Source organism: Lissotriton vulgaris, chromosome 4_1 (genome assembly GCF_964263255.1).
Source record: "Lissotriton vulgaris chromosome 4_1, aLisVul1.2, whole genome shotgun sequence".
NCBI classification, from domain to species: domain Eukaryota; kingdom Metazoa; phylum Chordata; class Amphibia; order Caudata; family Salamandridae; genus Lissotriton; species Lissotriton vulgaris.
The window spans coordinates 1631404674-1631476762 of NC_141691.1; the positions used below are offsets into that span (position 1 = coordinate 1631404674).

The 72089-nt window shown below is 46.5% G+C and overlaps 1 protein-coding gene across 1 annotated transcript; it reads right to left on the reverse strand.

Moving 5' to 3' along the window:
- Positions 1 to 6585: 6585 nt before the first annotated feature.
- On the reverse strand, positions 6586 to 35791 carry LOC147724340 (uncharacterized). Its single transcript, XM_086918024.1, has 2 exons — positions 34805 to 35791; positions 6586 to 6597 (listed from the first exon to the last, which is right to left on the reverse strand). Exons 1-2 carry the CDS (start codon positions 35789 to 35791, stop codon positions 6586 to 6588), a joined length of 999 nt encoding a protein of 332 aa, XP_086774150.1.
- Positions 35792 to 72089: the final 36298 nt, after the last annotated feature.

A 72089-nucleotide genomic window follows, 5' to 3' on the forward strand; every position in this document is an offset into this window, starting at 1 on the left:
CCCCGGACGGCCACAGACGGCCCGCCCTCTGCCCGGGCTCCGCCCGGCGTCGCCCGCACGCGTCCCGCGTCGCGGGAGGAGTGTCTGTTCTTTATGCGCCTCAAAGCGCGGTGAAATGACGCTGTAGGCGGCGTCCCAGAGCCCAGCAGGGGACGCTGGGATATGTAGTCTTCTGTGGCCGCTCCCCCCTCTCAATGCCCGCGGTGGCAAGTGCGGCGACGGGGGAGAGCAGGAGAGAACAGGCGCGATGTACAGCAGCGCTGTATGTCAGGTAGGAGCTTTCCTCTGTGTCCTCCTAGTGTTGTGGACCCCCGCTCCCCAGCAGCAGTGTCTGTTCTTTATGCGCCTCAAAGTGCGGTGAAATGACGCTGTAGGCGGCGTCCCAGAGCCCAGCAGGCGACGCTGGGATATGTAGTCTTCTGTGGCCGCTCCCCCCTCTCAATGCCCGCGGTGGCAAGTGCGGCGACGGGGGAGAGCAGGAGAGAACAGGCGCGATGTACAGCAGCGCTGTATGTCAGGTAGGAGCTTTCCTCTGTGTCCTCCTAGTGTTGTGGACCCCCGCTCCCCAGCAGCAGTGTCTGTTCTTTATGCGCCTCAAAGCGCGGTGAAATGACGCTGTAGGTGGCGTCCCAGAGCCCAGCAGGGGGACGCTGGGATATGTAGTCTTCTGTGGCCGCTCCCCCCTCTCAATGCCCGCGGTGGCAAGTGCGGCGACGGGGGAGAGCAGGAGAGAACAGGCGCAATGTACAGCAGCGCTGTATGTCAGGTAGGAGCTTTCCTCTGTGTCCTCCTAGTGTTGTGGACCCCCGCTCCCCAGCAGCAGTGTCTGTTCTTTATGCGCCTCAAAGCGTGGTGAAATGACGCTGTAGGCGGCGTCCCAGAGCCCAGCAGGGGACGCTGGGATATGTAGTCTTCTGTGGCCGCTCCCCCCTCTCAATGCCCGCGGTGGCAAGTGCGGCGACGGGGGAGAGCAGGAGAGAACAGGCGCGATGTACCGCAGCGCTGTATGTCAGGTAGGAGCTTTCCTCTGTGTCCTCCTAGTGTTGTGGACCCCCGCTCCCCAGCAGCAGTGTCTGTTCTTTATGCGCCTCAAGCGCGGTGAAATGACGCTGTAGGCGGCATCCCAGAGCCCAGCAGGGGACGCTGGGATATGTAGTCTTCTGTGGCCGCTCCCCCCTCTCAATGCCCGCGGTGGCAAGTGCGGCGACGGGGGAGAGCAGGAGAGAACAGGCGCGATGTACAGCAGCGCTGTATGTCAGGTAGGAGCTTTCCTCTGTGTCCTCCTAGTGTTGTGGACCCCTGCTCCCCAGCAGCAGTGTCTGTTCTTTATGCGCCTCAAAGCGCGGTGAAATGACGCTGTAGGCGGCGTCCCAGAGCCCAGCAGGGGACGCTGGGATATGTAGTCTTCTGTGGCCGCTCCCCCCTCTCAATGCCCGCGGTGGCAAGTGCGGCAACGGGGGAGAGCAGGAGAGAACAGGTGCGATGTACAGCAGCGCTGTATGTCAGGTAGGAGCTTTCCTCTGTGTCCTCCTAGTGTTGTGGACCCCCGCTCCCCAGCAGCAGTGTCTGTTCTTTATGCGCCTCAAAGCGCGGTGAAATGACACTGTAGGCGGCGTCCCAGAGCCCAGCAGGGGATGCTGGGATATGTAGTCTTCTGTGGCCGCTCCCCCCTCTCAATGCCCGCGGTGGCAAGTGCGGCGACGGGGGAGAGCATGAGAGAACAGGCGCGATGTACAGCAGCGCTGTATGTCAGGTAGGAGCTTTCCTCTGTGTCCTCCTAGTGTTGTCACAGGAATGGTGGCCTGCTGGGGTTAGCAGAACACCAAGTCCATGATTGCTTTTTTTTTTTTAAGTTCAAGTTTATTGAGACCAAGTAAAATAGGACAATACAACAGTCCATCCAAAGGGTAAAAAACAATATATGCAGAAACAACTGGGCATAAAGCAAATATATAATAAATGGAATCAATAAACACTTATTCTAAGTCAAAGAGAAAAGACAAGTTCAAAAAACAGAAGCAAGGTATACATTGTATGCGTAAAAGCTATATCAAGTGAAAATAAAGTAAAAGCAATAAAATACATCTGGCAAAGGTACAAAAGAAAGGATCTTGAAAAAGACAACAAGTGGAAAAATCAAGGAGGTTTGCAGACTTCATCAGAGCCAGCGATGGGATTTGTAATGGCGGTGGGGGTGGAAGGGGAACAAGTGGATAAGTATGTGGTAAGAGGAATCCACAATAAATCTCTCTTAACAGCCAGGGAAATGGGGGTAACATAGTTGGTATCAAGCCTATGATTAAAGCAAATCGCATTCCACCAAGCGGAATAAGTGACGTTTGAGGAATCCTTCCAAATGGAGGTAATCAGGTGTAGGGCAACTGCTAAAAATAAATCTAGTAGTTTAAAGTGAGAAGGGTGTTGAGGAAGATTTGGGAACAAGGAACCTAATAGGATATTAGAAGGGGAAAAGGGGAGTTGTATAATAAAAATAGTATTAATGCGGGACCAAACTGAGTGCCAAAAAGTGGTGATATTGGGACAGTGAAATAACATATGAGCCAAATCAGCATGAATACAAGGGCAGGACCAGCAGGTAGGGGAAAGGTCAGAAGAGAAGGAAGCCAGTTTAACCAGAGAAAGCAGCAGTCGTTGATATACATAATATAACGTTTGGGTGGTGTTGGCAGCTCTGGAAGTTTTGTGAATTTTTAACCACAATTTATCCCTTAGAGAGATAGGCCAAGATACCGATAAGTCTTGTTCCCAAAGCCAATTCAGTCTTTGTTTTAAGACGCGTAGGAGATTTTAGCAAAGAATTATAGATGCAAGATGCCGAAAGAGAGGAGTACAATAGCGAGGAGAGAATATCACAAAGGGGAGGCAGATCATGGGAGGGAGGAAGAGATTGAAGGTAAAGTAGAAGAGCAGGACGTAAAAGATCATATTGTTTTCGTGCAGAATTAGGAAGGTGAAATTGAGACTGGAGATCAGCAAAGGGTAGGGGAGCATCATTATGAAGGAGCTGGGAGATCCACATCAGTCCTCTGGATTTCCAAGAATTCCAGAAAAAGGAACAATTCTTGATTCGAGGTAATTTATTGTGCCAAATAGATTGTTGATGAAGAGAAGCAAGGGAGGGATACGAGGAGGATAATAATGGAGCCAAAAGATGATGAGAATGAGCAATGATGGGAGAACGTAAGAGGGATGTTGTAGCAGAAAAAGTCAGAAACTCGGGAAAATCTAAAGGTGAGTTCAGAGATTTTTCCAAAGATAACCAGACTGGAGGATAAGTAGGAAGATCAGTAGACAACCAATGGGATGCTTGTTTAAGAATAAAGGAATAGTGATAAGATTTGAAATCAGGGAACTTAAGACCACCATTAGATTTATCTTTTTTAAGCGAGGATAAGGCAATGCGGGAGGGCTTGTTCTTCCAAAGGAATTTGGATAGAACGGAGTCCAAACTTTTAAAATAATATGAAGGTATCCGAACAGGGATCATAGATAGAGAGTATAAAATAATAGGGGCCAACATCATTTTAATGGTGTCTAATCTCCCCCACCAGGAAAGGAAAATAGGATGCCACCTGGAGATAGAGTCTGATAACTTTTTCTTAATGTAGTCAAAGTTGGCTTTCAGAGTGCTGGAGATAGTAGTGGAAAACCATAAGCCTAAATACTTTACTTTGGTTGGTTGCCAGGAGAAGCCAGTTTGGTCAAAATAATGTTTGAGACATAAAATATTAAGGGGTAGAACTTCACATTTATCCCGATTCAGGCGATAACCCGAAACTAAAGAGAAAGCATTAACCTGGTGGAGAAAAGAAGGGATAGTAGAGTCAGGGTTAGAGCAATACAAAAGAATGTCATCTGCATATACAGATAATTTAATCTGATTGGGGCCAGGGTTGTAACCAGTAATTTGGGAGTCTTGACGTATCTTAGTAAGAAAAGGTTCAAGGGCTACAATAAACAAAAGGGGAGATAAAGGACAGCCCTGACGAACTCCTCTAGAAAGAGAAAAATAATCAGAAATTTTCCCATTAGCAAAAATGGATGCTTTAGGACCAGAGTACAAGAGAGAAATAAGGGAAATAGGCTTGGGGGTAAACCAATCCAGGTAAGAGCATGAAACCTAAAATCCCAACTAATCCTGTCAAACGCCTTCTCTGCATCCAGGGCTATAGCCGCGAGAGGAGAGTTAAAGGAAGAAGCCTTGCTGAGAATATTAAATAAAACCCGAGAGTTATCAGAGGAAAGACGCCCTTTGACAAAGCCTGATTGGCAGGGCCAATGAGTTCAGGAAGAATAGGGTCAATACGCAAAGCTAGCAATTTGGCAAATATTTTATAATCAGTATTTACACAGGAAATGGGGCAGTAATTCTTGCAGAAAGCAGGGTCTTTATATTCTTTAGGGATAAGACATATAATTGCTTCTTGAAATGTACCTTGAGAGAGACCGTTGGCAATAAAGGAATTGAAGAGGAGGAGCATACGGGGAGGAGAAGTTTTTAAAAATGTTGATTGAACTCAATGGTGAAACCATCCGGGCCAGGGGCCTTACCATGTTTCAGGACCGAGACTGCGTGAGAAATTTCTGCTAAAGAAACATCTGCTTCAAGCGAGTGAAAGTCAACATGAGAAGAAGGGGGAGGAGCGAGTGAGAGAAAATAAGAAGAGAGATCCGAAGGAAGTGGAATATATTCAGGAGTATAGAGTTGTTTATAGAAAGTAACAAACTCCTGTAAGATATCAGCATTTTTTAAAAGAGACGTACCAGAAGAGTCAGTAATGGAAGAAATCCGGGTTCTAACTTGTCTAATCTTCAAATAGTTAGCTAAAAGTTTCCCCATTTTGTTTTGACCTCCGTAATACCGGGCACTACTTTTAAGAGATAGGAAGACGCGGCGTCAGTAGACATTTTGTTAAAAGTAATCTTGGCAGAGAGAAGGTCTTTTAGAGATGAATCCGTGGGGGCATGATAATAAGAGTATTCTAACTTTTTAATCTTGGCAAGGAGAAGAGAGGACTGCTTCTCAAAGCATTTTTTCTTTTGAGAAACTTAGGGGCATATTACCAACAACTAGCGATAATTTTTGTCTCTAACTTGTTTAGAGACAAAAATTATCGCCGCACATCGGCGATTTTTATCGCAGATAAACCTTGCTATTAACAAGGTTTATCGCAAATGCGATAAAAAACGGCCGAAATGCATGAATATCGCTGAAAAGTCAGCGATATTCATGCATTATCGAGCAAATGCTCTTAGCCATGTTATCCACCTCCCATTGGATAACATGGCTAAGAACTGCTCAGGGCAGGTGTTAGCTTTTGGAGATATTCCCGCTTAGCGCGAATATCTCCAAAAGTTGGTAATAGGAGATAGCGATGTTAGCGACTGTTTTCAGTCTCTAACATCTTGGCACGCCCACTTTGCATCTCATTAGTGATAAATATCACTGACATGCAAAGTGGGGCCCAAGATGGTCGCTATCTCCTACTAGCTGTCGCTAACTGGTGTTAGCGACAGCTTGGTAATAGGGAGATAATTTTATCTCCGCTTTCTTGGCTTTTAAAGCCAAAAAAGCGGAGATAAACCCCCTTGATAATATGCCCCATAGTTAATAATGAATCCTCTAGCAGCAGCCTTGAATGAGTCCCAGATCATGGTTGGAGAAGATTCAGGAACGGAATTAATGAGAAAGAAATCATCTGCAAAAGAGCTGAATTGGCCAGAGAATTTGGGATCAGTGAGAAGGGAATTATTAAATTGCCATCTTCCAGAAGGAGGGGAGAAAGGAATAAGGTAAAAATCAACTATAACAGGGGCATGGTCAGATATTAGGATGGAACCTATATCAGAGGAAAGAACATGTTGGGTCAGGGACTGACTGAGAAACAGATAATCAATACGGGATTGAGTTTTGTGAGGAGGGGAGAAATAGCTATATTCTTGGAGATCGGGATGGCAAAGTTTCCAAATGTCAGTTAGGGAACTTCGTTTAATGGTGGAAGTAAATTGGTTATGCATTTTCGAAGCAACAAATTGAACAGGGGAACGTCTGTCAAGAATGGGGTTGTGGACTTGATTGCAATCGCCACCAAAAATAATATAATTATTAGTAAAAGAGAGGAGTTTGTCTGAACTAAAAGGCCAAAAGGCATTGTTAACAGAGACAGGAGCATATACATTAAATACAACAATATGAACATTGTCAACAGTAAAAGTGGTGATCACCCAACGACCATCAGAGTCTATTTCTTGGTGAGTGACAGAGACCTTACACTTTTTGTGAACTAGGATAGCAACTCCATTCTTTTTCCCCAAAGCAGGTGAGGAAAAAACATGACCTACCCAAAGTCGTTGCAATTTAGAAGCTTCAACATCGGAAAGGTGGGTCTCTTGTAACAGAACAATGTCAGATTTCAGTCTAGCCAAGTGCGAAAGCACTCGTTGTCTTTTAATGGGATTATTCAATCCTTTAACATTCCATGAAATAACTCGGAATGTAACTCATGAAAAATAACCATGGTAGAGAAAAAAGCATACAATGCAATAAACGATCATGAAACCAAATTATGCAATAACCTGAAAAAGAAATGAATCTGAGAGAAAAAACAAGGAAGAAGAAAATGGAAACGGAGATGAGAAGAAATGAGAGCATAAGGGAGAAAAGGGAGAGGGAGAGGAGGCATCAAAAGAGGAAAAGAGAAGAAAAGAAAGAATAGAGCAAAATCAGGGAGAGGAGAAGGAGAAATAGTGTGAGAAGAGGACAAAAATGATAGAAAAATAGTACAAGCAAAAGATAGGGAAAGATGTAAAGAGTACATCTGACATAGAAACAACCAAAGGAATACAAGAGAGAAGAACATACCTACAAAGAAAGTATCCAAGGATACGAGGGGAGGGGAAGAGCCAGACGGGACGGCTGGCACAGCCGGGAACGGACAAGACGGAGGACCGGGAGGCACCACATCAAGGAAGGGAAAAAGCTGTGGGAGAAAATATTAACACAATATGAAAACTCGAAGTCAAACAAGAACGATACAGGGAAAGTCAGAACATATAATATTCAACCAAAGTCAAACAAGAACGATACAGGGAGAGTTAGAATATATAATATTCAACCATCAAGACGTGGAATACTGTGACAACAAAGATGGGAACATATAAAAGGGAATCAGCCAACACTGGAGGAGGAAGCGTCCATGGATTCGGTATTATGAGCATTTATGAAACTCTGGAGATGGAGCGGGTCTTCGTAAGTAGTGGTCCTGTTGTTAAAAGTAACCGTAAAAAGGCAGGGGTGGAAAAGACCATACTGAGCGCCCATTGCACGAAGAGCAGGTCTCAAGTTGAGAAAGGCCTTCCTCCTTTTCGCAGTGGCCTTGGCGTAGTCCTGGGCGAAGAATAAAGTGGATCCAGACCAAGTAACATGTTGAGAGGATTTGGCAGCAGAAAGAACCTTCAATAGATCCGGGTACTCCAAGAAATACAGGATGACCCCTCTAGGTTTTGGTGAGGGAGCAGTAGATGAAGCGTACGACCCAGTCTAAGCGCTCTCTGGATGTTAAGAACAGTGCCCTCTGGCATACGAAGAACTTTGGGAATAAAGGATTTAAAGAATGTAAGTGGATCAGCCCCCTCCTGTCCCTCCTCAAGGCCGTAAATGCGGAGATTATTACGCCTATTACGATTTTCCAACTCCTCCACGTGACGTTGAAGCAGAGAAACTTGAGCTTGGAGAGGGGACATTTTAGTGCAAGTGTCCGTGATGGAGGAAATGGACTGTTCAACTGCCGTAACTCTGTTATCCAGTTGAGACCAAGTGTCAGTGAGAACTTACAGTTTAGCATTGGTATCCTCCATTTTGGAATTGGTGTCCTCCATAAAGGGACGCAATCCCCTAATTTCCTCCAGTAACACCTCCATTGAGACAGGTGAAGAGGATTTCGGTGGCGAGGATGAATTCTGCCTAAAGCGTTTAGTGAGAGATTTCCCAGAAGGCATTGACGCAGTTTCAAAAGCTGCCATGTCTTCAGCGGGGGGAAGAGAGTCTTGTAGGCGAGAAAATTGAGTAAAAACCTTCGAGTTTTTGATAAAAATATGCTTTGCTGTAGTTACTGTGGAAAAGGAACCTTTGGACCTGCCCATGTAGAGAAACAACAACGAGGTGGCCAAAAAATGCGATGAGGATGAAGAAAAAGCACAAAATGGCCGCCACAAATTTTCATTCACTACAGGCAGAGTCAATAGCGCTGTAAACATGGGAGGCAGATCCTTCAGATACCTTGCCCCCAAATGCTGGAATAACCTGCCACTGGAACTTCGGCTGGAATCTTCCGAATTCCAGTTTAGAAAAAAACTTAAAACTTATCTGTTTCTGTTGATAGCTTGGTTGGGAGGAGGGGGGACAGTCACTCCACTTGTCATAGCGCGGGGACACGCCAGTGGCGTAACCAGGCGCTTAATAAATGTCCAATAATAATAATAATAATAATAATAATAAACGTGCATGAAACATCAAATTATCCCACAGAGCAGTAAGGAAGCAGGAAATAAGGCAATAACTATCTTAGAAAGCCACAGCAACCCATTGTGAACTAGGAAAATCGGCACCTCAGCTCTGCGTGTAGAAACAAAATGGCGGTCACGATATAGGGACAGGAGAAGAAGACTCACATTGTCCCAAACACGGTGAAATATTCTTTGAAAATGGGCCGGAGAGGTCCGAAGCCGTTCAGCAGAGGTTCCGAGTCGCTTCATGTAGAAAATAGCGCTGAGGCAGCATGAAGAGGAGACAGCCGCCCGGTCCCGCCGAGGAGCCTCACACGGGAGCCGCCATCCCCGTCAGGCGCTAAGCCACGCCCCCCCCATGATTGCTTTTTAACAAAGCAATCTTTTTTTAAATGGAAAATGGGTTGCATTAAGAAAAATAATGAATCGTCCACTCTTCATTTTTAAGAGCAGGCAGTCACTTGGGGAACCCTTCCTGTTTGCGAATGAGTTACCACCACCTTGAAGTTGGTTGTTAATGTGAATGTTTTGCGACCGCATCTGCAGTCACAAAACATTCATACATACCCCAGCAATGCAGTATTTGGAAGGGACGCCTAAACAAGGCCCTTCCAAATACCGAATCGCAAACCCATTTTGGGCCAGATGTAGGAGCCCAAATACCAGTCGGTAACGGGCGATTTTGGCCGTTACCGACTGGTATTTGGGATTTGCTATGTAGGGGGCTGAAAATTACAGAATCGATATATTTAGCGATTCGGTAAAATTACTGATTCGGTAAATTACCGAATCGGTAAATATACCGATTCTGTAATTCCAAATGTAGGTAGCACAGTTTACAGTGCCACAGGCCCTTAGAAATTCGTTATTTACCATGTAATACTGTTGCATGGTAAATTACGAATTTCTGTGTACATGCACATCTGTGCATGTACACCTGTGCAATGTGGCACACATACATGCCCTAAGGGCATGTATGTGTGTCACATTGCACACAAGCCAAAAACTGGGGTGCTACAGGGTGTCAAAGTGACACCCTGTCCCCCTTGGCAATTCGGTATTTTTACCGATTCTGTAATTACCGAATCGGTTAATACCGCATCATACCGATTCTGTATTTTTTACCGAATGAATACCTACATCAGATTTACCGATTCAAGAATACCAAATCGGTAAAATTCGGTATTTATGAAGCGGTAAATCTGATTTACCTACATCGGGCCCTTTGTGATTTGATTACAGGTCACCGAATCGCAAAATAGGGTTTGATACATGTGAAAGCATTTTTTTCGTTCACAAGTTGGCTGCTCTGAGACTTGGCACATTTCCGAACGCAAAAATGCTTGACACATGTGGCCCTTAAACTCTTTGTCCTGTGTGATGTCTCCTGGAGGTTGCACAGACTGTCCATGTCATCATAATAAGTAAAAGAACCAACTGAGAAAGCTCCATGTAAATCAAGGTGTGATGCAAGGACGCTGTACTTTTTGGGTGTCATCTCTTGTTCATTTGTCCTTTTGAGGGAGTTGCATAAATGTTCTCTCTGTTGTGGGCTGGGCTTGAAGGCTCGTATCTTTAGAGAGTCTGGAGGACATCAGAAGGAACACATGAGTGCAGATGCCAAAAACCTGAAACCAGGTCATTGTACTGGTAAGGATTAAGATTGAGGCATCTGTTTTTGTTCCCTTCCTCTTATTTCTTTCTTCCACTTCTTCCACTTTTCCTTGCCTTATTCGTTTCATCATCTCCTTTCTTTGTGTGTCTTCCTCTCCATCTTACTTTCACCCTTCTTTCCATTTCCATATTTCCTCCTTCCTTGCTTTCTCCCTTCCTTTCTTCCAATCTTCCTTACTTTCCCGTACCTGCTTCCCTCTGCCATAATTTTTCTTCCCTCGTTCTTTTCTTTCCTTTACCTCCCTTCCTTTGGTCCCTCCTTTTTCTTCCCTCATCCATCTCTTTCTTTTTCTCTTTTTCTCTATTTCGTTCTTTGTTTCTCTTTTTTCTTTCTCGTTCATTCTTTTCCTTTCTTCATCTGTTTCCTTTTGCTTTTTTTTTTTTACTTTCCATTCTTTCCTTCCTTTCTTTAGACACATTCAGCTTTTGTAGCGAATTCTCTTCACACTTAATTTGTGTGGCATGGCTGTCGGACAGGTATATGCAGCTATGTGGTGACTGCAGAGATATGTTAACTTGAAGCCAGCTATCAAGTTTGCATGAGACTTTGAAACTAGATTGTTGACGACGGTCCTAGTTAGGGATGCACTCTATTTGTTAATAAATACAGTTTGTATTTGCTTATTTGTGAGAATCAACAAATGGACCTCAGGAAAATTAGCCACATCATGAAAGAGTTTTGGGCCCTGGCTCTCAAAATGAGACCAGGGTCATTATGTGTTGCATGACAATGAGATCACAAGCCCCAAGGAGAGACTCCCTTCAACGGGGTAATTCATAAACAAGAACAAAGTCTAAAAACGCTCCTTTTGGAACCTGTATGTAACCCTTTGTGACACAGCTGTTATGACATTACTGCATGCTCACTGAAGCTCCCTAGTGGCGGTGCTTAAGATGTGCACCCTTTTAAAACTCTTATTTTGAGTAAAGAAGGTTTTGAACGTTCAGAAGTAGCTCTCGGAATAGAAAAGGCTGGAGACCCCTGATTACCGACTTCACCTCGGTTCTCTACTTGGGTCTCAGGACGTTTTTCAGCATTTTAACTTTTCCCAAATGCTGTGCAGTGCCATCCTTAAATATATAGTTGAATTTCTCTAGACTTTGATTCCTGCAAATTGACAGCCCCATGGATTATCCTGGAAATGGCTCTCTCTGAGGTTCGGGGCAAGAGACCAATCGGTGTTGTCGCTGGTAGACACCTGGCCTCATCCACCGATTAGTTAAGTGGGTCAGATCTTCAGTGTCCTGTCGTGGTCTTTGTGATTCATTATCCAATTATTGGATGTAAGCGTTCCTAGTAAACACTTTTTCAGTTTGTTTTTGAAACTTCGAACGTTGAGGAAATGTTCTACTTAGGACGATTCCTAGAAATCTACCACTATCGCACAATTCCTCGAAGTACACCTAGGTTTCTTTGTATTACCCATTAGAAGTTTAAAAACGACTTCAAGTGTACAAGTAACCCCGCAGAAATAGCTTCTGCCAGCGTTTTGTGACCTAGATCCATTGTTTTTTTTTGATTGTTTTGCTTTCATTGAGGTAGTGCATTCATACAAGTGTTATAGACTTTAGGCCATACGTTTTTAAAAAGCTAGTCCATTACATATACTACTTCAGGTAAGACCTAAAAGCGTTTTTGAGTTTATTCATTCTAAAATATACAACACATTTCTAGAATGATTTCACTGCAGCGTTGTCTATTAACAAATTACATTTGTGTTGTATTGATGAAAAGTGTGTGCATCTATTAACACTTCCTATGTATAACCAACTTGGAAAATAACTGGACACACATGGAAAACTTGGAACTGAACATCCTTAGTGATCTTGATGACACATGACAAGTGCACGAGAAGGTCGCTTTGTCAAAGTTATTATGATGAATGTTGCAATATTGATTTCCTTCTACATTCTGCAATATGCTGCAGTGTGCCGGACACAATGAGAAATGGTCTGATGAACTTTATGTCGAAAAATACTTTTTTTTACACTACAAAACATACATGCATGCCCTTCCACTATGCGCTCTAATATCAGTGCTTAAAATATTTGTTTGCAGCTGGTTGAAAATAAAGCTTTTGCACTTCTTCACGCTTCCAACCCATGGACTTTATAAATTCAACCTGTTAACTTTGCTATCACAGAACAACTGCTGTAATACTTGTCCTTGACTATAATAAGAATTGAATTAATAATGCATTTTGTTTTACTAGGTTCACATAGGGTTCTGATTGTATTAAAAGACCTTTTACTTCTGATTTGGGTGTAAATTACTGTGAGTGTAAAGCCTCAATCCACAGAGCATCTTCTGTAAGTCACTGAGGCTTTCTCCAGCCTCAGGTTCAGTTACTCATGAATCTGTAAGAGTTAGACATGCTTACTCCTGGCAAAATATTTGTGACTGAGAAGCCACTTGAAGCCCAAACCAGCCTTTGTATGCTTGAGGATGTGTGTGCTTAACTAGATGTGTGTCTATGTGCATCTGTATATGTATGCTTCTGTGCGTGCTTCTTTGTGTGCATGAATGTAGCCGTGGCATAAGGTAGCCCTCACTGGTACTCTGTCATCCTAAGCATTATGATGGCCATACGAGGCATAATGTTGGCACTTGCATATAGTGGCTGTCCTTGGACTATTGTGAGCATTCTAGGTGATTATGCTTGCCCCTGATGGCATTTTGTGGGCATCCTAGGCGTTTTAGCTGCCCATCCGCAGCACAATGATGGAAATGCCATATGTTCAACATCCGTTGCATACTGTGGGCATTTCAAGCACAAGGGTGCACGTCCCCATCATATTGGGTCACTATGCACTTCGTGGTCATTCTTCACTTCTTATGAAAAAATATAAATTGATGAAAGTTAAAGAAACAGTGGGAATGACCTCATTTCCTATGGTATGGAAAGTGCCCCTTGCTTCTTGGTTAAAGGCTTCTCTCAGAATTAAGGACTGTGAAAAGGAGAAGCAGGAATTAAGTTAATGATAACTAAGCACAATTTTCAAATGCACCCCAGTGTATTTTAAAAAGCTATATCTGCACAAATCTCTCTCGAATTATTTGTCACATCAGAGTTTCAATATGGCCGCATTGCAAAACAGCAATACATCATTTGATAGAATCCATGAGATGATTTGGAATTTACTTGTGGTACATTTGAGAATACAAATTGGATTGGGTAGCTGGTTACCACTCCCAATTTAGCGTCCAATTAAAATGAAGGTGCTATTGCTTTTATCGAGGTGCTATGATCGTATTGCGGGTGCAGATACCACGCCGCTAGTTTCTGTTTGCATGCAGTGTAATAATTAACAAGTGCGTAATTTCTTCGGCTCGAATTACAGAAGATGGAATGTGGGATAACATATCACTTGTCTCTGTTTTTTCGTTCTAATTTGCCCTTCGTGGTTTTCCTGCTGCAAATTGACAGGGCAAACACCTGTGTCGACCACCATCTGTTCCTAATTTATATGATATTGCAAGCACAAAACTGAGTTTGTGCTAGAAGCGGGATTAGCACATTTAGCCGAGTTTTTAACTTAGTAAAGACCGACAGAAAGAACTGGTGCCTGTTGTGCCTTTGGTAATCCATAGTTCATTGGGTGAGGATCAACCTTCAGTGCGACATTTTTCGGACCATAATGTGCCCTTTAAATTAGTTCAGCTAAATCTGTGCTTTTCCTGAATTTCCTTTGAAACACTGACTTGCTTCAGTGTGCAAGCTAGTTCTTTGAGAAACATGCTTCAAGGTACTCAGTCAAAGCAAGCACTTCATTCCAATCAAAGCAATCATATGTTCAGCGCCATGCACTCCATGGTGTACACTTAACGAAGCTGTATGTTATTAGGAAACATTAAAATGACTAAACAAAATGCTGCTTTGGTTAAGTACATACCACAGAGTTCTTGGCTCTGAATATATAATTACCAAGCTTTTTGGCACGCGGCTCAGTAAAGAAGATATTTACTGCTCATTGTGGTAGATTGAGCTCTCAGCGGGGGGCTTTTAAGATCTCAAAACTGAAGAACCTGTAGAAACTGGGAAGGATTGCTTTAATGTGTGTGCCATACAATCAAGCGAGCTGACATATTAAGAGTGTAGATTCTTTCCTTCCACCAAACAAGAAAGTGTACCACATATTGAAATCTAGGTTGGAATATAAAATATAAATATTAACTTGGTTGATACATTTAGTAGTGCACCCTCCACAGAATTGTTTTTTTTCCCTTACATTTGGGACTCGGTATGTTACTTAAAGTTCCCAGCTCCGCACGCAGATATGAGAAGAAATATAGAAGTCTGTGGCCACAGTTGATCTATAAATTAAAAAAGAAGTTTATGATATTCACCATATTTCTATTGTGTTAACTCATAATTCTGATGCGCATTTTGATTTGCCATTTGTACTTATTTCTTAGGGCCTGATGATGATGATGATGATGAGTGGTTAGAAGCCACTGAGGTCGCTGATGCAAGTTCTTTATGGGGTGGTGTTTGAAATACTGCTTACCTGTGAATGGACTGCCGAACATTCTCCTTTTCCTGGGCCCTTTCACAAAGATTTGTAATGCTTAATGAGGTTTAAACCTGACTTGCTCCTAAATTTCCATGAGTCACAAATACTATTGATAAGAAGGGATTTGTGTTCCTCACCTATTTCATGATTTAAGTTTTGTTGTGTTCATTTTTAATTTTGTTGTTTTATTTTTATGTTTTTGAATATTGTCTCAATGAAAAAATGATTTTCGGGGGCGTGGCCAAGTAAGATGGAGGAGCAGTCGCGAAGTTGCTCAGCTCCGGACCCCACCTATCGCATGATGGGCTTTTTTGGAGTCTAGAGAGAAAGATACTCACTTCCCCAGTATCCGCTGCTCCTGGGAGCTGCCTGGACGGTGGGCGATGTTTTCCGTGCTGGGGGTCTGTTGAAACGAGAGCCGAGCGCCGAGAGAGCAGGGTTCCTGGGCTCCGGGTGCCATTTTGTGGGTGCCTGAGCCAGGGGTCCCGTGAACGATCCTGAGCGCTGGTGTGGGCAGTGGGGGCCTCCTCTGACCTCAGGGGACCGCCTATCTGGTCGCTTTGGGGCCGACACGCTGGAGAGTGGATTGGCACCGCTGGCAGGAAGAAGAGCGGGCGTTCCCACGATGCCGCCATTTTCCTTGCACCGTGCTGCAGCTGCACAGACAGAGCAGGGTGGCGGTGGGGGCGCCCCATGGCCTGGTGATGTAGTGCTGCTAGGCCCCCTCACCTTATTCCAGGCACAGCACAGTAAGAAGTTTATTTCTGCGAGGTGAAGGCTCAGGAGGAGACTGCCTGCCCTTAAGATGGCGGCGATTTTGGGACAGATGGTGGCGGTGACGGTGGAGCGAGGCCTTGAATGTGCAGCAGTAATGTGTGTCGTGGTGAAAGGGTGAGGCGACCGTCCTTCTGAGGGAGGCCGACCTTGGATTTAGCAGGGAATCAGACCCGCATATACCTAACTTTAGCGGGGGCACCAGCAGGACTTCAATTCCACTTGGATGGCTCAGCAGCACATCTCGCCCTGTGGGACTTGTTCATTGCAGCCGACGGTGGTCTGAATTACCTGGGCATGAAGAGCATTCCTTGAGACACTGACCCCCGATATTTAGTCCCCTGCCAGGTTCTAGGAATTATTGCAACGCGTGCACTTCTGAGGAGTGGAACCTATGCCTCCCAAGAAAAACACCAATAAAGTCTCCCGGTACTTTAAGGACTCTGAGAAGACCCCCACCCTAGCAGATGCCACTCATCTGCCAGAGATGGCGCTTGTATAAGACGACTTAGTCACTACCCTCCGCGATTCCAAGGTTGCGTTATGCCGAGAGTTCAAACAGGACCTTAGGTCCTCTGTGGACCAACTGAGAGCCGATTTTACTGAAAACTCACCACTCTCCGGCAAGATGTGGACGCAGTGGTTACCTGAATTCTGGAGGTGGAGGGGCAAACGCCAGATTTGGCGGCGGCTCATGTTAAAATGCAGGACAAACAACAGATCCTTCAAGCTCAGCTTCAGCAAGTTATGATTAAAGCGGAAGACTTGGAGAACAGAACCCGGAGAGAGAATATTCAGACCTGAAACCTGGAGGAGGGGGGGAAGGGGCCTGATCTGGAGGCATTTGTAATAGGCCTCTTTGCCGAACTTTTCTCCCCTCAACAACTCAAAATCAAACTGAACAGGGTCCATCCTTTGGGCACCTTACAGGTAGGGAGCCGCAAACACCCACAGGATGTCTTGGTCAATCTCCACTCCTTCAAAGTGAAGGGAGCCACCCTCTCTGCTGCCAGGAAAAAGAAAGAGGTGTCCTTTCAGGGCCATGTTTGCTACCTCTTCCAGAACCTGGCCTCTGCGACCCTGGCCCGCCGGCAAATGCTGCGACCGATTACCGCCAAGCTACAAGAAGATAAAATTCGATATCGGTGGTCCGTTCCCTTTGATCTCATCTTTGAACTTGGTAACAAGACACACCACATATCTGAACTTTCAGAGGGTCTACGTGTCCTCGGGCTTCCCTTACCAGAAGAGTCCCCAAGCAAGGGGACGTCAGCAAAGGCAGCACAACTCAGGGGTAGTTCCAACCCTTGGCACACAGTCTTGAGAAACTGTTGATGCTTCTTTGCCCCATTGGGGAGTTCATATCTTCTCGCGTGCCTGTCATGTGGACATTGGACTTTCCAAGTAGAGACTGGTGTTGGCAGCCCCCTGGATGGTCGTTTCGGCAGGAGGGGTCACAAAGGTAACAGAAGAGGTCGGACTTGATCACCATGGACTCTGAGGTTTTTATTTTCTCGTTTGCTCGCCAATATGATGTTCCCTAGTATTTCATAGCTCAGCGATCGGGAGGTGCGGGTCTTGCCTGTGCTACCCATTATTCCTCCTTTTGCATTTGAATGGTGTTCGTGCCTAGGACTTCTTGGTCCGTCGGCCTCTGGTTTTTGGGGTGGTTGGGAGGGGGTTTCTGGGAGGGGAGGGTTCCCAGTGGTGTCTGTTGGGGGTTGTTATTTGTTTTTTTTTTACTCTCAAGTTTATAGCTTCCTGGATGTGCTCGGGGAGGGCGGGTGGAGCTGTTGGGGGAAATTGCATTGTGGACTGTCTACAATGATTCGATCTGTGGGGTTTTGGCTAGTGGGCTCGTGTGGGGAGGGGAGTGGGGATGTCCTTTGCGATGGTTAATGTAGCTTCTTGGAATGTCAAGGGCCTGAACTCACCCTAGAAACGCCAGAAAATTTGGAAGTACCTAAATGACTGCAAATTTGAGGATGTAGCATTACAGGATTCACATCTTAAGCGGGTGGAGGTCACCAGGCTGCGCCACAGTGGTTATCCGTTGATATACAGTTCCTCCACCGCCACTAAACACAACAAGGTTGCTTTGCTTTTCCATAAAACAATGAACTTTTAACCTGAGGCTACCAAAACCAACATGGAGGGGACACTGTTGATGGTCAGGGGTCGACTGAGGGGCACGTTATGCACTTTTGTCTCTCTATACGCTTCTAACTCAGGGCAATCTGTCTTCCTTTCCCGTGCTCTGGATCAAATAGGGGGGTTTGCTGAAGGTCCAATAGTGCTCATGGGGGACTTTAATCTCACGTGGCAGGGGTCCCTCGATAGCACAAGTACTAGTAGGACAGCCACTTGCTCCTTTTGTAGCAAAGATCAACAGCAAGTTACTGACCTGGGGCTAAACAATGCCTGGCTTTCGTGCCCCCTACTACTAAGGACAATACACATTTCTCCCATATGCATTGGACGTACTCCAGAATCGCCTACATTTTTATCAGCCACTCCATCTTGGGGGCAGTGCAGGCTGCCCAGATAATCCCGATAGCTGTCTCAGACCTTAACCTGATCACCCTGGGCCTTCATTGGAGCGGGGCCTCTCCGAGGCCTTCCTGGTGGTATTTCCCTCTAGATCTCACTCAGGATCCGGTTGCAAGGGAGGACATAAGGGCGGCCATTGTTGACTTCTTTGCGTACAACAACCCACGGAACACATCGCTGCAGAACACCTGGGATGCTTTTAAGGCAGTAATGCGAAGGAAATGCATCCAACTTAATTCAATACTAAACAAGCAGAGGACGAGGGAAAGGGTGGCTCTTGAGAAAGAACTGTAGACGGTGGAACAAGCACGCAAAGCCACTCCAACCCAAGCCCTCCAGAGACAACTCACCGCACTCAGGGGTAAACTCCGGTCCATATATACCAATCGGGCAAAATTCACACTGCTTAAGATTTGCCATTGCCTCAGACACCGGAGCCTCGGGTTCTATGGCAGAAGCCGTGATTTTGGTAATCCCCAAGCCGGTTAAAGACCCCCAGCTTTGTGGTTCTTACTGGCCCATCACGCTGCTTAATTTAGACGCAAAACTTTATTCCGCAATATCTGCAGTGCGTGTTGAGAATCTGATGCCGGAGCTAATTCATCCCTACCAATCTGGATTTATAAAAGGCAGGCAAACACATGATAACATCAGACGCTACATACATCTGATTGAGAAGGTTATCAGGTTTAAAATCCCAGTAGTTTTGGTGGGCCTAGATGCGGAGAAAGCCTTCGATAGAGTGGATTGGGCTTTCCTCTTTTTAACTTTGCGGAAGTTTGGGTTTGGAGATACCTTCCTTGATATGGTGAAGGCCAATTATCACCTCCCCATTTCTCGAGAGCTGGTAAACAGTTGCCCCTCCTCCCCCTTTGCCCTGAGCAGAGGCACCCGACAGGGGTGTCCTCTCTCGCCCCTCTTGTTCGTCCTCATTGGTCAGGATCCGATCAAATGAGGAGATTCGAGGCGTTCCCTTTAGTGGTTTTGAGCATAAGGCCTCTTTATTTGCCGATAATATCCTGCTCACGCTTACGGGCCCGGTTACTTCGCTGCAGGCGGTGCAGGAAGAATTACGCCATTTTGAGCAGGTGGCGGGGTTTAAGATAAACTTCACAAAGTCCTCTATAATTAACCTTACCCTCCCTGCAGCTGAGGTGCTTTGTTGAAAACCCAGACGCCCTTTCAATGGGCTAAACACTCTTTACTCTATCTGGGAGTACAACTCATGGCCAACCTGAGTGACCTATACAGAGCGAATTGCCCCCCCCCCCTTCTGACACAACTACAGCACAATTTCAAACTGTGGTCCGCTCTTTAGATTTCATTGCTTGGGAGAATGAATGCAATTAAAATGACGGTCCTACCTAAATTTTTATATTTGCTCCAAGCGCTACCTATTGAGCTCGAGCAACCTTTATTTCAGAACCTCCGCACTTTGATCACTAATTTTATTTGGCAAGGGTGGAGGGCACGCCTGCCCTATCATGTGCTTTGACGTCCATGGGATAAGGGCGGCTTGGGATAACCTGACTTCACTATATACTATCAGGCAGCTCAATTGCGGGTGACAGCAGACTGGTCGGCAAGGGAATCAGACGAGCACTGGCTCCATATGGATCATTCTGTAGTGGCATGCTATCTATGGGATGTCCTTTGGAAGCCCAGAGTGAATCGTACCCCTAATGCATATATTAACACTCCCACCCGCACAACCCTGACTGTCTGGGACATAATTACACGCAGGGAGGGTTGGACCTCTTTCTCTTCCCCTCACACACCCATTCCTTTTAACCCGAACTTTCGTCCAGCTGTACAGGTGGGGGCCTTTGATTGTTGGAAATAGGGGAGTTGCCTCAAATTATCTGACATGTTCCATAATGGTGAGGTGCTGACATTTGATAGATGTAAAAAGGAATTTGCGATTCCCCAGAATGAACACTACCACTATCTCCAGCTTAAAGATTGGGTCACAACAGCTCACATTCAAGAGGCGACTATTAGAGATCTTACTGACATGGAAAAATTGGTGATCTCTAGGGCGGATTACATGAAAGGCACTATTTCGACTCTCTATGGCATGCTACTGCTGCACACTCTGCATGCTCCTTGGGCGCGATATATGACTTTTTCGCAGCAAGTTTTAGATAAGGATATCTCTGGGACAGAATGGGCTCACATCTGGAGGGACATTCCAAAACATAACAAGTCCATGGCTCTTCGAGAAGCTCACTACAAAACACTTCATGACTGGTACCTCTATCCCACAAAGGTCCAACGAATTTTTCCTGGCACTTCAGATCTCTGCTGGCGGGGATGTGGGCTCCATGTGGACTTCAGACATATATGGTGGGACTGCTCAAAGATCCGGCCATTCTGAGACGAGATCCTATCACATATCAAGGATTTGTTGGACTACCCACTCCCGACCTCCATAGACTTTGCCCTACTTGAGATTAGAGATCCAGCTTTAGATCACCAAACCACAGCTAGCAAGGCGATTATGTGGACATGTCTGGGGGCGGCCTAGCTTACAATAGCGGCTGAATGGAAGAAGGCGGACACTCCGGCCATATCACTGTGGCATGCCCGACTGTGAAGAGTACTTTCCATGGAACTTCTCCCAGACATTTTCTGGGGCAATTACAAAGACTTCGAGCTCAGCTGGGGTCCACTGGTTTGCCTTTCTGTCTCAAGGCCTGCCTTCTACTGAATGCCCTCCGACTGTGTGGGCTATGCACCTCTTCCAAATATAGTTATTTTTTCTGGATCACTTTGATACAATGTGACCCCTAGGGTGTGCGCTGAGGAGGCCCTGGGCTCTTCTCTAGCCCATATGCCTGGACAAAATTGCCCCATGTTGATCCTCTTTTTTTTTCTTCCTTTCTCAGTACAGTCTATTCACCACCGGGGGGGGGAGTTGTTTTGGGGGTTGGGGCGGGTGTTTAGAGGTTCAGTTTTCAGGTTCCCGAATCTCCTTGAGTTATGTTCTGTCTAAAATAGCATCACTCACTTCGAGAGGGGGCTGGGGTAGGACCTGGAGTCATGTGAAGCTGAACCCACCAAAGCTGTATGTCTTGCAACCCCGGAGCCTACGCGCCCTCCGGTAGTTTTGCTCTCATCGACCTTTTTGCTATGCTCTGTTTGATGCTCAATAAAAAGAATTTTTGACAAAAAAAATTATTTTCAATTTTGTGTTTGTAAAAAAAGTAACTGTTTTCGAAACAAAGACAAGGTATAAATTACATATATTGAGACTTTTGAACCACACATCTAGCATCATACACCAACAGATCCATCACCTCATGCCAACACACCATCAATCATACAACCAGTCATTATTTACGAACACTCTACAGTGTCACCCCAACAGCGTAGTCACACCACCATTAATCCTTGCACAAACCTATATTCAGTGATTCTTTCAAATGCACCTTGTACAACCAGACAACAGGACCTCCTTCAAACTTGCCACCCGGAAACACCACCAGCTGATCCGCGCCGCCAAGAAAACAGCATTCAAGGACCGGTTGGACAACAACGCACAAAACTGCAAGGAACTCTTCAACATCGTGAAAGAGCTTTCCAACCCCAGCGCAGGAAACAACGACATCACCCCATCGCAAGACCTCTGCAACTCCCTCGCTTCATACTTCCACAACAAGATCGCGGACATACACAACAGCTTCAACAACCAACCAACGCACACCATGACCGAACAACCACCCCCCACCACCACCCTCCACGCCTGGACCCCGATCAGCACCGAAGACACCATCCGCACGATGAACTCCATCCACTCCGGATCACCGACCGACCCCTGCCCTCACCACGTCTTCAACAAGGCCGACGCTGTCATCGCACCCCACCTGCGAGACATCATCAACACATCCTTCGACACCACCATCTTCCCTGAGAGCTGGAAACACGCCGAACTCAGCGCTCTACTCAAGAAACCAACAGCGGACCCCACCGACCTCAAGAATTACCGCCCCATCTCGCTCCTCCCGTTTCCAGCCAAAGTCATCGAGAAGACTGTCAACAAGCAGATGGCCGCTTTCCTCGAGACGAACGGATCCCTCGACCCCTCACAGTCCCGCTTCCGAGCCAACCACAGCACCGAGACCGCCCTCATCGCCGCCACCGATGACATCCGAGCCCTGATGGACAATGGAGAAACAGCGGTCCTCATCCTCCTAGACCTCTCCGCGGCATTCGACACGGTCTGCCACCGCACCCTAGTACGGCGCCTCAGCAACGTCGGAATCCAGGACAAGGCGCTGGAATGGATCATCTCCTTCCTCGACGGAAGAACACAGAGAGTCCGCCTACCACCGTACAAGTCAGAGGCCACCGAAGTCATCTGCGGCGTCCCCCAAGGATCATCTCTGAGCCCCACCCTCTTCAACGTCTACATGAGCCCCCTCGCGGCCATCGTACGCAAACACAACCTCAGCATAATCTCCTACGCCGACGACACCCAGCTGATCCTCTCCCTGACCAACGACCCCGCCGCCGCCAGAGCCAACCTGCACGAAGGGATGAAAGAGGTAGCCGAGTGGATGACGACCAGCCGCCTGAAACTGAACTCGGACAAGACGGAGGTCCTCATCCTGGGCTCCTCTCCCTCCGCCTGGGACGACTCCTGGTGGCCTCCCGCCCTGGGCACCGCACCCAAACCGACAGACCATGCACGCAACCTGGGCTTCATCCTGGACTCCTCCCTCTCCATGACCAGGCAAGCCAACAACGTCTCCTCGGCATGCTTCAACATCCTACGCATGCTACGGAAGATCTTCTGGTGGATCCCCACCGAGACCAGGAAGACCGTCACCCAGGCCCTCGTCACCAGCCGACTGGACTACGGCAACGCCCTCTACGCCGGTACCACCGCCAAGCTCCAGAAGAGACTCCAGCGGATCCAGAACGCCTCAGCCAGACTCATCCTCGACATCCCACGAACCAGCCACATCTCCGGACATCTGAGAGACCTTCACTGGCTCCCCGTCAACAAAAGAATCACCTTCCGCCTCCTCACCCACGCACACAAAGCCCTACACGACCAAGGCCCGAGCTACCTCAACAGCCGAGTCAACTTCTACGCTCCCAAACGCCACCTCCGATCAGCCAACCACGCCCTCGCCGCCGTCCCCCGCATCCGAAGAGCGACTACAGGAGGAAGGTCCTTCTCCTACCTGGCCGCCAAGACCTGGAACTCCCTCCCGACCGACCTGCGCCTGACCCAAGACCACCTCTCCTTCAGGAAGAAGCTGAAGACCTGGCTGTTCGAGCAGTAGCGGCTCCCCCCCCCCCAGCGCCTTGAGACCCTACGGGTATGTAGCGCGCTTTATAAGTGTCACTGATTGATTGATTGATTGTAAGAAATTGGGTTGTTGCTTGACTGGAGTTTGATCCCTGGTCAACCAGCAACCACAATTCTTGTCAGGGTGAGGCACAAGATAACCCTAAATTATCCTGTGCTGAAACCTCTGGTAGCTTGGCACAGAGCAGTCAGCCTTAACTTAGAGGTAAAGTGTGAAATAATTGTGCAACACTTTAAACTGTAATAAAGTGCAAATCACCACTCAAAAACGACCCCACACTAAGTTAGAAAAATAGAGCTTTCTTTAACAAATAAAACAACTACAATCCAATTAATTGAACTGGAGATATTAATGTACAAATATTTGAGTAAAAATAGCGCAAAAAAGCACAAAGTGTCAACTGTGGATATTTGGTTACTCAGGGACAAAGTCACAAGTTCTGGCCAGGACTGTAAGCTGGCTACAGGGACCCAGTTCGACCTGTTGAACAAAGTAATTTAAAACCTGGTTTGCAGAGCATTGTGAGGATCTGCATTGAAGATGTGTTGAACAGCTGAAGCGATGCATTGACTCCAAAATGAGGTGAGAATGCGATGCAAGGGCCTGTTTCGTTGTCAAGGATCCTGACGATGTGGCTTGCAATGTGAAATCCAGCATCAAAGGTTCAGCACTCACTCAGTAAGCTGCATCAGTTCTGAAGAGCTGCGATGTGGAGTCCGTAGGCATAATTATGACTACTGTCAATGAGGGATTTGAGGGCCTGTGTCAACAATGCATGCAGTCAACAATGCACGCTGTGGTGGTTCCGATGGGCTGCGGCGGTGAATGATGTGGGTCATTGCGATCTGTCCAGTCAATGCAGTCAGTTCTGTCCGGGGTTACACCAAGCAGCAGAGGAGATTTGTTTGTTCCTCTGGATCCACAGAGGCTGGCATAGCACTTTCAGCCCACTTCTAATGGTCCAGGACTAGGGTGGCACCACATGGCAGAGTAAACACAGATGTCAGGCTCCAGCTGCAGGTTCAAGGCTATTGTAAGCCTGTTGTGCCACTGAAGCTTAGGATCAGGAGACCAGCCGACTAACCCTGGGAGTCACTCCGGGTTCTGGATTCAACAGAGGCAGGTCCAGTCCTTCTCACCCAGGCAAGAGGGCAGCATGCAGCAGATCAGCATAGCAGGACAGCAGTTCCTTCAGGACAGTAATCCAGCACAGTGCAAGTGTCAGGGGTTCTGTGGCACACGTTAACCTGTTACTTGCAGAGACATTATGGATCCACCTCCAAGTACACTACATGTTGTCTGGATGTACTGAAAATTACAGATTAACCAATAAAGCACAGTGAGGAGGGCATTCAAGGATGTAGTCCATGCGATCAGAATTCCTGTTGTCGAACTTAAGGAAAAGGGAGTGGGAATTACTACTACTCACCCTATGTGATGTTGGTTTACCTCCCACCTACCATCCGTGTGTCAGATTGCCTAGGAGTCTCATAAAATGCCTGTGGTCAACAGGAATACCTCCTTAAGGATATGTGTGTAGTTGATTTTCTATCTGGGCAAAGACAGACAGCATGTACAAACATCACTGGAGTGAGGGAAACGATCTTGGATGGGAGGAGATACTACTCTCCTGCATACAGAAACAAATGAGGAAACCATGTGAGCCCTGCGCCTTCACAGTCCGTGTTTTTGAACTGCAGGTACTCAGGATATTGTTAAAATAATGTAAGGGATCACAAACATGCCACTGGTAGTCACTAGGGTTGTGGTGAGCCTTCATAAATCGCCAGTTCACTTCGCTGATGAAGAATGCCTGAAACTTTCCACCGAGCTTTCATATGTCACAGTTCACTTTACTAACAAAGAATGCCTAAAAGGCTTCACAGAAACAAGTCATGAACAAGAATGTGAAGAGCGTCCCACTAGAACAAAGTCAAGAACATTTACTCGCTTATTGAAGAATGGTAATGCCTCAGCGAGCTTTACTGAGTGAAGTCACAATATTATACCAGCATGCTTACAGATCAATACATTACCGTGTCGATGCTGTTGCCACACGTACCAGCTGTCCACTACAAAGCTGACCTCCGCCGTTGGGAGCCAACTCGCGGCATAGTCCCCAACACATGGAAGCGAGGGCTCACGGAGGCCATAGTCAGAGCTGTCCCTTTCCAGAAGTTGAAGACGTGAAGCGTGGATTGGCGGCTGGGCTTGGTTAATATAGATTACGCCCAAACTTGTTTATCCAGGCCAACGGCACTCCAAGGTTTTGACACTGACAGCCAACAACTAGAACGCAACCAAACCCCAATGGAAAGAGGAAGTGAGTCATTGTGTGGAACAATGCCACAGGGCCAAAAAAACTCCCTGTGTGAGTGCATCAAGAGGCAGAACACACCAAGGGTGAGGCTGTGCCATAACCACATGCTGTATGGTCCATTTAAGCGGCAATAGTGACAAACACAATAAAACCAGAGTACAGACTACATGAGAGCACGTCGTATCTGTGCTGCAAGTATACCATAGGGAAACGATATGAAAACATGAGACCAGGCAAGCACTGAAAGCATATTAGAGCATGAGATCTTGACAGGCAGTCCTTGTAGCAGCACAGCTGTTCTTCTTCCTAGTAGAGTATCCACTGTCCAAAACTGTACTTAAGAGTCATTGCCTGAGGCCCAGTATTTATACCCAGTTGTGCCGAAGTGGGGAGAAGCTTCTAGAGGCATGCCTTTGCAGTGCACAGGTGCCCTGCCTTCCTGGCTTTTGCTCTAGACTAACTACAGGGGGTAGGCAGCCCTTTTGGGGAGAAAGGACATAGCCTGTTCAAGTGTATGCTCGACTGGGTCTAGATCCTCTCTCCCATCATGCCAGTTATGGCCCATCCAGTCACATCCAAGCTCCCCATTGTATGTGCCTATCTAGGAGGAATACACAAATCCCAACTGTCACACACACCCAGTCATGTGACCAAGATGTAGGCGGCGGGCACCAAAGGGCTAAGGCAAGAAGATGTCAACTTTCTAAAAGTGGTATTTTCAGAATTGCAATTTCAAATCCAACTTCACTGTAAGGTTAGGATTTTAAATTGCTATTCTAGACACACCAAACATAATCTGATTACCTATTCTTATTTGGAAATGACACTTACACAAAATAAATGTAATAAGGTAACTCCAGTGTTATCCTATGGGAGAAGTAGGCCTTGCAGTAGAGAAAAACTAATATAAGAGATTTTCACTACCAGAACATGTCCTGGTAGTACGTATCCTACTATTTAAATACACTTCACCCTGCCCTTGGGCTGTCCAGGGCCTACCTTTGGGGGGACTTATATGTATTAAAAAGGAAGGTTTGGGCCTGGTGAATGATTTATTTTGACTGGTCGAAATGACAGTTTGAAACTGCACACGCACAGGCTGCAATGGCAGGCCTCAGACATGTTTAAAGTGCTAATTAAGTGGGTAGCACATTCAGTGCCAGCCACCTAGGGGTATTTAATTTACAGGCATGGGTATCAGGTTGTGCCCCTTTACTAGGGACTTGTAATGTAATTAAACATGCCATTTGGTTATAAGCCAATTCAAGATATGTTAAGGAGAGAGCAAAAGCACTTAAGCACTGGTTAGCAGTGGTAAAATGTACGTAGTCCCAAGGCCAGCAAAAAACAAAGTCAGCAAAAACAGGAAGTCTGAAGGTGAAATGTGAGAGTGAAACCATGCCAAAGAGCCCAGGTTTAACACATCTTTATTTCTCAAGTAGTAACGGGTTAGCATTAAAATTATGACACAACATGAAGATAGCACCTTTACTGAATTTCAGGATTTTTTAGTTTTATGTCATAGTCACTTCTAACGTATTGGTTACCAATAACTCCCTTTTAAAGTCAGTATTTTAATGTTTAAAATACTTTATTTTAAATCATAGAGAACAACAAATTAGGTAAACAATAAGAATGAGAAAAAATGTAGTAAATTCCATGTTTAACTCACTTAAGTCTTTAACATTTTAAAGGGGGAAGGTAAAATCAATAAACATCCGTTATATAACAAGAACAAAAAAAATATCTTCTACAACTATCTAAATATATAAAAGGTAGTAACTGTTAGCCTGTATTCAAGGAGATTGAACATTTTCAGATGTTATACAACTAGTAAATGAAACGGGAAACAACCTTTAAAATGCAGTCATTACATCGACTTACATTTATAACACAATATTTACATCACAACATCCTTTACAACGCATGTCACTGCAATGCAGCCATTACATTGCATGTCACTACAGCGCCTGGCACTACAACCAATGCCACTACAACGCAGGCATCACATCACATGTCATTACAATGCATACCATTACAATGCATAGTGCTCCTACACTATCCAACACTTACCCTACTGTTGCACCCCCTGGAGTTAGAAAAGATAAGTTTTACCCCTACACTATCCAACACTTACGCTAATGTTGCACCCCATGGAGTTAGAATAGTAATTTTTAGCCCTACACTATACAGCACTTACCCTACTGTTGCACCCCCTGGAGTTAGAATAGTAATTTGTACCCCTAAACTATCCAACACTTACCTTAAATGCAATGTAATGGTATGCGTTGTAATGGTATGCATTGTAAAGGTATGATGTGATGTAATGGAATGCGTTGTAAATATAGTTTTAAAAAATTTGTTGTAATTGCATGCAATTAAATGTATGCATTGTCAAGGATGTTGTGATGTAAAAACTGGATTGTTAAGGCATGCATTGTAAATGTATGCATTGTAACGTCATACATTCAATGAAACACAGTGATCAACCTGATCCAAAAATGTAGTCAAAGCTAACCATAACAAATGGACATTGTGAAAGGGTAACTCTTGAGCAGTGTAAATAGTATCTAACTTATGAAAGAAGCATATGCAATCCCACTAAATCTTATATGATAGTTTAGATGAGGTTTTCCAAATAAATGCAATTTGTTGAAAAACTATTGCTAATAATAAATCTAGTAATTTAGTCTTAGGAAATGGAGGCATAAAATGGGAAATTAAAGTGCCTAAAAAAATGTTGGGTTTTGAAAGGATGTTGCAAGTTAAAAATCTTTTTAATTGGAGACCAAACCCTATGCCAAAAAAGAAAAGTATTAGGGCATCTGAACAACATATGCATATGGTCACCTTTGGTAAATTCACATGGCCACCATTTGGGGGGGGAGCGGTCTATCTGGTCAAAATATAGCACACTTTATAGTGCGACATATAATCTTTGATAAAGAAAAAACATGGATTGAGTAATACTGGTGGATCTCAAAATGTTATAAAGGTGTGACCACATTTTATCCCACAAAGATAAGTCCCAGTTGATGCCAAGATCTTTTTCCCATAAAAATTCCCTTTTGGATTTGGTTTGTGAGGAATCAACAAATGAAATAGAAGTAAAGATAGAAGAAGCTTTAGGACCACTTTTAAAAAAAGTAGTTAAGTCAGAAGAAAGGGGTACAGAAATAGGAGTATGATGTATAGAAAAATAAGTATTGAAGACTACGTTCATAAGCAGCAGAAAATGAGCATGAAAATATTGAGAACAGCGGATAACATGTTTAAATTAGGGGGAAAAAATAGGAAAATCTTCGTTGAATAGTTGACCAACCAAAATAATACCTACATCTTTCCATTAACACCAAGTGGTCTATTGCTTATCCTAATTAAGCGTGTTATAGTAGTTAGAGTATTGGGAGAGAATGAAGATTTAATCAAAGAAATGGCATGATAAAAAACGGGAGAATTAATAAGAGGGGATATAGGGGGGAAAGAATACACTTCTTTAGGAGAAAAGGGATGCACAAGAGTTGTTTCCAATGCTAACCATAAAGGAGAAAAGGGAAAAAGCAAGTTGGGAGTCCAAAGGGACTCTGGACTTAAACCAAATGCTGTCTGATAATGATAAAACTCTGGAAATTCACTCCTCCCTCTAGTCTAGATATTTGTAAACAGGAAGGAGACACTCTCTATTTTTTTATTGGTCCAAAGAAATTTAACAAGCAAAGAGTTTACTCTTTTAAATAATGTTTTAGGAATATGTACTGGTAGCACAGATATTAGATAAAGTACAAGAGGAGAAAACATCATCTTGATCAAATCTGGGTGACACCACCAAGAGAGAAATAAACGATTCCAAGAGTAGATCATAGCTTCAGCTTTAGCAAGAAGCTCCTTATAATTAATGTTTATGGAATCTGAAACCAGAGCTGGAAACCAAATACCCAGGTATTTAATTTTAGAGGATGTAGCCCATTGGAATCCAGTGATCATAAAGGGTTGTTTTGTGGTATATTTGTTGAGAGGTAGAATTTCTGTTTTATCTTAATCAATCTTGTAACCAGAATCATCTGAGTAAAGTGCTATTTCATGGAGGCCAGCACACAAGTTTCTGGAGACGAGATAAAGAGGAGAATGTAATCAGCACAAACTACCAATTGTAGTTGTTGATCACCATAACAAAATCCAGATATAGAAGAGTTAAGATGAGATAGAAAAGGTTCAAGCGCTAGCACAAAAGGAAAATAGTGCACCCCAGCCTGAATCCACGCTGAAAACAAAAATAAATAGAAACTTTACCATTAATGAAAACAGATGAGCAGGAAGAATATTATAGAATGGAGATAGGAGTTGTAAATTTGGGCCAAATCCATGCCAGGTTAGTGATTTTAAGATAAAGTCCCAATTTACCCTATCACATGTGTGATTGCTGCAATGGATGATTTGAGAAGGGGAGATCTGCTAAGTATATAAGGAAGTTTTCTAGTGGTGCCAGAAGCTAGCTGAAATTTGATGAAGCCTGACTTTTCTTCCCAATTAGATGTGGAAAAAAAGATTCCAAGATAAGTGGCAACGGTTTAGCAAAAATGTTATAATCTATGTTTACCTGTGAAAAGGGCATGTAATTTTTACAATAAGCAGGGTCTTTGCTATCTTTATAAAAATTGCATATGTAGATAGCTTCCTGAAAGGTGCCAGAGGATGAAATAGTGGTAATACAGTGCATTCCGACATGTGTTTCGTCTGAGTAAACATACACTCGGACTCTTCAGGGCTGGAGATAAGATAAAATATACACACGACTGACTAATACAGCCAGTACGTCAGTACATACAACATCCCTCCGGATGCAATTCCACACATCACATGGCTTTGTTGTGCGTAGGTCTAGAGTTTGTGTGGCGAATGAAAACTTCCTCGATGGCTTGATGACGTGACATTAGCATGCAAGAATAAAGAAGCATGCGATTAAACTCTAGTCTATTGTTCACAAGCATACTACAGTTTCTTACTATAGTATTGGATTGTGTACATTCTGTTTAATAATCTTAGAGGCAACGTAAATTATTATTATTATTATTAATGGACATTTATTAAGCGGCTGGTTACGCCACTGGCGTGTCCCCGCGCTATGACAAGTGGAGTGGCTGTCCCCCCTCCTCCCACCCAAGTTATCTGCTGAAAAGATGCGTTTTGATCAAGAAGTATTTACTTTCAAAGACATTTGTTACGTAATAATATTATTATTCAAACCACAATCCGGTAGTCATATTGTATGGACGCTTACATCCTAGCTATATCGATGTAACACATCAAGAGGTGATCCTGAACAGGATATAGTGCCACCAAAAGTGCCGGTGATGGGTCGAGTGAAATAAGAGGAAAGCCCTCCCCTACTTCTTGGGGTAAACAAATGCATGAACACTGTAACAATTTTGATCATGCTGTACAGTATGGATTCAATGTATTGAGTTGGCAATATGTACATCAGTAATGATAATTTATTAAGAGAGTTATTCAGTGTCACAAAGTCACAATGGTGGTGGGTAAGTTCCAACGAATACAAAGGGGTATGCATCTTTATAACAAGATGAGACTACTGTATGCCCAGCAACTAAATCGGTTTAGGATTTACTATGCATCCCCCTTCATCTATAGGACCCGTACCCTCCAGATATGCCCCCGCCGCCCAACTACCCTGGACATGCAAGATCCCCACATTTGAAATCACCAGAGATTCGGGTGGGGTTAAAAAGGCCATGTTTATTCACCACATTGTATAAACATGACAAGCAATAACATGCATATCTAAAATCACAAGTTATAACATAACTACATTTATGAGCATATCAGCTCCATCACCTTCCCAACCCTAAGGGAGGAATACCATCTGGTTCGCATCTCGCAACTGGGTATCCTACGCCAAGTGCCGTGCACCTGCCCCTTAGAGAGGTGGGTCCCGCCCCTCTATCCTTGTCCGCCATTACTGGGGCCCACCTCTCGACCACCAGGCTGCCCCGGGTCGCCCGGGAGGCTCGAAATCTGTCGCCCTAGCCTCCCCAGCCGGTGGTCACTTCCTCCCAGTGGAGAGCTTGCCATATCCCCCCTCAGAGCTGGCCTATGGAGCCCGGCAAGCGGGCTCCCATCCATCTTGTTTAGCCACCATTTACTGATCGCAGGTCTCTTCTCCGCAGAACGCCCCCCAAACCATTAATCTGAGGGACGGGTGGGTGGGAGTTTCGGGAAGCCGGCACGGATCACGAGAATGGCCAGGTGCCGGCGTGAGCAGTCAGGTATCCAGGAGTGATAGCGGGAACAGAGACCCCAGTCACAGGGAGTTGACCCTAAATAGTCCCAAAGTCTCCACCCCCTGACCCTCGGGTCACGCGATATCGCTGAAGCGGAGATGGGTCGGCCGGACGCCGATTGGGCCGTCCGCCCGACCAACCACCAGAGACCAGGAGCGGGCGGGGTCCGGAGAGGCCGGGTCCTAAGTGCGCGCGTCGTGATTATCCGCGCTTGTCATAGGACCCGTACCCTCCAGATATGCCCCCGCCGCCCAACTACCCTAGACATGCAAGATCCCCACATTTGAAATCACCAGAGATTCGGGTGGGGTTAAAAAGGCCATGTTTATTCACCACATTGTATAAACATGACAAGCAATAACATGCATATCTAAAATCACAAGTTATAACATAACTACATTTATGAGCATATCAGCTCCATCACCTTCCCAACCCTAAGGGAGGAACACCATCTGGTTCGCATCTCGCAACTGGGTATCCTACGCCAAGTGCTGTGCACCTGCCCCTTAGAGAGGTGGGTCCCGCCCTTCTATCCTTGTCCGCCATTACCGGGGCCCACCTCTCGACCACCAGGCTGCCCCGGGTCGCCCGGGAGGCTCGAAATCTGTCGCCCTAGCCTCCCCAGCCGGTGGTCACTTCCTCCCAGTGGAGAGCTTGCCATATCCCCCCTCAGAGCTGGCCTATGAAGCCCGGCAAGCGGGCTCCCATCCATCTTGTTTAGCCACCATTTACTGATCGCAGGTCTCTTCTTCGCCACAAGGGTGGCCAAGGCCCACAGGTCTGACACCCTCCCCACCTGCGTTCAGAATAAATGACCAAAGTTCTTGTATAAAAGTATCAGTTCCATAGTCCGACAAATGCACCCCATCCTGGTGGTACATTGCTTCTCCGGAAATCATCTGGTGCTGGAGGTAGCGCAAGCGGCCCTTCACTGAGCACAACCTTGCTAGTTCGCCGTTCAATCGCCTCACCGAGACGTTCAAAGTTCTAGGACGCACTCCTGGGCCCCATGCCCTGCATGATATCATGCCAGACCAGACTATTTTTGTCGCTGGGAACTCATGCCCCAGCCAGGCAAACTCTGCTAGTAGGGCTTCCTTGACAGCCAAGCGCCCCCTGTCGACCATGTCGTTGCCTCCCAAATGCAAAATAATCCAATCCGGCGATTTGCGCTCTCGTGCCCTGAGCTCCTCGACGCTCCGTCTCAAGTGTCGGATCCGCATCCCTCCAACGCCATGCCATACGAATTCGGTCTCGCCCAATGCGGCCGGTTTCACCACCTCTCTCCGCTGCAAGCGCACCGCACCGCGACGCACGAAAGAGTGCCCGAGTACCCATACCACGGAAGCGGGCATACTAATCAGAAAGGAGAGAGATGAAGCCGTTAGACACTGCACACATATGTGTCATAACAATTCAGGCCTTACATATCGTTTGTAGCAATCAGAGGTCCAGCGACCTACACCTTTCACCATGTTGGGGGCCAGACCAGCCCCTGCCGCTAAAATTGCGGCACCAATCCTAAAGGAATGAGAAGAATAGCCCGCTGCTCCCAGCCCCAGATTCACCAGAGCCAACCCAAATACTGCCTTGAACTGGTATTGAGACAGGCAATCCCCGTTCTCATGGACGAAAAGAGCCGACCCCCCCCCCGCTGGGCGTCGAGCCAGGTATGCCTGCATACGGGATACGGGGCAGGCAGCTATCCCTGGGGCTGGCCGTAACTGGATGTTGACTCCTTTTCCTGTTTGGTCTGTCTTGGACCGTCTCAACCGCAATACCAGGCCCGCCGGGGTAATGGAGACATCCCTGAGCTGCAAGCCCCCCCCCATGGTCAATTCTGGAGGCCCCAACAATCTCACCAAGGCGAAAGGCCCCATAGAAGGCCAGGCAGAAGGCCGCCCCCAGCATGATCCCCTCAAATGGTGACTGGCAAACAACAGGCAGTACCCCCAAAATATCAATCAAGGTCGGGAGATCCAAAGGCCTACGACAGTCCTGCCGTGACCCGTCTAATCGGGCCCAACCCGCTAAGGCCTTCCTAATCAAGAATGAAGCCCCAGGGTCCCGCTCCCCCGCCAGTTTAGCAAAGAAGCCTATCGCAGCCAGGGAAGCTCTAGCATAGGACACTGTTTTGCCCTTATCCCTCAGAACCTGTAAAAAGGCGTACATCGTTTCAGTTGAGAAGACCCTCGCATCACCCAACTGTTCCACAAATGCTTTGTAAACATTAAATTGTGACTGATAGGCACTTTTGGTGCGATCACTCAGAGCGGCACCTACCAGGCCCGCTAAAGCGGGGCACCAATTTTCCACAGTGACGTAGGGAACGGCGTCATGCGCTCTTCCGCCTGCGGGTGGAACCTCCGGAAGTCCTGCAACTTGGAACGAGACAAAGCGTCAGCAGCATGGTTATCAACACCAGGTATATGCGCAGCCTTAAAAGTCAAATTCAATTTCAAGCATGCCAACACCAACAGCTTCAGCAACCTAAGCACATGCGGGCAAGTCGCCCCTTGTCGGTTAATAACCTGAACCACCGCCATGTTATCCGACCAAAAGGTCACTGCCCGGTCCCTGAAGCGATCTGCCCAGACCGTAACTGCCACCCAAATTTGAAAAAGCTCTAGGAAATCTAAATTCTTCGTCAGTCCTGCTGCGTGCCGCTCCGCTGGCCAGATAGCCCCGCACCAGGAAGGGCCCAAGATCGCCCCAAATCCAACACTCCCGGCTGAGTCGGTGTATAGGCCTAGCTCAACACTGGACACCGGCGGCGCGGGCCACACTACCCGCCCATTGAAATCTGTCAGGAAGTCTCGCCATACCTTGAGGTCATCCTTAACCCTTGCTGTTAATCGCACCCGATGATGCTTCTGGGTGAGACCCACCATCGCTCTGGCTATAGACCTCGAGAAAGGGCGTCCCATGGGGATGATGCGTAAAGCAAAATTTAGCTGACCCACAAGAACTTGTAACTGATGTAACGTCACCTTCGGACACGCCAAGGCTACCTCAATGGCTAGGGAAAAGGCTCTTACTTTATCCATCGGCAATCTACATTCCCCCGCTACCGTGTCAATTTCAATGCCCAGGAAGGATATGCACGTGTCCGGGCCGACTGTTTTGCTCGGTGCCAGCGGCACCCCAAATTCCTTCAACATGGCCACCAGCTGACTCAGGGCCAAAGCGCAGGCATCTGAGGACGCGGGGCCCATCACCATGAAGTCGTCTAAGTAATGCACCACATCTGTACATCCTGACTTTTCCGAAAACACCCATTGCAGCATGGAGCTAAAGGTCTCAAAGTACTTGCAAGAAACTGCACAACCCATAGGCATACATTTGTCGTAATAAAATTGCTGTTGGACCTGAAAGCCTAGCAAATGGTAATCCTCTGGATGCACCGGCAACAAGCGGAATGCTGACTCAATATCGGTTTTCGCTAGCAACGCCCCCCAGCCTAGCTCCTTCACTTTCTGAACCGCGGCATCAAAGGACGAGTACGTCACTGAGCACACTGCCGGGTCGATGGCATCATTTACCGATGCACCCTTTGGTGCGGATAGATTGTGAATCATACGGAATTGTCCCGGCTCCTTCTTGGGCACTACTCCCAGAGGAGAGCACACAAAGTTCTCCCATGGAGGAGCCGGGAACGGGCCTGCTACTCGGCCTAAGGCCCGCTCTTTTTCCACCTTTGTGGCCACAACTGAGGGATGGGTCCTTGCTGAAACTTGGTTCCTACATTGACTAATAGGGGGAACATGAGACGCTGGGATACGAAATCCCCTGGAAAAACCCTCAAACAACATCCTCGCAGCTGCCCTGTCCGGGTATCTGTTCAACCAAAAAATCATCTCTTCAATATTCACTGGAGTAGGCAGTTTAGGCTTGGGGGGGCTTGACATCCTTAGGGGCTGTACCCCCCCGTTCTTTGGATTTCTTGTTGCACCTTGGTTCGGGATGGGACGGGTGACCGCAGTAGGTGCAGGCGTGTCTAAACTTGCACTGCCCAGGGGGCCATGTGCAACCTTTGCCATTGAATGCCCAACATGTGCCTTTCTTCTCGCCCAGCCCTCCCTGGGAAGTCCGAAAGGGCTGCCTCGCCGGATGTTCCCTATTGCTTACGCTCTCTAACCAAGCATTGACCTCAACCTGGTCCCAACAAATGGAGGGGGTTTTCCTCCTTCGCCAAGCGAAACTCCCTATCGTATGTGCGCCAGGCTGACCCCCCGTGAGTGGCGTGAGCCTTTACAATCTTATTAGTATAAAACACCAGTGGAATCGCCAACTCTGGCCTCTTTTCCAACAACACTGAGACATAGACATGAAAGCCGCACAACCAATTGGTTATTGTCTCCTCTATCCTAGGTCTCCGCTCTCGGAAGGAGTGCTCTTTCCCATCCCTGTCCTTGTAATCCTCGTCTCGCCTCTTCAGCCTGATAAGGGAGAATATATCTACGTAGGCGCCTTTCCAAATCTTCTCTCGCATTTCCATACTCACATGCATAGCTAACATCCCTGACTGAGAAAGCACGTTCCCCTGACTAGTTCCCACCTCGCTGCTCCTCAGTGTAGCATCGCCAGGCTTACCTCCTGTAGATGGCCCCGCTATCGCTGTCGTGGGGGGCTGGGCTCCCATCGCTACACTGGGCAACGCTTTGCGTGACTCGACTAAGAGTGCCAACTGCCTCTGAATATCCTGCAGCGCACACTGTTCTGTGGCCTGCGGGGGAAACCCACGGTGCCGCCGCCCCCGCGCTCACTCTCTCTAATACTTTCTCCGGGGCGGATAATTGGCCTACTAATGTGGAAACTGACGCCAGCAAGCTATCTAACGGATCGCCAGCGGCTGCCACTGCGGCCACCGGCTGCGGTGGGAGTGGGGCCGGAGGGACCGTGACTAATGGTCCCGCGCCTCCCGGAGCCAACGCCTTCAGCGCCTCCCTTATCTCAGACAAAACTGAACCCACTGGGTCTACTGGCGTGGCCACATTCGGCATGGGATCAGAAGGGAAAACCCGCTCTGCATCTAACGGAGGTGTGGGGACGGGACCTACTGATCCCTCATCCTGTTTCCCCCTGGCAGGGCTAGGCCTACTCTTCGCCCCTTTCCTTTTAGGCTGCGCCTTGGCCTTCTTCTTTACTGGTGGACAAGCGGCCTTCGGTGGCACCCCCCTGCGTGGCCGCTCCACTACCTCGGGCTGCTCCCCCCGGGAAGAATCGCTCTCGTCCCCGCTATCGGGAGCCTCCTTGCTCAACTCCTTTAGCAGCAATTTCATAATCTGCGCTAATTCAGGTTCAGACTCCTTTCGCTTTTGTCCTCCCTTTTTTGGCGCCATGCTAACTATATCGCGCTTTGCACTACCTTGCTATAGCACCTAACGTGCCCCGAGTTCCCTGTTCCTGCACCCCTAAGCACCGTTCACGCCGCCCGGCAGGAGCCCGCACCACGAGTATCCCCGCACACAGCCATAAGCCCTGTAAGGCAGCTACACTCCAATCCCTTCCCAGCACCCACCGTGACTCACAGCTGCCCACGAGGCCCCCCGAGGCACTCGAACCCTTACCTGGCTATGCAAACGATGCTCGATCCTTCTGCTTCTCGAGTTTCGGGAAGCCGGCACGGATCACGAGAATGGCCAGGTGCCGGCGTGAGCAGTCAGGTATCCAGGAGTGATAGCGGGAACAGAGACCCCAGTCACAGGGAGTTGACCCTAAATAGTCCCAGAGTCTCCACCCCCTGACCCCCGGGTCACGCGATATCGCTGAAGCGGAGATGGGTCGGCCGGACGCCGATTCGGCCGTCCGCCCGACCAACCACCAGAGACCAGGAGCGGGCCGGGTCCGGAGAGGCCGGGTCCTAAGTGCGCGCGTCGTGATTCTCCGCGCTTGTCATTCTTTACTCTGCCGCATATTACAGTGTCAAGCAGGATGGTATTGCCACAGGATATACACAACCCACATAGAATCTACACACTCACAGGTGAAAAATGTGCTGGGCGCACAATAGTGTATTCCTCATCAGGAAAAATCGATTTTCTTATCGCCCTTTTGCCCCTTTTTCGATCTTAGGGGATTACAGTTTCCCTTATTTCAGGAGGTAGTATTATGATCTGAACATTTTTATCTTGACCTCTTTATTCTTCGCGGAAAAGTGACAATGAATGCCCTGTACTCTAAAGCAGCACGGCTGAAGCATATATTATTTATGGCACGTGATACTATATCATACTGGCTGTTCATCCATAATCGCTTTTATTTTCTAGTAGGGATTATGGATAATCTCCATGCCCTATTTTTACAAAATGCCCTATTTTTTACAAAATTGTCCGGCGAGACTTATGAGTGGAAGTCATAGTGTTATATAATTTCAAGACTGGACTGATTGTTCATAGAAATTGGGACTGTGACATATGCCAATTGATTTGTGTCATAACTGGTATCGATCTGACAAATAGAGTGCTCCGATGGCCTTTATCAAATTTGCCCTCATCCCCTCCATGAGAAACTAAATAGACTTCTCCCCCTTCTTGTTCTCTAATAGGGATTGATCCACTTGCTTCCATTTGAAGTAAGGTATGTAATGTGAATCCCGTTACGCATAGGAGCACTTCACTTGAGTGTGAAACTACACTGGCACAGGGTTGATTTCAATAGAAGATTTTTCGAATGGAGGCCCGGGCTTTCCTCTTATTTCACTCGACTCATCACCGGCACTTTTGGTGGCACTATATCCTGTTCAGGATCACCTCTTGATGTGTTACATCGATATAGATAGGATGTAAGAGTCCATACATTAAGACTACCGGATTGTGGTTTGAATAATAATATTATTACTTAACAAATGTCTTTGAAAGTAAATACTTCTTGATTTACGTTGCCTCTAAGATTATTAAGCAGAATGTACACAATCCGATACTATAGTAATAAACTGTAGTATGCTTGTGAACAATAGACTAGAGTTCAATTGCATGCTTCTTTATTCTTGCATGCTAATGTCACGTCCTCAAGCCTTCGAGGAAGTTTTCGTTCGCCACACAAACTCTAGACCTACGCACAACAAAGCCAGGTGATGTGTGGAATTGCATCCGGAGGGATGTTGTATGTACTGACGTACTGGCTCAATCAATCAGTCAATCATGAAATTTGTTTAACACGCTACTCACCCGGAAGGGTCTCAAGGCGCTGGGGGAGAGGGGTCCGTTACTGCTCGAAAAGCCAGGTCTTGCGTTGCTTCCTGAAGGAGAGATGGTCCTGGGTTTGCCGAAGGTGGATGGGGAGGGAGTTCCATGTCTTGGCTGCCAGGTAGGAGAAGGATCTTCCTCCGGCGGTGGCTCTGCGGATGCGTGGAACGGCGGCGAGGGCGAGGCTGGTCGATCGTAGCTGGCGGGTGGGCGTGTAGAAGGTCAGGCGGTTGTTGAGGTACTTGGGGCCCAGGTCGTGGAGGGCCTTGTGTGCGTGGGTGAGCAGTCAGAACGTGATCTTCTTGCTGACGGGGAGCCAGTGCAGGTCTCTCAGGTGCCGGATATGTGGCTGTGTCGGGGGATTTCCAGGACGAGTCGTGCGGAGGCGTTCTGGATGCGTTGGAGTCTTTTCTGAAGTTTGGCTGTGGTTCCGGCGTAGAGGGTGTTACTGTAGTCCAGTCGGCTGGTGACGAGTGCCTGGGTTAACCTCTTCCTGGTTTCGGTGGGGATCCATCGGATGATCTTTCGGAGCATGCGCAGGGTGTTGAAGCACAATGATGAGACGGCATTGACTTGTCTGGTCATCGAGAGGGAGGAGTCCAGGATGAAGCCCAGGTTCCGTGCGTATTAGTCAGTCGTGAGTATATTTTATCTTATCTCCAGCCCTGAAGAGACCGAGTGTATGTTTACTTCTACGAAACACGTGTCGGCTAGCGCTGTGTAGTTTCAAGTATTAAAGCATCAAGACCAACATGGCTTCAACTTTTCTTCTCCTTCTCATTATTGTGGATTATCTGAATTTGGACATACTATATGTTGATTTACGTGTGTGTGCACAGGGTTTGTATTTCTTTAACTACAGGTGTTGTCTTGTACAACAGCTTCTGAGGGGTTATTAGGGTCGCCCCTCTCCTCGTAGCACCACAGCATCAATCAAATTGCAAACCACATAGACAGGTACTCAGCTGAGCGCAATCACTCCCTCGCACGTAGAACCCTTTCCTTTGGCACTAAATAGTGGTAATACAGTGCTGATAGAAGCGGAATAAATGAGGAAGGAGGATTTCAGAGAAATGAAGATGAAATTCTACAGTGAAACCATCTGGCCCTGGTGTTTTACATAGTTTCAATGATTTGAGAGCCATAGAAATTATATTAATGTCCAAATTACCTTTTAACAAATCAAAGTCCAAATCTAGAGGTATAGGATGAGGGATAGATCAGATTTTAGTATATGATTTTTGGTGTGCTGATTTATGATATGGGATGTTTATGTATCTGGGGGTGTTTGCATATATTGTGGGTTGTGTAAATGTATTATGTGGTTGTATAACTGTATTACTTTGAGTGTCTCAAATTATTTTGATGAGTATGTTGACTTAAGATGTTGGTGACTATATTGTTGTATTATGGTGGGTGTTTGGGCATATGATTACTTATTTAGTAGCATATTATGCTGGGTGTGTTGGCCCATGATGTTGGCTCTGTGTACATATGGTGGTTGTTTTGGCATATGCAGTTGACATTGTGGATGTGTGATGTTGGCTGTGTTGATGTATGATGGTCATTTGGTGTTGGCTGTGCGGACTTATGTGGGTATATTGGTGTATGATATTATATGTGTGCAAGTTTGATGGTTGTCTTTATATATGATGTTGGTTGTATTGATGTATGATGATGACTATGAATTCATATGATGGTGAGTGGTCTGGTGTATGATGGGATGCCTGGAACTATGATGTGTGTATAGGCATATGATGGTGTGTGTGTGTTTGCATGTGGACATATGAAGGTTGGTTCATTAACCTATGAGAGTGGATATGTTGGTGTTTTGGTGGATGATTTTGTTTGTGTCGATGTGTAGTGGTGAGTCTCTTGAATAGGCTTTGCCGAATGTGAAATTAAGCAGTTTCAGGGATTTTGTGTTATGCTTGTTATGCAAAATTCAATAAATTATATAATTACACCACTGCATGTGATTATGTGCCATCTGCGATAAATATTTACTGATAACATAACAGAACAGTAGTATTCAAGCAGCTTTTGTTCCAAGTGTTATCTGTAAATGCGTCCTCAAGCAACAAATTGAAGCAAGGATACATTTTGCTCTTCAATATAGCATGAAAAGATGGATTTGATTTTTGTGCAGTTGAGCAAAATTTCATGTAATTTTGCTGACATTTTTTTATTACGCAAAAGTGAATCAAATGATGCTTGTGCACCCCTACTCTTGACTAAGGATGTTGGTTGCGTGGTATGATGGTGAATGTGTTGATGTTTAATTTTGGTTGTGTAGCCATATTATTTTAGGTGTGGTGAGGTCTAATGGTTGGTGTGTTACATTATTAAGCTGGTTGTGTTGAAGTAAAATTGTAGCTTTTTTGGCGTATGATCGTGATGTGTTATCATATACCATATGGTGGTAGAGAAGCTGGCACCTGGAGGTACTTAGTGAAGGTATGCTTACGATTGTGATTGTGTAGATCTATATTGTTGCTTGTGTTACCATCTGATGATGGATGATATTTGTTGCGTTTATGTATGACAGTGGTTTTGCTGGCATTTGATGATATATGTGTTAACACATGACAAATGGCGTGTAATGCTGGCTCTGTTGAGATAGATGATTGGTGTGTTGGCATATCATTTTGGTTATGCTAATGTAGAGTGTTGATATATAATGTTGGTTGTGTGGATGTATGGTGGTGAGTATATTGTGCATGATGATAGTTGTGTCTACATATGAGCAGGGTATTGGTTATGTAGACATGTGTATGATGTTAGTTGTGTGGAATCCTGATTTCCCAGGCCTATTTCAGTCCCTCAGATGCCCTACCTTGTGCCTGGTGCCCCTCTGTACCCCTGCTGGCCCCCTCTTTCACCCCAATCAACTGCAGCCATTCTTTGCAATGCATTGTCTCATCCCCATCAACTCGCTGCTCTTCTGCATGCTACCCCGCTATACGTTCTGTGTGCTGTCCTGAAGCGCTCTAAGTACCTTTCTGTGTACCTTTGGAAACTTCTACAGCTCCCAGTGTACCTCCTGAAGGACATCAGTGTATTATGCTTCCTTTGCCACGCAACCTCTATATTTCCACCTGCCTGCTGCAAACCCTCTGTTACCATAAGCTCACCTCCATACTTAACCGCACTCTACAGCCTTACTCTGTGCCACTTACCCCTTGTGGCCCTTTTGCCTCTAACATGTAACATTGATGAAGTCAATCAATCAATCAATCAGTCTAGCAAATATGCAAACAAAAATAAGCTAGACTTGTTGGCATAGCCTGCACTGTTTAATAAAATTCTCTTGTGGTGTGCAGTATCATTGGAAGATGTTTTTCTTTTTAATTGTTTCATACACCAAGTTCAGTTTTATAAAACACTCTTTCTTTATTTGTGCAAACTTTAGGACTGTTTCACAAAGGTAAACTAACACTTTTGTGTAAGTTTACTACTTTCTAGTATTCACAAACTATATGTGGGGCTTTATGACTTTATACTTATTGTGTGCAGAGTTCTCCCCCCAAATGCGGAGTCTCTTGGTGCGGAGAACTCTGCACAGATAAGTATACTGAGGGCAGAGTTGTAAAACTCAGCACTTAGGGAATATTGAAAAGCAGTAAAGTTTCACAACGGTGTAAGTGAATCAGGACCCTGGTGTGAGAAAGTGGTTTGTTGATAGGACTGACTTAATCAAATAAGGGTAACCATATATATATTCATTTATTAAATATTATGTGAAAATAGCACCAAAAAGTGCAAATGGTCAATGGTAGTCAATGGTCTTTGTAGGCCGGGGCCTAGACGCAATTTGAGGCTGATCATGATGGAGAGTGGACCGGACACAATAAGTTTATTAGCCCTGCTTGTGCCTGCAAGGAGAGACGTTTGAACAAGTTTCTAAATACCAATCTGAAATGGGACTTTGTCATTTCTTTAAGGAAAATGGTTTTACCACATAGTACAAAACTGGAGGCCAATCCGATGTTGTGAAATTGCCGGTCCTATACTTTTTGTGATCAATTTTCTCTGAAGGTCTGGGGCAAATGTCTTCAAAATCTTCTCAAAGTGCTTTTGGTGCCCAATCAACCTCATGATTATACTTCCAAGGCCATCAGAGTTCAGGAAAGCATTTAGACTCTCAGGGGTATATTCACAAGAATGTGTGATAACTACTGCAAGAGTAGCGTAATGCAACTTTCAACATCACAGCCTATCGCAGGAAAATTACCCCATGTCAGCGTGGAATCAACAACAAGGCGATAGCATGTGATAGACACCAGATAACGTGGCAAATGTCCACGTGAAAATCAATGCCAAGCCCCAAATATGCAATACCCAAATGCAAAAATCATGCGATGAGGCAAATCGCGGGACAAAAATCAGAGAAAACCAGCCACAGGCCTGCAAATCACTTGCGTCTTGTGGAAAAATGCACTATAAAAGAAAAAAAATAAAACAAAAATACCAATTCTAACTGCGTAGCACAATGGATGCAACCGGACCGACTGCAGAGGACAAGCTGAACCCCACAAGCCCCACGGAGGACCAGCATGGAACTCATTGTTCGGGGAAGGGCAAGGATAAGAGGAAGAGGAAGACGGGGTTCAGTCTGTAGGAGGACCGGATCATCGTCACAGAGGTCATAGGATACCATCAACAATTGTTCAGCACCTCCTCTGCGGCACTGGCAACCCAAACGGAAATATGGCAGTCCATCGTCACCAACGTCAATGCAGTCGGAGTGTCGAGGAGGTCACTGGAGGAGCTCTAATAAAAGAGAGAGGGACCCCAGAACCAATGGGGTAGGGTACCAGAACTGACTTTATGTCATAAAAGATTCCCTTTGGGCACCTTAATACAGAGACACCAATCCTTTCAGCCACATACACACATCCAATTAAAACATAGAGGCCTATCTATTGAAGCAATGTAAGAATTATAGTAACACAACTCTATAACAACAAATACATTCAGTTTGCACAGTTTATTTATGTAATCTTTTTTTTTTTAAAACCAGTTAAAGTAAAAGCATAATTAAAATTGGGAACACAGACAATATATACAGGAACAAATAATATACAAGAAATCATAAACACTTCCTGTTACTAAAAAAAGGAGGTACACAGTAAGAATTAATATTCCGCAACTGTGGGAATAATCCTTTAACAATCTGCATTGTACTTCTCCCTATATTTCAACGCGTTTCGATGGACACACTAAATTATAGCCGCCTTCATCAGGAATATATTAGCTGTCTTCCCAAAAGGCTTCTTCAAAGCAAAACTGCCTTTGAGTTGGGGGAAAAATGCCTCCTTCCTTGATATAAATGTCAAGGACACTGCGACATCAGGTTCCTAGTCAGACTTTACAAAGATGTACCCTTATAGCGTCTTGCTACTTGGTTTTAATATCCAGCCACAGTCAGCAGTGTGGAGATGGTGGCAGGAATTGGGGGCTTGGAAACAGCACAATATGACTGGACCCAACAGCAACAGGGTGAGTAACGAACAGGGACAGGGGGACGGGGGAGATGGGCACAATGGCACGCATGCACAATTATGTGTAGCACACTGCACACCCACAATGATTGTGGAACATGTCACTGATTGCCTTGGCACACTGCAGCACACATAGAAACGCCAAGCAGGTCTCTGTCCACAATGTGCACTAAAGGGCCCTCTCCATATCACCAGTATCACAACCGACCCATGCATATGTGGTGAATCCAACAAAGCAGCAGCTCTGTGACCCACACTGACTCTGCAAGTAGCAATGCATGCCCAATAGCATGGCAGCAGCCCAAAAACATGATATGGATTATGAATGGACATGGAGGTAGCCCAGTGCGTATCACAGCCGTAAAGGAGCAGGTCACACTCTGACACGTCCACATGCACACACAAGCCATGCCGTACGATGCACGCAGCAGACAAACGATGCACAAGGCCACAAAGTCTCTCAGAGAGCACATATGACCCAAGTCAAAAAAAAATCAGACCCCAAAAAGCACACAATTAAAAGGCACTCCCCCTCAAAAGAGAAGGCTACACGAAATCAAAGCTGCAGGGGCAACTCCCCCACAATACAGCACACACACATAGCAATCACAGAACATCAGCAATGACGGCAATGTGATACAAAGTGCAAAACCAACAGCATAGGCCACGCCTCACAACAGGTCCCGCACATGCGTAGTAACTGTCCACTCACATCTGGCATTGCCTGACACCGTGTGATGATAATGCACAGTTACTACCACACATCCGTCATGTAGCCGAAAAATACACTGACTGTCATCAAATAGCCAGCTCTACTACAATGGTGACAATGTACATTGGCATGCAGTCTGAATGTTAACTTCTGCAAATCTTCAACATACATGTGTTACTCTGTTAACCTGCATCTCCCCTTTCACATTGCAGAGGGACAAACAACACCTCCTGCAGGGCACACCACACCTCACACCATTGATGATGAAGAGCAGAACCTGCACCTATGTCAAGACACCCTCCAAAGGATAATGGACAGCCTCCACACCCCATCCCCTGGAGCAGGGCAGGCCAGCTGCCCAGAGGGGAGCCCACCACCTACACAGACCACACAGCAGGAAACACACACCACCACAGCTGTCTCCCAGCACTCCCCTGACCAAAACATGGAGTTCCAACAATATGTGGGGAGTTGCCAGGTGGAGTTGGATGAACAGCTGCGGGTGGGTTTCAAACTCGTGGCAGCCAGACTCAATGCCATACGTGGGTGTCTGAGTCCTATCAGGGACTACGGACACCCCTTGTACACACCATGATCCACCACAGACCTTGGCTGACCACGCTGGGGTCATAAATCTACTACAAGAACTGTCAGGTCACACAGGCATCAGCGATTACAGCACAGAGTTGGCACAGATGCAGAGGCTAATGGAGACCATGGAGCAGATGCAGGCTGGAAGTATGTCTCCCACGGCTGGACACCAGCGGGTAGTACTGGGAACTTCAAAGCCCTGCAGTACTTCATCTTGCAATTGCTGCCACTGAGCCGCTCCCAGTTGACTGCAGCGAGAACATAGACACATACAGCTCCAGCCCCTGATGTGTCTGTGGCACACAGTGATGCTGCTCCATCACCCTTGCAGTCTGTTGTGTAAGTGGCACACAGTGATGCAGCCATCACCCCACCACACACACCGGACACAGAACCCGTATCAGGGGAGTAAGAAGGGGATGGGAATTTCTTTGTGAGGAAGGAGGCAGTAGCATACAGCAATGCCATATGCCCTGACCCTGCCTGGTGATGACCTATGCATCATACCCTGGAAAACACATTCTACTGATCCCCAGAACCCTCAGCAACATTCACCCGGACCCCAACACGGACTCCCATTTCATCACTGCTGGCCAATAACACAGCAATCCTGCTGCGGGCTGCACCCTCCCACCTCCTAATCACTTCTCAATCCCCAAAGGACTGTGGTTTGCCCACCACTGGGCTTCCATGTGATGTGGGCTTGGATGGCCATGCACAGCTCCAGCCCCATCAATCACCTAAATGTGACTAAAACATTCTGAATCACACAGATGTGTCAATACTATTTTTACTCACGTATGGAAGAAAGACTGGATATAGGGACAATGATTGCACATGAAGGTACAACATGGTAACTGACATCTATGCGCATGTGTATCCCTGAGACACTTGGCAAATTGGATGACTTTGAATGTGAGTACTAGTGTGGCCCCGATGCACATCAACAACAATCTCACAAACCCCCAATGTAGGCACACATCCTTGTGTTGAATAGGGCTGTATGTAGGAGTGACTAATTTTGTAGCAGGTCAGGAGTGGTGTCCTACATCACATGTGACAACAGAACTTCACGACGCATATCTACTTACACACATCTGTCTGGAAACATTCTGTTATGATATATGACATTGCTCCACATGGTCAGAGGTTGAACACCATACTCACATCACTGAAGTCACGAAAGTGCACCTGTAGACCAGCACCTATCCCAAACTAATGTCTGGCTCACAGAGGTTGAACTTGCAAAAGGGACCCACCCCCAATTCACATGCATCAGTCAGCTCCTCACTGTGTAGGGACGATGCTCATTGTGGCACACGAGTGGACAATCAAATCAACACACCTCACACTTAGACACCAGTGGGGTGGCATAGAATTTATTGGGATGTGCGTGTCAATGTGGACGAGGCAACAGCCACACCAGTCAGGGACATGCTTCAGAAACTTGCATGCAGCATGGGTACTTGTCGAGGTTCAGGGAATGGTGGTGCAAAAATGTACCACAATCATCACGGATGGCAACGCTCTCAGCCCACCTTGCCCTGCTGGATGAGTCATGTGTTGTTTGGCATCTGGCCATAGCCCAGTGTGAGGGGGCTCGACTCACTGCTCATGGGATCTACATAGGGCTCTGCAACCGGAGTGCTCCGATTGTCTGCTCAGCTGACAGTGTTCAGGTGAAAGGGTCCCACAGGTTCACATGTTGTGCTACATTGCCATGTATGTTCTCTCCCCCAGCAGTGTGTCAAAATTGCAACATTGCCAACCGACGTTGTGTTGCTCCGATCATGGACCTGCCTCACCTTGCACAGGTGTGTTTACACACATGTTGTGCCACGCACATGCATTCAGAATCCAGACGATGGCAGACGTGTCCTCGGTTGTGGTGGGACATGTGAGCAATCCCCACGAAGCAACAAGTTGTTGGGACATGTGCTGTGGGTAACAATCGGATGTGGCTGCAGGGACATAGTTACTCGTCCTTGAATGCCCACGCTGCTTCATGTGCAATGTGTTCCAATAGTACGTCATTGTTGTGTTCAAGGAACACCAAGGTGAACCAATCCATTAAGTGGTCTGGACAGGTGTGCTCATCCCATGCTGTTTCACCAATTTGCAATACAGCCCAATAGGGGAGCACCTCTATCTGGTCACTGCACACAAGGACTTATGCAATCCCCCATGCACGACTGCCAATACATACGCAGTATGTGAAGGCATCCCATGCACGGCTGTCTCGGTTACATTCCTGTTTGTGTTCCAACAGAGGGCGCACACTCAAGTCATAATCCAATTCATCTACGGTTATGTTAAATAGGCAGACTTCCATTGTACACTTGAATGTGCATATTCAGCAGTGGAACCAGGGTTGGACGCAGGTGACGCAGGCAATTTGGAAGCTGAGCCGGTAATTGATCCGCAGCACTGCCAGTGGCCCTGTGCCCAGTAAATGCAGCATAAATGCACAGTAGAGTTCCACGTGATGGGGTTGTGCATGTCCCCGGTATGGCTTGCCATTGCCTTGGTGTGTCTCATGGAACCAGCACTCTCCTGAACTGCAGCAGTTGTGTAGAGGATATGCCACAGCTCTGAGAAATGATTCAAATGTGTGCGCAACGTTAGGCTGAATGGGTTGCTGTTTCTGTGAGTGTAAAGGGCATCCCATGTGGGGGTACCTCTGGCAGGGGCTTCTGTGTGTGGGGTGTGGATGATTCAGGTGGTTTAGTTGCTCTATGCGTGGTGTGGGAGTCATCCACATCTGTGACACTATACTATCCCTAGTCTGCTTAGCACATATAATTGTGTGTGATATACATAAGAAAACCTCTTGTACTAATGTTGGAAAATTATAGCCTAAAGGGTGGATTATCCCTTGAGGACTAGAACCCTCACTCACCCGTGGGTAACATGCTTCATCATATGGGTTCCTCCTCCCAGCAGGAGACCTGGTCCTGCTGAGGGCTACAACTCCCTCACTGTGAGGGAGGAGCTCAGGGATGTTTTATAGATGTTCCCTAGAGTAACTAGGATGCTAAAATCCCATATGTGAAAGTATAATGTGGTGAGGGCGCAGTGCAAAAAATATACATAAAGGTGGACCTAGTAGTGAACTAAAACTGCCTAGGAAGATGCTCTCTATGTACGTGGATTTCAAGTGGATGGGCACCAACCATCAACATCCTCAGTTCTTTTACACAGTCAGTCCACTTGGTATCCTTTCGTAGACTTAGCAGTGTTCTGAGGATGGATGGGTTATGAGCCAGCTTTGTAGAGTTCAATCAATCAATCAATCAGGATTATGTTAAAGCACGACTACTCACCCGTAAGGGTCTCAAAACGCTAGAGGTGGGGGGCTTGGGGGGTGCAGGTTCCATTCCATCAAGGAGGGGGTCTGTCGAAGAGCCAGGTTTTGAGGTTTCTTGCGAAGATTGGGAGCGATGTTGTCTATCTTAGGTGGAGCGGAAGGGCGTTCCATGCTTTGGCCGCGAGGAAGGAGAAGGAGCGGCCTCCTAATCTGGTCTTTCTGGTGCGGGGGACCTCGGCGTAGGAAAGCGGGGCTGATCGTAGGGTCCATTGGGGTGCGTGGAATTTGAGTCGGCTGTTCAGGTATGCTGGTCCGGTGCCGTGGAGGGCCTTGTGTGCGTGGGTGAGCATCTTAAAGGTTATTCTCGCCTCGACGGGGAGCCAGTGGAGTGTGCGCAGGTGCTGGGAGATGTGGCAGTGTTTTGGCAGGTTGATGACCAGTCTTGCGGCGGCGTTCTGGATGTTCTGTAGCTTGCGGGTGAGGTTTTTGTTTATTCCGGCGTAGAGTGCGTTGCCGTAGTCGAGTCTGCTGGTGACCAGGGCGTGAGTGACTGTCTTTCGGTGTTCGAGGGGGATCCATTTGAAGGTCTTACGAAGGAGGCCGAGGGTGTGGAAGCAGGAAGATGAGACAGAGTTGATCTGGCGGTCCATTTTGAGCTCGGAGTCCAGGATGATTCCCAGGTTGCGTGCGTGGTCTGTGGGGGTTGGCGGGTTTCCGAGGGCGGTGGGCCACCAGGTGTCGCTCCAGGCGTCAGGGGTTGGGCCCATGATGAGTACTTCTGTTTTGTTGGTGTTTAGTTGTAGGCAGCTGTTTTTCATCCATTTGGCGACGGCTTCCATGCCTTCTCGAAAGTTGCGAGAGGATGAGCTGGGTGTTGTCTGCGTATGACACGATGTTGAGTCCGTAGGTTCTGACGATGGGGGCAAGTGGAGCCATGTAGACGTTGAAGAGCGTCGGGCTGAGGGAGTAGCCCTGGGGGACTCCGCAGGTGGTAGGTGTGGGGTCCGAGAGGAAAGGGGGAGTCTGACCCGCTGCGTCCTGCCGAAGTGGAAGGAGCAGATCCAGTCGAGGGCCTTGTCCTGGATTCCTGCATCTTAGAGTCTGCGTATTAGGGTGCGGTGGGAGACTGTGTCGAACGCCGCTGATAGGTCGAGGAGGATGAGGGCTACTGTTTCTCCTTTGTCCAGTAAGGTGCAGATGTCGTCTGTTGCGGCGAGGAGGGCGGTTTCCGTACTGTGGTTTTTTCTGAAGCCGGATTGGGAGGAGTCGAGGATGTTGTGTTCTTCAATGAATGTGGCGAGTTGGCGGTTGATGGCTTTCTCAATGACTTTCGCTGGGAACGGGAGCAGGGAGATGGGTCTGTAGTTTTTGAGGTCGGTGGGGTCCGCTGAGGGTTTCTTTAGGAGGGGGTTGACCTCGGCATGTTTCCAGTCGCCGGGGAACGAGGCGGTCGCCAGGGAGCGGTTGATGGTTTGGTGGAGCATGGGTGCGATGGTGTTGGCGGCTCTGTTGAAGATGTGGTGGGGGCAGGGGTCCGTGGGGGCCCCTGAGTGGATTGACTTCATTGTCTTCAGTGTGTCTTCGGTGGTGAGGGCTGTCCAGTCATCAATCGCTGGTTTCCGGGTGTCGGGGGTGGTTGGTGAGGGTTCAGTGTGTTGGTTGTCTTCGTCGAAGTTCTCGTAGATGCTCTTGATTTTGTGGTGGAAAAAGATGCTGAGTTTGTCGCAGAGGTCTTGTGAGGAAGGGATGTCGGTAGACTCGCTGGTGGGTTGGGCGAACTCCTTGATGATGCTGAAGAGTTCCTTGCTGTTGTGTGCGTGGGTGGAGATTCTGTCTTCAATCGCTTTTTTCCTCGTTTCTCTGATGAGTTGATGGTGGGCGTTGGTGGCGTCTCTGAAGTTGTTGTGGGCTTCTGTGGATTTGATGTTTCTCCAGGCCTTTTCGAGGCGGCGGCATGTGCACCTGGACTCTCGAAGTTCGGTGGTAAACCATCTGGCTTTCTTGGCACGGGTATTGTTGTTTTTCTTGAGGGGGGCTATGGTGTTGGTGCTGTCCGAGATCCATCTATGCAGGGTTCGGGCTGCGGTGTTGGGGTTCGTCGTTTTCCGCGATGGTTTGGGTGGAGTTGTTGAGTGAGGAGGTGAGCTGGTCATCGGTGATTTTGGTCCAGTTTCTTTGTGGAAGCAGGTGCTGGTGTCTGTGGATGGTGGGTGTTCTGAAGGTGAAGTGGACGCAACGATGGTCGGTCCATGGGAGTTCGTTGGTGTGGCTGAAGGTGATGGAGTTTCCTGTAGTGAAGAGGGGGTCGAGGGTGTGTCCTGCTGAGTGCGTAGAGTTCAACACCCAAAGACACTCCTAGTTCCCCTTGACCAATTGAGTAAAGTTTAAAACGTCCAGACCTACCTATTTTTGCAGTAGTTCCTGTTTGATTTACTGCAAAGAGCCCCAACATGCTATTCGTCGGGACCTTTTCAAATGGCAAACGCCTCTGGTCACACTAAATGTGAGCTCTGAGGCCTGTGGGTGTGTATGAGGAGTGTACTTTGGAAATCCCTAGTGTCCTCCCACATCTAACACTAAAATCCAATTTGAAGCAGAAACTGTACCTACAACAAAAAAGAAACTCAGAGTCTGAAGTCTGGTAGGACAAAAGCAGAGTACTCTAGTACCTAGACATGTGGGACACAAGAATTGTCCTGGCACCCTGATTGCTCCGTTTTCAGGGCACAAAACAGTTACATGTGCTTTAGATAGACCTGTAATGATGAATTTGACACTTGGGTGACAACACGAGGGGCACAGCCACAACCCTGCATATTCTATTGAGCTCTGAGGAGTCATCCCTACCCATTCAGGTCAGCCTATTGTATATTCCTGTAAGGAAATTCACACCTCATTCAAGGCTAAGCACTGACTGTGAGTAGCTGGAGAATTATTGCCAATTAGGTTCCTGGAAGCTCATGCAGATACATGATAACTATCTAAAAGTTACTTTACCTTAATATTTATTAAAAATCTAAATTCACAAATTCCAGCTGCTAAACCTTTTAGCCTTAGGGGGTCTTCCCACAAATGTTTCGCTTTCATCATCACATTTTGAAGATCTCATTTATTTTGGCTTTAGGACTCTGTGGACCGTACCCCTGCTGACCAGCACTAATATGCTTGTGCTCTGTCCTGTAAATATGGTAAAAGTGGCTTACACTCAATTGGCACATTTTACTTTGTTAATGTTAAAATAGTCAATGTTGATGTATGCAATGATACATTTATTTATAAAAACAAAATCAAATTACTGTTGCTGATATCCTCCAATATGACATCTCCATGAACCCGGACTCAGAAATACATGGTCAGGCAGGACCTGTAACCTAGGACTCAGGCAACTGTTTGACAGATCATAGGTGGGGTGGCAAATAACCAGCAGAAGAAGTCCACAAACAGGAAAAACCCTGATTAATCTCACAGATAGGCAGTGACACCAAAATGGTCTGGGGAGAGAGGCCCCAATAAAGTGTACATGGCTGGATGGGTGCACGTTCCCAAAACACCATAATGTTAGATGCCACATAAAGTTAGAAACTCTCAGCCAATCAGGACACAACACACACAGTGATCACACACTTTCCATATAGGACATCAAGACACTCTACTCAATGTCAACCGAAGTTAGAGACCCACTTACATTTGTTATCAGGTGGGGGTAATTTATGACTCCATGACTAGGCCCACATTCCTTGCCCTAAAAAGGATCTATGAATTGTTCTGGAACTGTTCTTCCAGCCAAAGTGTTTGGTTAAATTAACTGTTCCTGTTTTGCCAAATGCCTCTTATCTCTGTTTTTTCAAGGTAAACTCACATTTGGGCAACATTTTCGTGAGCCAAATAGGAGAGATTGGTTCTTCAAACCCAACTGCAGCCAGAGGAAAGGCCCCCACCCAGACAGTTTCACTTCTGCACAGGAAGGAAGGTGAGAAGACCCCATAATTGATTGAAAGCCCTGCTGAATCCGCAGGGCAGAGGTCTGTCCTGAAGTCACCGGTGGGTAAAAGACTACATCTGATCGTTAGTCCCAGCATTTGGCGTATAGAAAACTAGGAATAAGTGCAAAAATGTAACCTGAGCACCCTGCCACTGACATAAATCGGCCTTGAAGACAATCCTGCAGAGGTCACCTTTTTTCTATAGTCAACACACTACACAAGTTGAAGGTAGTCAATCGCTTGGAAGGCTGTGCTTAACACAGTCGGTACACTTGTCCCATGGGTGCGATACAGGGATGAAGCCTCACCGCTTGGACCATTGGGCGTGATACAAATGATACGTATGGGCCCTGGGTGTGCTATAGGGCCAGTACCTCAATCTTATTTTTTTCTCTATAGGGTTTTCTCAGTGCTACTGTTTTCTTAATACTGGTCTGAGGTTTTGCCCTGTTCAGATGGGCTTAAGGCATCAACATCTACACAGGACTTTCTTTGATTATTGGACTGCAGCTGGGATCTCTACCTGAAAGGAAATGCAGAAATGAACCCTATTTGCTTTGATTTATCTGTAGCTTGGCTGCTACCAGTAAAAACGAAGGGGGACTGAGGTTCCCCACCCCATTGAGTGCTGAGTGGGTATATTTTTGGGTATTTGGGGGTGCTCTCAATATACGATGTTACCTTTGGTGGGAATGCTATATGACTTTGATAACATACATTGTCACTCTTTTATCATTTACTGGGCCCCTTACAGATATTCACTTAACTTAACCCCTTCGGTGCTTAGGGCAGGCCACGGCCATCATACCTCACGGTGCGCATGTGCTAAGGACGGCCGGGGGCCTTCCAAACCCCACCCGCTCATTAATTCTCCCGCACAGTGGGAGAATTATCACAGTGCGCAAGGGGTTAACCTTATTTTTTCCATGCTTATTTGTGTTTTCAATGTTAAATTTAATAACCGTAAAAATGATGGACTAAATTACTATTGTTGCTAATTCAGGCTCTCCATCAAGTCCCAATGGTTTTGCTTAGATATTATTAAGTTGTTGCAAAGCAAGATGCCATCCATTACTAGATGAACACGGTTGTTTCATTCACCATAAGCCACACCAACCATCCAGGGCAGCTTGCAGGTTTAAACTGACACTACAGAACTCACCTGATGTCAATGTTTTCTTCTACGTACTACCATTCTGAAAGCTACATCCAATAATATAAAAGAATCCACAACACATCCTTTTCCCTAAAACATCCTGGCCAACTTATAACAACTATACAAGAAAGCAAATAGACAATACAAAAAATAGAACAGCAAATGTAGTAGTATATACTAAACATCTAAATCAGTTGTACGAAAACAAAATTGCACAACTTCAGAATGAACTCCTCAAGAAACATAATTTTCCCACCATACTGGCCTGCAATGCTGTGTGTTTCTCCTGTTATCATGAGAAGGTACGTCAAACCTTTGGTCAATATTTGCAGGAACAATACCCATAGCGTTGTCAGCATTGGTAACATCCTGCCACCTCAGCACCCTGGACATACTCCACACATCACTGTTGTCTAAAACTAAAACATTATTCTTGACCATACGAATCACAAAAGGTATCATGAATTTAGACCTATCCTTCCTTACACGGCCCAGTTTTGTGATCAGCACTTTATTACCCACACACCATTGTGGATTAGTAACGCTGTCCTAGTCGTCATATTTTAATCTGTACTTATCCTGGTAACTTCTCCTTAACACAGAAAGGTTATTCATGTCCTACCCAGGATCTTCGCTCTGAAGGAGCTCATCCATCTATACCGGATTCATCTTTGTAGAGCATAAAAGAGGGCACCTACGTTATGGAACTTGGAGTATTACTATGTATACACCACATTTCTGAAAGCACATCTGTCAAAGGTGTCGTGTTCTCAAAGGGCCTCTAAGCACAAGGTTGAACCATTCTGTTCATGCATTCAGCAAGGCCATTAGCTTAGGGCAAAAACAACACTGTTTTACAATGAACAATGGAATACCCATTCCAAAATGCTTGCATTGCTTGGGGCATAAGTTGGACCTCATTGTCTGTAATAAGATGATTGGGGATGCCTTTCAGTGAATACTGTACCCTTAGAAATTCAATCTCCACCTTGGTATCCAGTGACCCTACGCACTTCGTCATCACACACTTTGAGGTGTAATCCACCAATAACATTGCATTGCATTTACTGGCAGGTAAAAGCCCAAAAGGTCCCATAAAATCCAACCCCAATTTCTTTCAAGGTGTTTCAGGAATCTCAATAGATGACATTGGTGTCTTTAATACTACTTTGTTTTTATCATTTTGAGCACACAGATCAAAATCTTTAACAACAGTCTCTACATCTAGGTCTAATCCAGACCAGCAGTATGTCTCTCTAACCCCTCATTATGTGAGATTTCTGCCTAGATGGCCCTCATATAGCAAATTAATCACTTTATCTCTCAAACTCTCACCCCTCTGAAGGGTTGTTCATCAATCATATACAACTCTTCTCTCACAGTCCAGAATCCCTTCAAAAATGCAGGGGTATTTTTGTACTCCAGCCACCTTCTCACAACCAAATCTTCAAGGGTTTTTCTTTCATCATCTTCCTCCCTTGCTAATTTTCACTCCTCTTCAGAGATTGCCTTTTCATGCACCCAACCAACCAAACTGATGTCAGGAACTTCATCTTCTCCTTCAGTGGGCAAGCATGAAAGAAAAGCTGCCACTTTATTCCTGATCCCTGGTATGTATTACACTTGGAAATTGAATTCAGTCGAACATTCCACCCATATTTAAATTCTTGGTATAATATCATTGCACTTTCTGGTGGAAAACATTTAGACAAGATGGCTATGAACACTCTCAACCATTGAAGGCAGACACCCATAAATACAATGTAAAGTGTTTGATTGCCTATGCACACACCATTTCCTCTCTCTCAATGACAGAATAATGTTCCTCTGCGCCTTTAAGGGTACATGAGGCAAAGGCAACCCCCTTTTCCTCACCATCAATGATTTGCGATAAAACTACCCTAACCCATTTAAACTTGCATCAGTTGTTAACACTGTTTTTTTTAAAACATCAAAGTGACTGAGCGTGGCCTTGCTACTGATGTTTTATTCACATATTAAAAGAGCAGATGCACATATTCCATCAAAGCTAACACCTTTTTTGAATAATGAATGATCAGGTTGCACCCCAAATTGGCAATGAATTTGAATTAATATTCAGCCAATCCAAGGAACAATCTGACTTGGTCCTTGTCCAGTCATTATGGTTCTCTAACAATAGAGTCAACCAATAGTAAATTGGGTTTAATAACCCAGCTGAAATGGTATGCCCCAAGGAGGAGACTGGTAACTCTAAATCTGCATGTTTCCTTGTTGAACATAAAACCATACATAGTCAATCTATTCAACACCTCTCTTAAATTGTTGTTGTTTTCTTTCATGTAACTTCCAAAAACAAGTATAACATCTTGATAGAAGAGTACTTGTGAGATTCCTCCCAGTGGCATGACAAAAGATGTCAGATCCCTGGACTTTTCATGTAACATAACCTGATGATAGTTGGCTAAAAGGTCTATGAGACTGAAAAGTTATGCCGGCTAAGTTTCTACAAGGTCTCAGAAAAGTTAGGCAATGGTTGCAATCCACTAATATATGTTTATTTAAATCCCTGAGATCCACCCACATCTTAATCTTTTTAATCCTATCCTTCGGAGCCAGTACTACCGATGCCAACCATTCTGAAGACTTAATTTCCTCAATTACCCTGTCTCCAACAGCTTGTAGAGCCCCCTTTGAGTGTCTCCAACATCAGATTGAGAACCTTCCTATCCTTGGAAAAGAAAGGGTGGCATTATTTTTCACTAAGATTTGTGTTCAAATTCCTTCAAAAAGCATAATGTGTCATTGAGAACTGGAGAAAGTTCCTCATAAATATCCTGGTGTTCAAAATCATTACTCACTGACATGACTTGGTGAAGTTCGTTCTGGTTTAGCACAATACTCATGTCACATTGATGTCGCCATCCCAACAAGTTGTCACCCTGCTTGGTAACATAAATCTTGCCAATTGTTTCTTTCCCTTGAAACTCTATCCTCATAGCAGTGTATCCAAAAACATCAATCTTCATACCACCAATACTTACTGGATTGATATGAGGTGGTGACAGAGAAATTCCACTGTTGAATTGAATTGAATTGAATATGCTCTTATATAGTGCATGGCTACCCCGAGGAATCCCAGCGCTGCGGACGTGTGCTAAGGAGCAGATATAATTTATGGGAAAAGCCATGTCTTCAATTGTCTGCGGAACGAGAGTTGGTTGGTTTCCTGACGGATGGATGTGTTGTAGGACAAAAGGCATCCTCCTGTGCGGAACTCCCTGATTCTGGGGACCTCGGCCAGATGTATTTCATTAGAGCGAAGACTCCTGGTTGCTTTGTAGGATTTGAAACGGTAGTTAAGATTACGCGGACCTTTGCCCTGAAATTTTTTTTGTACGATGCAAAGAGCTTTAAAGTGTATTCGCTCTTGCATCCGGAGTCAGTGGAGTGTTTTTACGGCCGGTTTGGCTGAGGAACAGTTGTTTGTGCCTGTAAGGAGTCTTGCTGCCGAGTTCTGGACCACCTGAAGTTTGTGGATAACTGAGGTGGGGGCTCCTAAATAAAGGGTGCTTCCATAGTCCAACCTTGATAGAATGAGCACTTGGATTAGGATTTGTTTTATCTCTGAGGTAGGAGGGGCTGTATTTTGAGTGTTGACCTCAACAGGCTAAAGCAAACAGCAGCTATTTTTCTGGCTTGGGCTCTAAAAGTGAGCTTTTTGTCAAGCCAGAAGCCCAGGCTCTTTATTTCCTTTTTAGGAATTGGGGCGGGTCCCAAACATGACGGCCACAGAGTATGTGGGTTGAAAATTACTTGGTTACCCAGCAACATGATCTCCGTCTTGTCGCCGTTAAGTTTAAAGTGGGACAAACTCATCCAGCTGGCACTCAGGTATATGGGAGCCTGCTCTGCCTGGTAAAGTCCTACAATAAGCTGCGTATCGTCCGCATAGCTGATAAGTTGAATTCCAAAAGGTGCAACTATCTCAGCCAATGGGGACACATACACATTAAAAGGTGTGGGGCTCAAGAGAAAGCCCTGAGGAACCCCCCACTGCAGAGGTAGTGGTCGTGAATGGGTGCTACCTTCAAACACCTGGAAGTATCTTCCTTCAAGGAAAGATTCCAGCCAGGAAAGGGCCCTGCCTGTCACTCCCAGTTTTTTGTTTTTTGAGCCAGTGTACCAGGATACGGTGGTTCACTGTATCGAAGGCTGCAATAAGGTCTAGGAGGATGATGGCTACAGACCCTCCGGAGTCCAAGATCTTTCTGGACTCCTCCACCACCGCCATTAGTGCAGTCTCCATGCCCTGGCCAGGACGAAAGCCCGTCTGGGAGCAATGGAGTAGTTTGAAGGTTTCAAGATGTGCAGAGAGTTGGCGGTTCACATATCTTGCCGCAACCTTACTAATACCAGGGAGAAGGGAAATGGGGCGGTAATTGGCCAGCTCCCCGGGATCTAGATGGGGTTTTTCCAATAATGCTTTCACCATAGAAATCTTCCAGTCCCGGGGGACTAAACCAGATTGTAGAGAGGCGTTGATTAGATTGACAATGGGAGGGATGATGATAGGCATGGCGGACTTTAGAATATTAAATGGGGCCGGGTCCAGCGAGGGAACCACTCTTGATCATATTAAGGATAGGAGGAAGGAGTTCCTCAGTGAGTGGAACAAAGGATTCAATCTTGGGGGCCTTACTCATTGGTTCTACTCTAAGCTGCATGGAAAGGTGTTCATTATTGACCTGTGGGAGGAAATTCAGTATGAGCTGAATTTTGGTGGATAAAAAATCCGCTAGCTCCTCACAACTGAGGCCCGAAGAATCAGGATCCAGGGAGGGATCTGGGACTTTCATAAGTTTTTTTACTATCATGAATATTTCTTTGGGTGAGTTGGAGGAGGATGATCTTCGTAGTAGGATGCCTGTGCTGTTTTAAGTGTGGCATTGTAGGAAATGATGGATGCCCTATAGTCAGATTTTTTATTTGTTGAGAAGTCTTTCATCCATATTCTTTCTAATCTTTTGCCCCCTGTTGTAGTTTGCTGAGTTCGGGTGTGAACCAGAGTGAGTTGTTTGAGCCAGCTTTTTGTAATATGGATCTCCTGGGTACTACTGTGTCTAGTGAGTTCTTTATCAATGATTGGAACTCGCCACTAGCTATTACGGGATCAGGGTTATGTAGAGTTATGGTAGATTGCAGTTCCTGGGTCCTTTCCTCTATACTTAATTTAGGCCTTGGCGGGCTTAAGTGCGGGAGGTTAGCACAGTCAGGCGTGGGGATGATGACTGCCATGCATATGGGATTAGGAAACGGTCCAACCAGGGGAGAGGAAAGGGCTTCTTTCCTTTTAGTTCTGCAGTATTTGAGAAAATCAGGTCCAGGAGGTGCCCGTTAGTGTGGGTGGCTTGATGGACCTTTAGAAGCATGTCATATGCTGCAAGGTCATGGGCAAGATCATTGGCTATTATGTCCTAGGGGTTATCGAAATGCAGGTTGAAGTCTCCCAAAAGATTAAGATTAGATGAGGTACTGGTTAAGTTTACCAAAGATTCAAGCAGCGAACTACAGAATTGTCCCAGGACTCCTGGGGGGCAGTAGAGGAGAATACCGGCAAACGTGATTGAGGGGGTGAGCACGATGGAGAAATGGGCATTTTCACAGTCTGAGAGAGGCCTACCCAGAACGCGGCAAACTAGGTGGTCTTTATAGATAATAGCAATCCCTCCCCCTATGCTACCTATTCTATCAACACGTTGAATCAGATAGCCCGGGGAAAGCGATTGGACAACGTCTAGGTCAGAGCTAAGTACCAACCAAGTTTCTGTGAGGAATAACACATCAAGTGCGATATCTTGTAATAAAATTGAGAATTATGTGGCATGCTTTGGAATGGATCTACAGTTGAGCAGTGCCATGTTAAGCTGATTCCCACCCATCGATTAGTTTCCAGTCCTTCAAGATCATTTTTATGGGCAGTGGGAGCATTTCTGTTGTCTTTCCTCCAAGGTGATGGAATGTTTACACAGTGAAGTTAAGGTTTTCCTGATTTGAAGGAGTTTGTCCCATGAGTATTTGAGGGGAGCGGAGGAAGAAAGGGCAGGGGTTCTGGGCTCAGGGCCCGATCTAGCGAGAATGGGCGCAGATGGGCTTACCTTTGGCGTGCCTTCGGGGCGCTGCCAGCGCGCCCGCTGCGCGTCCTGTATGTCATCCGTTTTTTATGGGGGAAGGCTGGGCCGCTAAAACACCAACCGCCCCTGCCACCGGAAGCTGCCTAATCCCTCCACAGCAAATGGGATACTCCCGTGGTGGACCATGCAACTGAACTATCACGTGAACTACCCTCACTACCCATATCCAGTTGTTGGTACTTTTGTGGTGTTGCTGTATCTTTAATTCAGTTTACATTGAGCCAAAACAGAAACCAGCCGACACGTGCTTCGCCGCATGTGGAAAATATTTCTGCGACTTCCTCAGGGCTGAATGGTGAAGTAAAAAACGTTGTAATTGCGCTGCCGGAGATAATTCCAACCCGGCTGGGCTAAACAATTTCAGTGCTTGACATTCTCTTTAAAAACGCTGCGCTGCCGGTTAAGTTATTCTCCGACTAGTCAGAACAAAGTCCTGGAATGATGGACTCAAATGGTAAGAAACTGTTCTGCCGGTAAAGTTGTTCCCCGGCTAGCCAAAATGAACTCGAAGGTTAAGAAACCGTTGTATTAGTTACTTTTATGATGGAGGTGCCGTGAGGGATATCTGGGTAAATGGTGATCGTATTCGGTGTAAGATCTGTAGCGTGTGTGCTTGGAGCTCTTCACTCCAATTCACTGTGTTCCGGGTACATAGTGGATTGCAGTGAGGAGCTCTAAGCGCATACGCTACGGATCCTACACCGAATATGCTCGCTGTTTTACACAGATCTCCCTCACGATGCTTCCATCATAGAAGGAACCAATACCTTGGTTTCTTAACATGAAAGTCCAACACTCCAGGACTTTATTTTGGCTAGCCGGGAAATAACTTTACTGGCAGCGGGGTTTCTTACCATTTGAGTCAAATATTCTAGGACTTCGTTTGGGCTAGCCGGAGATTAACTTAACCGGCAGCACAGCGTTTTTACAGAGAATGTCAACCACTGGAATTGTTAAGCCCAGCCGGGTTGGAATTATCACCGGCAGCGCAATTACAAAGATTCTTACTTTACCATTCAGCCCTGAGGAAGTCGCAGAATTATTGTCCATATGCGAAGAAACATGTGTCGGCTGGTTTCTGTTTTGGCTCAATGAAAACTGAATTAAAGACAAAGCAACACCGCATCTATATGATTATGGATCATTGTTTTGATTATATTTAGGTTTGTGTAGTAATATACATACTGTTGAATTACTTTGATGTGTGCCTAGGTTTGGATGGAATTTTAGAAATTGTGAGGGATTCTCTCACACAACATTGAGGGGTTATAGGGCTTATTGCCTCTCCTAGTAGCACCATTTGATATGTTGCATATGCACATTTGCGTTAAAACAGCATAGCGCCTACAATCGTTGGCCACTAAAAACCCCTTGCTAGAGACCCAGGGATTATAGTAATCACTGGATGTGTGGAAAAGAGATGCATTAAAATACAGTCTGAAACTAGAGAATCATTGCTCAAGGTCCTGAAATAAGAAGATGTTATGTTATGTTATGTTATATGTGTTTTTGTATAGCGCACGGCTACTCAAAAAGAGTGTCCCGGCGCTTTAAATAAGGAGACCTACAGCACAATAACACAACACAGTAAAAAAGAGGGAGGGATACAGAAAGAGAGAAACAGCGGGACGGCCTACTGGGTAAACAGCCAGGTTTTGAGGCCTTTCCTGAATGCAAGTAGGCTGGTGGCTCCCCGGAGTGTGAGCGGCAATGAGTTCCACAACTGTGGCGCCAACAGTCCAAAGGAGCGGCCTCCAATGCGGGCTCTCTTCACTCGCGGGACAGCTGCCAGGAACAGAGATTCTGACCTCAGAGAGCGAGCCGGATGATAAAAGGCAAGTCTCTTTTGGAGGTACTTCGCTCCCACCGCATGGAGAGCTTTATAGGCCAAAATTAATGCCTTAAAAGCAATCCGTTTGCGGATGGGAAGCCAGTGCAACGTCAGCAGCAGACCCGCAGCACTGGCTCGTCTGTTCAGACCGAAAATGGCCCTCGCGGCAGCGTTCTGCACGACTTGGAGCCGCTGTAGCAGGTACTCTGGCAGGCCCAGGTAAAGAGCGTTGGAATAATCTAACCTGGAGCCGATCAGAGCCTGCACAGTCAGCTTCCTATGCTCCTCAGACAAAAGAGGTAAAAACCTCCGCAGCATCTTAAGGAGGCCGAAGCAAGTGCCCGTCACACCAAGGATCTGGGATTTCAGCGTCAGACCCTTGTCCATCTTGACTCCCAAGTTCTTAGCAGTTTGGGATGAGCAAGACGGAGGGAACATGTTAATGGGCCACCAAGCTTGCCAGTCTGGCTCCGTAGCGCACCCAAAGAAGAGTACCTCGGACTTATCGGAATTGCACTTGAGGCGGTTCAGTTGGAACCATTTGAAAACAGCCCCAAGGCAATCCCGGATACTCTCCCCATCAAAGTCTCCTCCTCTCTTACAAGAGAAGAAGAGCTGGGTGTCGTCCGCGTAGGACACGATCTGGGCCCCGAACGACTCCGCCAGCGCCGCCAAAGGGGTCATGAAGATGTTAAAAAGGGTCGGGCTCAGTATAGAGCCCTGTGGAACCCCGACTCCCAGAGGCGGCATCACAGCGGAATTTGGGGAGGCCCAGACCGTTTGCCGGCGACCAGCTAGGAAGGAGGAAAACCAGCTGAGCGCCGTCCCCCGTAGGCCAATCTCATAGAGTCTTGCGAGAAGGCCGTCATGGGGGACGGTGTCGAAAGCCGCCGGCAAGTCCAACATCACCAGCATGGCTTTGCCCCCAGTGTCCAGAACCCCTTTAATGGTTTCTGAAACCTCTAGGAGCGCGGTCTCTGTGCTGAGATTTGGGCGGAAGCCGGATTGAGTGGCATGCAGAATCTCGTGTGTTTCCAGAAAATTGGAGAGCACCGTCTGAACATGCTTCTCCAAAATTTTCGTGAGAGTCGGCAACAGAGAGATAGGCCTATAGTTGACTGGGGCCTTCGGGTCGAGACCAGGCTTCTTAAGATCAGAGCGATAATAATACAAATCTGTGTTTTTATTTCTGCAAGGGGGCTATTCCATTCTACAGTGAGTAAGAAAGGCTCAGCACCACCATGATGTAGTTTCCATCCGAACAAAGGTAAGGCTGACAGTATAATGAAACCTGCAGTAAGGTTAGACGCTGTACACCCTAGTATAGATCAGGATTCACATTGCTGATCATTTTTTAAGTCCTGCTGGCTTATTAAAGAGCATAGCCGCCTCACATTGTTACCACGATGATCCCTGCATATAGTTACAGGTGCACACTCACACCCATCTCTGGTAAATCCTTTGCAGTTTCACCATCATTTAGATCTGGTGAACTGGATCTTTTCAGACAATATCTTTCTGGTTTGAGCCTCTTGATTTTAGGTAGTTGCTGAACAATCATTCTGCCCACAAGTTGTTCCTCGCAAAATGATGCTTTGAATGGATTTTGTGTACTGTATTTCTGTTTGACAGCTGGTTCTATGACTAAATCTGAAACTAAGAAATTGAAAATGGAAACCTGCATGAGCAATTGCATTCCAGCTCCAGTTGTAAAGTGAAATGTGACTGTCTGCACAACTTATAGCAGAGAAGTCAACATAAATAAATAGAAGGAGCGATCAGTGTGGATAGCTTGCTCTAAAGTATCTGCTGTCATTTCTACTATCACCATAATGTGACTTTGCAGGAGGAAACAAGGTGTTCCAAGAGGCTTTGGTTTCACATTCATTTCATTTACCTCCGTTCATCATTTCTCACCTGACAGGTCCCAAATTTTGTTTCAGCGTGTGCCTTACGGCCCAGTCAGGCAGGGTAGGTGTCACCTTTCATGCGAGTTATGAGGCACTGAGACAGGACTGTTTGTTGACGTTAAAGAGGCACATTAAGTGATTGGCACCAATTTCTTTTCAGTTTTAATTTAAAATACCTACATTGTAGATAAACTCGCTATATCTCTTATGCAGTTTATTAACAATGAAGTTCACTCTGTTTTTTTCATGTTTAGAAATGAATGTCAGAGTATTTCAGCTCTCTGCTTCTTATTACAATGTTTTGAAGTAAGTCCAGTGCTGGTTTTCTACAATGCGTTGTATGAGTTAATGGTCTGTTCAGCAAAGTTAATTGTATCATATTCATGTACATTTTGGAATCTTTGGTTGGTTTGTGCTTTCATTTTACAAGAGAATATTTTCTTGATTCAACTGGATTCACTGATTACCTTTACTGTGATTTCATTATATTCAGTAATACTTTCAGCCCGTACTGCATGCGCTTTTTTAGGATTTGATAATAAACCTTGAGGACTTAGCAATTATGTTTTGCTTTTAAGGTGATACTCCATTAAAATAAGTATAGAAACACTGTATGATTTAGATGAGAACATGTTCTTACTATGAGCGTAGCCTTAGTTTATCCAGGTATGGCAGTTATCTTCTTATGTCTTTTTGTTCTTTTTTTTTAAAGAAGCTTAAAGATTAGTCTACCCCATTATCAGAGGGGCTTTTAACCTTTGAAACTGGTGGGGTGAGTGAAGTATACAACTGCTTCCCCAAAAAACAAAATTAAACACCCTCCCTCCAGGGGCAGCTGGTGGATTTTGAAAGTGGTGAGCCGGAAAATAGTCTCGTAGTATAATGAGCGAGCGAAGCGAGCGAGCCCGAACTGCAAAAGGAGGGTGCAGGGGGATTCCCCCTGCAAGACATCTTTTCAAAAAATTGATTCAAATGGTGGTTTTACCCAACATATTTACTGCAAATTGTTGCAAACATGTGGTCCAAATATAGCATTTTAAAGCCCAAGTGAGAAGAAAGCATTAGAAACATACCAAAAATTTGCCCAATCCTCTAACTGGTCTGCTTGCAAAATGACCCCCACGCCAAGCACACAGGACCTTGGAACCCTGGACTAAAACCAGCCACCTCTGATTCTTCACAGTGTTTTTGTTTTCTTTTGTGTGTTGACAGTGCCGCTATTGCTGCAAACAAGGGTTAATTCACAATTTCTCTGGAAGGTTTTTTTGTGTAGCTTAAATTTCCATAAATATTATCTCAGTGAAAGACTGTTGCTTGCTAATATGTACCACACACATTTCATAGTAGTCTTCAGGATTGCTCCTGTTCTCTTATAAACTTAGTTAAGGTAGTCCTACACTGTATGCATGAAGTTAGTCCAGGCAACCAGCTTAGGTATTGCATACAAACTGTAGATGTGGGCAGAGAGTACATTAAGCTGCTGATGCATGCAAGAGAGCAGTTTAAAGGCAGAGATTTTATTTTATTATCAGAAGTGGTGTCAAACGGTATTGACCCTGGAATTAGCAAGGCCACCTAGGATTCTGCCATGTCCATTTCTTGGTTGAGCCTGACAGATTGTCAGATTATATCTCCAAATGGGGGTAGCAGGTCTTGGATATCCATATCAGGAGTGATCATTTGGCATGTGTTCTACTCTTCCCTTTCCTAACCTCAACTTTTCCTACAAACCCTGCAGACCAATCTGGGTGCTGATGCTAGTGTTGCTCTTAGTCTGAACTCAGAAGGTCTTCGAATCCAGGCCCTCACTTTTAAGAACTGTCTCATTTATACAATGGGTGAGCTCAGGCTGTTTGCAAATCCCTGCTAAGTCACACATTAGAAGAGGGTAGCTCTTAATTCACATTCACCCTTCTAAAAAGCAAATTGCTTCTTTTCTCCCAAGTTTCCTCTTACAATACCCAGTACCTCAACTTCAAAAGGAAATAAACATGAGATATTTACATTTATATTGGGATGAACACGACTACAACTACCAGGATACATAAAGGTATCCAGAAAGCTGCTTAGGGTTGTTTTAACAAAACCTCAAGTTCAGGAACCCTAAGTACGCTGTACCTAAGGTCTCGCGGCAGATTCAGACACTGCATCATCAGTCACTATGATTGCAAAAACAAAGGTGCAGCCAGTGCTTAATTTGTAAAAAAATATAGGTGCCAGGGCCCTCGCCAGGAGGACACTGTAGCTTGGACTATCCATTGTCCCTGCTAGTGCTGCCAGTGCACTGTGCCCGGTTGCCTGCTGCTCATTGGTGCTCTTTTTTCGTTTGGTTCCCCGCTCCCCGCTGCAGTTCCCGCCACTGCTTCCCCTGCGGCCCCACCCCGCCCCCATTTGCACGCCCCTGCCACCCGCCTCCCACCTCCCAGCTGCTCCTTCCTCCCACCTCCCCATAAAATGGTGGCCGCTGATGCGCCAAAGGCATGCCTAAGGCAAGCCCGTCTGCGCCCGTCCGCGCCTGGACCACGCCCAGCACCAGAACCCCTGGCCCCCGCACCAGCCATGATGACCGCCGCTGATACGACGCCAGCACCCTTATCGCTCTCAGCCCAGGACGAACCCCCACCTGCTGCCGGGCCACCCCGAAGCGCACCCACGGTTCCTTCGCCCGCCAGAACTGCAGCTTCTCCTGCATCAAAGCTGCAGAGAAACCCCCCCACGACAAAACACAACCAGCTCTGTTGCATCATGATTAACACCCGCTCCGCACGCAAACACGGCCTTCGAGCTCTGGGATCTACTCGACACCGCATCTCCAGATGTCGCCTTCCTGACTGAGAACTGGATGAACGAAGCCTCCTTCCCAGACATCGCAATAGCCATCCCCGACGGATACAAGATCGCCCACAGAGACTGCACCAACAGAGTCGGAGGAGGAATCGCCATCGTCCACACGAAGACCATCAGGGTCTCAACAAACACCGTCGACATTCTAAGCACCCCCAAACACATGCACTTCCAGATCCACACGGACCCCAAGACCACCCTAACGAAGTACCCTCATCTACAGACAACCCGGACCCCGACCACAATTCTGCGACACCATCGCCGACTTCATCAGCATGCACGCACTGACCTCCACCAACCACATCCTTCTCGGAGACCTGAACTTCCATCTGGAGAACAACAATCTCAGCAACTCCTCCACTCTGCTAGACAACCTCACCAACCTCGGACTGGAACAGCTCGTCACGTCGCCGACCCACATTGCTGAGCACACGCTCGACGCCATCTTCTCCTCAAGCCCACACGTCTCCTTACGCCACGTCTCTGAACCCACCTGGACCGCCCACCACTGCATCCACTTCACCTTCCGGAAACCAATCGTACATCACCGCACCCTACAAATCCCATATCGCTGCTGGGGGCAGAATCACCAAAGTAGAACTACAGACAAACTTTGCACTCAACCCACCGACCAACCCCTCCAACCCCGACGATGGCACGCGCACCCTCAGACAATGGATGGACAACTGTGCCAACACCTTAGCCTCGCTGAAAAAACAAACCCTCAAAGACACCAGAAAGAGAGCCAACTGGTTCACCCCGGAACTCCTAGCGTCCAAGCGCACCTGTCCACGGTTGGAGCACATATGGCATAGCGAGAAGTCGCTCGGCTGCAGCGCAGACTTCAAATACGCCATCCACAACCACCACCACCTCATCAGGACTGCCAAGAGGACCTCCTTCAAAGACCGCCTCAACAACAACGCGCACAACAGCAAGGAGCTTTTCAATGTTGTGAAGTCAAGTCAAGTCAAGTCAATAAATTTATATAGCGCGCTACATACCCAGAGGGTCTCAAGGCGCTTGATGAAGGGTGGGGACTTACTTGTCTCTCTCCAACCCCAGCTCCAATGCCAACTACATCCCGCCGTCGCAAGCCCTGTGCAACTCCCTCGCCACCTTCTTCCACCGCAAGATCGTTGACATCCACAACAGCTTCAACCCCCGGATGACCTCTACAGGCTCCAACATGTAGGAACCACCACACCCCACCGACTACGACCCCCTGACAACCTGGGCCAACGTGAGCATCGAAGACACAATTAAGACCATGGGCACAATCCACTCCGGCTCACCGTCTTAACCTTTTCCACAACACATCTTCAACAAAGCAGGCAGCTCCATCGCACCCCACCTATGCATCATCATAAACCTCTCCTTCGAGACCACGACCTTCCCTAAGAGCTGGAAACACACCTAGATCAACGCCCTACTGAAGAAACCCAAGGCCGACCCAAGCGAACTGAAAAACGTTCGGCCCATATCCCTGCTTCCGTTTCCAGCTAAGGTCATCGAGAAGATAGTCAACATCCATCTCACCCGCTACCTCGAAGACAAAAGCATTCTGGACCCCTCCCAGTCAGGTTTCCACACCAACCACAGCACCGAGACTGCCCTCATCGCCGCCACAGACGACATCAGGGCCCTCTTGGACAATGGCGAGAATGCGGCCCTCACCCTTCTGGACCTCTCCGCCACCTTCGACATCGTCTGCCACAGCACACTACGCACACGACTCCATGACGCAGGGATCCAAGACAAGGACCTGGACTGGACCTTCTCCTTCCTCTCCGGCAGAACCCAGAGAATCCGACTCCCCCGTTCTGATCCGAATCCTCGTAGATCATCTGCGGCATCCCGCAGGGATTCTCCCTCAGCCCGAAGCTGGTAAATGTCTAAATGGTGCCTCTCGCACGCACCGCCCGACAGCACGACCTCAACATTATCTCCTACGCCGATGACAAGCAACTGATCCTCTCCCTCACCACCAAATTCAACCTCCACCGGGAAATGAAGGGCGTCGCCGAATGGATGGAGCATAGCCGCCTCAAACTGAATGCAGACAAGACAGAGATACTTGGGCCCAACCCCTCAGCATGGGATGACTCCTGGTGGCCCGCATCACTGGGGACACCCCCCGCACCCATCACCCACGCACGCAATCTGGGAGTCATCCTCGACTTGAAACTCACCATGACCAAACAAGTCAACGCTGTCTCTTCCACTAGTTTCAACACCCTCTGCATGCTCCGCAAGATCTACAGATGGATCCCGACAGACACAAGGAAAACAATCACCCAGGCCCTAGTCAGCAGCAGACTCGACTACGGAAATTCCCTCTACATTGGAGCCCCAACCAAGCTCATCAACAGGCTGTAAAGAATCCAGAATGACTCTGTACGCCTGATCCTCGACATCCCATGCAGCGACCACATCACCCCCACCTCCTGAGGAACCTACACTGGCTCTGTGTCGACAAAAGAATCTCCATCAAGCTCCTAATCCACGCACACAAGGCTCTCCACAAGACTGGCCCAGCCTATCTCAACAGCCGACTCTCCTTCTACGTACCCAACAGGAAACTCAGCTCCGCAGACCTCTCCCTGGCTACCGTCCCACGCATCCGTAAAACCACAGCTGGAGGCAAATCCTTCTCCCACCGCGCCGCCAAGACCTGGAACACCCTCCCCCTCGTCCTACGACAAACCGAAGACCTTCTATCCTTCAGGAGACAACTCAATACCTGGCTGTTCGACCAGTAGCAACAGCACCCCCTTCCTCCCCTCCCTTAAGCGCCTTGAAACCCTTGCGGGTATGTAGTGCACTTTACAAATTATTTGATTGATTGATTGAGTGACAATATCGACATGACTACTAACCATCACACTCTTATAAGTGTGACAATTCATACTATTCAAGGCCCCCAAACTTTTAAGACTGGTTTGGGTGGCAGGACTGGCAGCTAATAATCATTGTTAATGTATATTAAATGAATAAACAGCTTTTGTTGTGCTGATACCTAAATTTGGAAGACAATGCCAACATAGGGCAGACTAAGATAAGCACTGGTGCTGACAATTAAGGGCCAGTGCCAAGCACCATAAACTACTGGCTCAAATTAAGCCGAGTAGCAATATCATGTTGGGCCCAGGATGGTCAGGCCTCAGTCTTCACTCCACCAAAGCAGAGAGGCCATTGGGTGTTTTAAGGAGTTAGTTTAGAACAGGTAGAGTGTTGTGATGCCATGCTTGTTCGTGCGACAAGAAGCTGAAGCATATTATTATTTTACACAGCCGAGCTCCTGAATAAATCTGCCTTTTGACAATATAAAACCCCCAAACCTGTGGTGATTTTCCTCCCATCCTATGCTTCAACGGCACGCCAAAAACAGTAAGTACAGCCGAATGCGCCAAAATCCCTAACACCACACTGTTGTGCAAACATTGGTCAAAAGTCATGCAAATGGCAAAAGGCTGCTCTTGAACAGCACCTCACATGAAAACATACACGTGTTTGACTCAATTTCATGCAACCATCATAGTGCAAACACTACTCAGATGGTACTGGGATTGTCCACATCAGATGTAAGAAAACTTGACAAACTACATTAAGTGAGACACATTGCAATACGTGAGACACATGTATGATTATTAAGAGTCCACAACCAGCCTTCCGGACAGTATACAGACTGAGTCAGCTCCACCAGGCAGCGTCAACCCCCATCATACTTAAAGAACGCTAAACACATGGTCTAGACCCCCGACTCATCTCACATTTCACTCAGACAGAAACACAGCCAACAGGCACACACACCCAGCAGGCTGGAATTAGAAAATGCTTTCCAAGACATGGCACCACCTGGTGGTCTGTTAGAGCCCTCATAGAGTTCTCGACCAGGCAAATTGCCCGCACCTTCCACGGACTGCTCGAGCGCAATAATTATTACAAACCACAGACATCTAGACTACAGGTGACAAAAAAATACCACAGCAGTTGTGCGAAATGCAAACACTGGTAACAGAGCATAAAAGACGTTCCTATTTTAATATGTCCATATGGAACTGGCGTACTTTGTCTTTCTGTGGCCATCAGACGGGTCCCTGTCGCCGAGAAATACAATAGCAGAAAAGAAACAGCTGACATAAATTAAGGACGTATATAGATACACGCACCTCAAAAAGAAATACAGGCCAAAAATTGACTGTCATGGGTAAACCTGCTGTAGCTCATGTGCAATAAATGTGGCTTGCCGACCAGGGCACTGGAAAATACATTGCATCTTGCTGCTTAATTTCCAGAAGGAATTGTGTGTAGCGCATTTTGCGATGCGGGGCGCTCTACGAAATTCGTTTTATTAATTAAATTGTTTACTTACCTTCAATTATCCATGCTCCAGTTTTTAGCACCCCACCCTGCCCCTCCCCCGCCACACCTCTCCGTCCCACCGAAACTCCCTCCACGGCCCATGGCTGGTGTCAGTTCTCCCTCGGCGTCTTTGAACTTAAGTAAACTGAGTCAGTTTACTTAAGTTCAGAGACGCTGAGGGAGCTGCGGGCGCGGGCGGGCGGGGGGCAACACCCCCGCACCCCAATGGATGCACCGTGCCTGGACTTAACAATTAGGAAACATGACTCCCTGGCTGAAGATAGGTGCAATAACGTCACGTTGCTAAAAGGTATGGCGTGCAAGTTTATTTCACTGAGGCAATGTGTTACATTCTAACGCGATTCACGCATATTAAATGCCTTGCGCTTTACCATTTCAGCCTCTACATGCTTCGTCAATTAACCCACTGAGCATTCTAGAGGATTAGAAATATGCCTACTCCCACTGGCATCTGCGATCAATTGCACTTGCAATCCAAGCCATTTTACAACTACGAGCCCTCACTGCGTTAACCCAGTAAGTCACA

What these genes read in the sequence shown, in the direction of transcription:
- LOC147724340 (XM_086918024.1), bottom strand. Translation starts at nt 35,791, where the DNA reads ATGTTGTTTGAGGGTTTTTCCAGGGGATTTCGTATCCCAGCGTCTCAT.